Below are 72,089 nucleotides of genomic sequence, written 5' to 3'. Positions count from 1 at the left end.
ACACTTGATATAATAGATGACCCCTTTAGTGTTACAGGAAATATAATCTTTAATTGTATATTTACCCTGTGCGGTGTCTATTTCAAATGTGGGTTTAATTTGATGCCTCAGGGTTTTACAATTTTTGCATAATCTACAAGGATAGAAGTCCTTTCTGATACATATTTTATTACCCAATGGGCCAGATTTATCATGACTCTGACAGCTCACTCCACTTTAACAAATGGCTAAAGTCAGTTTTAGCCAAGTCAGATTTATGATCGGCCCTTTAAGACTGTAATAAATGTGGTTTGACGGGAAAAAGTCGCACATCTTTACGAAAAAGTCGCACGTTTTTATGAAAAAGTCGCATGTTCTATTAAAAAGTCTCATAAGATAAGCATGGTCCTCACTGGAGTGAAATTGCGACTTTTTTGAGACTTTTTAAATAGTCCCAATAGTAAATCTGTCTAGAGGTTAATTTACATAAGAAAACACGCCCACTTTCAGAAAACTGGCGAGCATAGTGCAGAGCAGAAAAAAGTCGCAAATTTGTGCGCAGTTTTAGCGTTTGGGACTTTTTTTGGAACTTTTTCACTCCATTATTCTGACCTGAGCTAATGATAAATCTGGCCCAATGTGTCTATTTTAATAAAAGGAGCCACCAAGTTGGCTAAGTTTGGAGCTTTCTTGAAAATGAATGTGGGGTTGGTGGAAATCTTATCCCCAATTATTTTATCATATTTTAAGATGTCCCAGTGCCTGTTAATAATTTTTTTAAAGGTACCCACCCCTGCGCTGTACGTGGTAATAATAGGGACCTTGATTTTATTGGGATCTTCGGTGCCAGATTTTTCCTTTGGTGGTGTTTTTTCTTTCAATAGGGTGTTCCGATCTATATCCTTCACTACCTTGGTAATTGGGATCAACAGTTCTGGTTTGTACCCTTTTTCTATGAATTTGTTATTCAGCATTTCTGCCTCCTCTTGATAGTCCGTACTAATGGTGCAATTTCTGCGTGCTCTTATGTACTGGCTGTAAGGGATATTATTAAGCCATATAGGTAGATGGCAACTTTCCAAGGGGATGAAGCCATTTGTATCTGTAGGTTTATGATAAGTTTTGGTGTGTATTTTCCCATTTTCAATAAAAATAGTTAGGTCAAGGAAATGGATCTGTTCTTTATCAAAGGATGGGGTGAAGTGTCCCACGGAGGCTCCGGTACTTTCAACGGTGACGTCACCGACAGTGGTTTCCCGGGCAACCAAATCACAAGTTCCCTCGCTCCCTATTATTATTATTAACGCTTGCATTCACTGCTTATTTCTGACAAAGATAGTAGTTATACACATTCCAGCACAGCCCACTTTTTGTACTATCCTCTTCTCCCAGGGATAGATACCAACCGATTCAATTAACTCTAATGGGATTAGCTGTTTAGCTTGTTTGCCAGCGCCGATGTCTCATATCACCCACGGGTGATACACCAGGGACAATAACATTCACCTACTTTTACTGCTTTGCTTGCTTAACAATATTAAGGATGCGTCGTCTGTCCCTGCTAGCGGTGGCACCAGGGAGACATCTCACAAAACTATTTTCCTCAAACTTCACACCTTTTATGATGGAATCGCCCACCAACAGCTGCTTACTATCAGTACCTACCTTCTCCTTTTTGTCTTTGGCTGCAGTCTTGCATACCTTAGGCATGGGAGATGATTGTTCCTCACCCACTGTGCCTGAGCCATCCTCCATGTTGCTCTTGCACAAAAATAAAAAAGTCCAGGGCTGCGCTCACCTGATGTAACTCGTAATGGACGCACGGACTGTGCTTAGAAAAGGCACAATATGAGGAACTTGAAAAAATGGAGAAGGAGGTCCAGCTTCCAAAAAAGATGACATTCTTTATTCCAATACACACAGAGACATTAAAAATCCAACATAGCAGACAGGTCTATGCGTTTCGGATACTCTAATACTGATCCTTACTCATGACAATTTTGTTGCTGACTGTCTACGATCTTAAATAGCTGAATTCCTGAGGATCACAGGTGATTGTGATCAACAGGAATGAGCACACAAGTTCACGCCACCTGTTCAAGTGCCAAGTGAAAATGAAGATAAAAAGTTGGATGTATCAGAGGTAAATATTAAATCTAAAAATACATTATGAAAAGTAATCAGTAGTGCAGAATTAAATCGTGTTTACAGTTCAATCCTGCTTGGACACGGGAACCAATGTGAAAAATCCAATAGGACTCCCTATTGAGGAGTTTTTGCTTGTAGTCCCCACCTCTGGTGGGAGGATTAACCCTTTCCAGAGATTGGACCTGGAGACCTGCGGTATTGCCCTGCTGTAAAACTTTCTCACTTTTGTATGTGGAATATCCTAAAGATGTTTACAAATTCTCACTTTTAAGCTATTTGTAGTGCAGCCAATGTATTGGAGAATGCATATGGAACAAGTAATGCAGTATACCACATAGCTAGTGTTGTAATTAACATATTGGTTTATGTTGAAGGTATTATGCGTAGCTGTACGTAGAATAAATCGAAGAACCCATTTTTATGTAATTGCAATATGTACAAATGTGGTGCCCGCACTTGAACGTGCCCTTATTTCCTAACCAAGTACATTTATCTTTAATGTTTTTGTCGCTGTCAGAAAAAAGACTAGGACTGATCTTTTGCGCTATAGTAGGCGCACGGCGAGCAATGCATCTGACACCAGCTGAGCTGAAGTCAGACCACTGCTCGTCACAATTGAGAACAGATAAATGTTTTCTGACAATGCAACAAATTTGTGGAAATTCAGTACTATAATTGGTAATAAACAAAGGGACATGTTGTGCAGTTATATTATGTTGTCTGTTCTGGCTTATTTTATAGTCGGGTCGTGTTGTCTCCGGAAAAAACAATTTATCTCTAGATTTTTTGGACGTGCTTGCCTTGGCAAGATTCAGGGTCCATGGGGGATATTAATGTTCCGTGAATCTTTTGGCTACAACCTGTTGCTCTTGCACTCTGAAAGTGCTGCAAATGAATTATGGAGAGCCACAGACTGTGGGACATGTCTTCTATCAACAACTCTCAGTCTACCAGAACCTACAGTAACCCATCTTCCATTTCTAGGGGGCCTCTGTGGCAGTGGCATTGCAACATTCTCAGCCTGAGTTTGTGTAACAGTTAATTTACAAATCTCAGATTTCAAAAATGCATTTCCTGCTTCATTGCGGAGAGCTGTCTACAGATCAGACAGCATCCAAACCTCTGAAGAGTGGAACCTGAAATAAAAGCACAACAATTCCTGCACTGAACCAGGTCTGCCATTTTAAAGAGGGGAAAGATTTTAAACAAACAAATCTTGCTTTTTTAGATTGTATCCACCTCCAGATTACCTCCTGAGTGTCTCCTGAATATCTCTAGTGCACTTAGAAATGCTGAACTTTGAGAATGATGCAAGCTATATGAAGGTCTTGGACTGATCACCCACCCCACGAACTAATTTTGGTTTTGGAACTGAAAAAACACAACTTGCTTTTGAGGCCTGCATTAATCTGCAGGTTACCGTGGTACAGCTCTACAGATAACCTTCCATCTGCATCTTTCTCAACAATCTGTGCCCTCAGTCTTTTATCCAGACTCTGTCATTGTGCCACTATGTGGCCTCCTGATGCTGCCATCTCCACACTATGTCACCTTGCCACTCGGCAGACTTCTCCTGCTGCTGCCACTTCCAGACTCAGTCATTGTGCCACTCAGTGGCCCTCTCCTGATGCTGCCAACTCCATACACTGTCATTGTGCCACTCTGTGGTCTCCTCATGCTGCTTCCACCTCACCACTATGTCATAGATTCACTCTGTGGACTTCTTATGTTGTTCCCACCCTCCCCACTTCATGATTGGTCCACTATTTTGCCTTTCGGGCTGGCTGACATCATCATTTACTTTATATTTCTTTTGATCTGTCAGAAGGAAGGAAAAATTTGGCTCACCATGGATCCTGTCTGTGTATCAGCTGTAAGGCCTTTATGGTCCCATCACAATTGACCTTTGATTTTGTAGCCAAAAGCAGGAGTGGGTACAAAACACAGAAGACATGAAAATATTCCATTCACGTGTCATCTCTGTTTTGGATCCACTCCTGTTTTTTTTGGCATTAGCAATACTGATGGATTACTGACCAAATGCTGACTGAGTGAAGGCGGAAGCTCAACAGACAGGATCCGTTTTTTGTGGGTTATTGTTCTGACGGATCAGAGGAAGGGCAAAATAATCAGTGACGTCAACACAAACTTACTGCTGACACCCTCTCCACTCTGTCGGGGGCTCTACTTGTATAAGCGTTTAATAGAACAGGTTCTGTAGACATCTATGTGGAATCAGCTGACGACGGTGTAAAAGGAGTGCGCTTCTTTTTGACGCTAACATCGACCTGTAAGGCTGAGTTCACACTTGAGTTATTTGGTCAGTTTTGACCATGTGACTGCCCAAATAAGTGAAGTGTGCAGTGATTATAAGAGCGACGTCTGTCATCTGCGTGTCATACTGACTCACAGTATTATTTCACTACCACAGCAGTAGTGTTACTGCCAGGCACAGTGTTCTACACCACTATAAAGGCTCTCTGCAGCCAGGAAATAGACGTTTTTTAAAGAAATTTGCCGCAAATATATTTGGATCAAAGCGAATTTTTGAAAAATCCGCTCATCTCTAGTTATTTCCATCAGTTATTGTGATCCCAAACCAGTAGTGAAGCCTACTCAGAGATAAGGTATAATAGAAAGATTTCCTCCTGTGCTGTGTTCTTAACATGCATCTGGTTTTGTATCACAATAATTGATATAAATAACTGAAGTGTGAACTCAGCCTAAGGGCTCATGCAGATGGCCGTTGCTCAGTTGCAATATATGGGGACCGACCGTGTGCTCACCATATCACGGATGTGGACCCATTCACTTGAATCCAGAGTAGTAGTGTGGAACAGAGGCACGGAACCCCATTGAAGTACTACGGAGTGCTTCCCCTGGGTTTCTCTCCGTGTCTCTGCACAACAAAAATGTTTTATTTTTTTTACTGTGCGGATGGATCACGGACCCATTCAAGTTGAATGGGTCTGGATCCATCTGCGGCAGCCACATGGATAGTGCCCGTGCATTAGGGACCGCAAATTGTGGCCCCCAATGCATGGAACGGCCGACACACGTTTGTGTGCATGAGGGCTAAGACTGCTTCCCTTAGCAAGTTTGCCCAGGAGACCTGCTTAACTCTCTTAAATAATCAGAAAACCCCTGAGAATAGTCACTGTTACCAGTGCTCTGTATAAGGAGACAGCGGGACATGGAGATAATGTGTTCTCTGCATTCAAAGTAAAAAGCGAAATAATGAATAGAAAGAAATATGGGGGAAAAAAAGTGGATTTCTTTATTCAACCGAACACTCAATGACATTGTGAATAAAGGAATCCACTTGTTTCACTAAAGTCAGAATTCTGCCTTTCTTCCATAATTATAGATTGATAGATAGGAGATAGATAGATATGAGATAGATAGATAGATAGATAGATAGATAGATAGATATGAGATAGATAGATAGATAGATAGATAGATAGATAGATAATAGATAATAGATAGATAATAGATAATAGATAGATAATAGATAGGAGATAGATATGAGAAATACAGATTATAAATATATATGGGTAGCCAGAGGATGCAGAAATAAAGATTTTTGTAAGATAGACAAACATTAGATACATTATATATATATAGGTTTGGTATAGTATATCTGGGGTAGGATAGATTGATAACAAGATACAAATTTATTTTATTGGCGATACCAATAAAATATAAAAAATATTGCAAATATAGTCAATCAGATTTAATCATAATAGATGTAATGCTAGTTGATCAACTCAAACATAAATATAAGTCCATAAGAATAAAAGAAAAAAGAAAAATGGAATAATTAGTATGAAAATTATTTGATAAAATAAATTGTATTAATAATACTAATAAAAAAAGAGAAAAAAAGGATTGAAAAAAATTCATGTGAAAATCAGACACAGTGATATAAAATTGAAGTCATTATATCCTCACTGAGTGTACAAGTATCAGATATTCACTGCGGATTAGTCTTGCATATTCCCTTAGCATCCTCCAGGGGGAGCAGTAGGAGCACAATTAGTAATAGATGGTGTCTGTGCTCGCAGTTTTATGACTGAGTAAAGGGCAGTGCTGTGCTGTGCAGACTCCTTATGCTCGTCGCTGGCTCTGAGTATCTAAGAGGACTTCTCTTCACATATGTTGGCCCCACGGTGATCGTAGTGTTTCCAGTTAATATGAAGGGAAAATCAACGGTGCAGTTTCTTTCTTAGTTGAATAGTAAATCAGATGTTTCCTATGGCCGGCCGTATTAGTAGTACTTTAAATTATAGCGCTAATTTACTATTGCTAGTTACTAGCTCCCTCTAGTTCACACATCAGTGTTCTTTCAGTGATTTCCATCAGTGATTTTGAGCCAAAACCAGTGCGGCTCTAAACACAGAACAGGTGCAGATCTTTCCTTATAATTACCTTATGTCTGTGGAGGCTTCACGTCTGGTTTTGGCCTCACAATCACTGATGAAAATCACTGAGCAAAACACTGACGTGTGAATGAGGCATAATACGGCCGGCCATAGGAAACATCTGATTTACTATTTAAATAAGGGCTCGTTCACACAAACGTTCTTTGCGTTCCGTATACGGTATATGGGTCTGCAAAAAAAACGGAAGGTACTCCGTATGCATTCCGTTTCTGTATTTCCGTTTTTCCGTTACGCAATTTTATTAAGGATACGACCGACTTCCTACGGAAGATCGAAGGCGTCCATCTTGGGGATGATACACTTATGGTGACCTGTGACGTTGAGTCACTGTATACTAGCATTAGGCACCTAGACGGAATCCAGGCAGTGGACTTCTTCCTCATGCAAGAGAATTTGGATATCAATAGGAGAGGGTTCCTTCTGGAGCTTTTATCCTTTGTTCTGATGCACAATTTATTTTCATTTGGAGGGTCCTTCTACCTACAGCTCCAGGGCACTGCGATGGGGGCGCCTTGTGTGCCGTCATACGCAAAAAAAATTCCTGGGGCTGTGGGAGAGGGACCTGTTCCTGTCAGATCAGTACATGTTGATGGACCGCGCCATTTTTTGGGCGATGTACATCGACGATGTATTCATGATCTGGCAGGGAAGCATAGAGGAATTAGGAGAATTCTTTGGGGCATTGAACAACAACTGCAAGAATATCAAATTGACATATAAATACAGTAGGGAATCCATTGAGTTTTTGGATGTGCAATTGGAAAGAGGTATTGATGGGTGTATAGTGACAAATATATTCAGAAAACCGACAGCAGTGAATTCATATTTACACGCATCTTCATCACATCCTCCACAGATGATTAATTCGATCCCGACGGGGCAATTTCTTCGGGCTCGGAGAATATGCTCGACGGATGAAATATTTGAACGACAAGCTGACGAATTAAAGGAGAGATTCACCAGTCGTGGATATAGCCAACGTGAGATTAAGAAGGCCTATAGGAGAGCAAAGACATGCTCTAGACAAGATCTTCTTTTCTCTGGGGATCAAAGGATCAGTGATAGCAGGACACGGTTTATCACAGGATATCATGGAAGATGGATGGAGATGAAAGATGTCCTGAGAAGATTGTGGCCTGTGTTATTGACTGACCCTATTCTGATTAAATTTCTTGCACCATATCCTATGGTAACACCCAGACGATCAAAAAATTTGAAAGATCATCTTGTACGCAGTTTATTTGTAAAGCAAAACCAACCACTGTTCCCAGGAATAGGAAAACCCAAATGGGGCTTTGTCCCATGTGGAAAATGTATTGCATGTCCAAACATGGAAAGAGCGACCTCCTTCGATGATTCGATGTTAATTTTATGTTTTAAACATTTCTAACCCTCTTACCTTTTAGGGTCATCACTGGTCGACTTAATACTGCTACCTCATAAATTCTCACTTCGCACGGCCAATAGCCTGTGATTTGAGGAATATAATTATACACTGGGAGCATAGTATGGGATAGGTTTCATTGCAGAAATCATATAATTTATACGGTTAATGGGCTGGTGAACACTAACAGAGGGCATCTGTTTTCCTTTCCTCCCCCCTTTTTTCCTACTCTTATCCCTTCCTCTTCTTCCCCCCAACTCCCCCCCCCCTCCCCTTCCCGCTCCCTCTCTCCTTTTTCTTTCTATCCTTCCTCACAATTGGGTATATGAGCCTCATCCTAATTCGTCATGGGATTAATGATAATCTTGATAATTTATTTTCTTATTTAATAAAGTGTATCACATATGTATTTGCAATGTCTATTGTTGAGATAACTAATTAATTCATACCAACATTTTAGTCATCATAACCGAATGTATCATTTCTTTGGTTTGGTTGATTTTTTGATGTTTTTGTCCTTTAATGCACTTATGCACTTTATATGATACTACCGTTTGGGGAATGATAAGGGTTTGCACTTGATTAATTTATCGATTGGAATATCATGCAATTGGTGCATATCCAATTACATTATTTGTACACCTAAGGGGATCACTATTTTGCGATTATAGATCCAATATATATGTGGATATCACGTTGATAACACTTATATTTACATTAATTAATATATGTTTTTTCAAGTTTTTTCCACAGTTCATATGTATTGATTATTATGAAACATATGTGACTTGTCCAGCTGGGTCACATTGTGATTTACTTTAGGCCCAATGTTTTGAACTTTGGATTCCGTCTATATCTAATGAAGGTGGCCGCCTCTCTATCTCTTTTCCCTATATTCTTGAAATTCTCACATTCTCTGTACATTTACGTCTTTCTAATATACGAATGTGGTAATGCGATCACTTTGTTGCTATTTTGAATCGTGCACGACAAGTCAGGATGACGTCACAGGGCCGCGACAGTCATGCGCACGGTTATGTGACGCCATCCTCACCACATGACTGTGTGAAGATCATGTGATCGAATGGGATCACTTGGTCTTCCGGACGCCGGCGTCTAATGTTGGAGGTCATCTCCGGTGCGATCGCGGTGACGGTTTAACCAGTAATAGATGGTATGTACTGATTGGTCAGCATTTGTATTTAATCCATGTCCTCCAGTGATGACGCTACCCCCAGACGAAGGTACGTCGAAACGCGCGTTGGGGTTGGCGCCATCCTGGAGGAGACACAGTATGGGTAATTGTCCAATGTTCGCTATACTTATCAACTTTTTGCATATGCACTTTAATGAATGATTAATCATGTTGGATGAAAATGGACTTGTATCCGCTGTATGTTTCCTCCAGTGATGTCGTTTTTATCTCCTGCACCATTCTTTTAATCATGTCTGTAATCAATTTTGTAATATATTGTGAGTTTTGTAATAAAGGATCTAATTTAGTATAAGCGGTCTGGCATTTTCTATGTAAGTTATTTATATCATGATGGCTGCCATAGGCTTTAATCAGTTACTTGGATAAGTAATCATCCCTTGGTTGGGGTATGTATCGGATGTTGTTATTTTGAGTCAGGTCCTATTATTGTCCGCAAATCACGTTCAGTGGCTCCATTCAAGTTAATGGGTCCTGTTTAAAAAACGGAATGCATACGGAACACATGTCTGTATGTCATCCATTTTTTTGTGGCTCCATGCTGTAGAAATGCTATGCCCAGCCCATTTTGCACATGTGTTTGGTGTTTGCAATGATTACAAAGTTCCTGTTTTTGCGGAAAAATGGAACGGAAACGGAACGGAAATACAACGGTGGGACCAACATATTTGAAGAGAAGTCCTCTAAGATACACAGAGCCAGCCACCCAGCATAAGGAGTCTCTGCACGGCATCACACTGCCCTTTAGGCCCCTTTCACACGGGCGAGTTTTCCGCACGGGTGCAATGCGTGAGGTGAACGCATTGCACCCGCACTAAATCCGGACCAATTCACTTCAATGGGGCTGTGCAGATGAGCAGTGATTTTCACGCATCACTTGTGCTTTATGTGAAAATCACAGCATGTTCTATATTGTGCGTTCTTCACGCAACGCAGGCCCCATAGAAGTGCTAATGCGGTGCAATTTTCACACATGGTTGCTAATGAGACGATCGGGATGGGGACCCGATCTTTATTATTTTACCTTATAACATGGTTATAAGGGAAAATAATAGCATTCTTAATACAGAATGCTAAGTAAAATAGGGATGGAGGGGTTAAAAAATAAAAATACTATTAATAAACTCACCTAATCAACTTGAACGCGCAGCCTGGCATGTCTTCTTTCTTTTTTGAGGAAGAGGCCCTGTGGTGACGTCACTGTGCTCATCACATGGTCCATCACATGGTCCATCACCCTGGTGATTGACCATGTGATGAGCGCAGTGACGTCACCACAGGTCCTTTAGCCAGGGCCTGAAGAAAGAAGAGGAGACGGGTGGCTATGCGATCAAGTGGAGGAGGTGAGTTAATTTATTTATTTTTTTAACCCTCAATTGACCTTTTACTAAGCATTCTGTATTAAAGAATGCTATTATTTTCCCTTATACCATGTTATAAGGGAAAATAATAAAATGTACACAACACTTAACCCAAACCCGAACTTCTGTGAAGAAGTCTGGGTTCGGGTCTGGGTACCAAACATGCCGATTAAGCATTAAAACGCTTTGCACATTTTCCCGCAACGCACCTGCATCTTTTCCAACAGTGCAATGCCCGTGTGAAACCAGCCTTACTCATTCATAAAACTGCGAGCACAGACACAATCTATTACTAATTGTGCTCCTACTGCTCCCTCTAGAGCAGGGGTGGGCAATTATTTTTTCGATGGGGCCACATGAGAAACTGAAAATATTTTGGAGGGCCGGGCCAAAAGGCTAAACTCAATACTGCATAAAATCACCGCGTCCTGGCACAGGCGGGCGTGATGACATCATCATGCCTGCCTGCGCTGGGATTTCACTACCAAATAGACCTCAGGCCTGTAGCCTATGACAAGTCTTGTCGCCATCTGCAAATTTTAAGGCGCATTGGCGACCATTTTGGTCGCCATCTGGAGCGCTGTATTGCATCAGTGACATGAACACTCTCCACATATAATGTTATATTACATCAGTGACATCACCGCTGTCCACATATAGGCGATATATTACATCAGTGACATCCCCGCTCTCCACATATATGTGATGAGCGGTGATGTCACTGATGTAATGTATTACTTACCGGTATATGTGGACAGCAGTGATGTCACTGATGTAATATATTACTTATGTGTGGAGAGTGGTGATGTCACTGATGTAATATATCACTTATAAGTAATATATTACATCTGTGACATCACCGCTCTCCACATATAAGAGGCATATTACATCAGTGACGTCATCCCTTGGCGCTGGGGTGCGCAGCCAGGGCCGGCCTTAGGTGTTCAGGCGCCCTGTGTGAGCTAACCTTGTGGTAGTGTTACCTGCAGTCCTATGTAAAACCACAGATAACACTAGTGCTAAATAATGTAGTAGTGTTACCTGCAGTCCTATGTAAAACCACAGATAACACTAGTGTAGATCATGTGGAAGTGTTACCTTCGTCCTTAGTGTGCCTCCCTGTGTCTATCGCACAGACTCCATGCTGGCGCTGCCTCCTCTTCCATCTTCTTCCCCGCACAGAACGTTCTGAAGCAGCTGCGTCAAGACATAGGAACACTGTGGGCAAGGTGATACACACAGGGAGAGACATACACACAGGGACGGGGACACACACAAAGGGACAGACACACTCACACACACACAAAGGGACGGACACACACAAAGGGACAGACACACACGGACGGACACACACAGGGACGGGGACACACACACAAAGGGACAAACACACACACACAGGGATGGACACACACACACACACACAAAGGGACAAACACACACACACAGGGATAGACACACACACACAAAGGGACAGACACACACACAGGGACGGACACACACACACACACACACAAAGGGACAGACACACACACACAGGGACGGACACACACACACTGGCACACTCAACATCAGCAGCAAGTCCAACCCTTAATGACCCCCACAATCCCTGGGGGGGGGGGGGTGATGTAGTAGCAGGCAGGAAAGCACACACTGTCCCCCTGTCCTATATGAGCCCCCCCCACCCCCACCAAATACCTGTAAGTTCTGTTAGTTGCTTGGCTTTGGCTGTGGCTGCTGGCTGGGGCTCCGCCTCCTTCCTCTTTCTGCCTGTGCGGCAGCTGCATCACGCTCCAGCAGCCACTGGTCTGCTCTGTTAAAGAGACAGGCAGGCCAGGCAGCAGAGCGGAGCGCAGAGCGGCCGCGGGCCCCGCCCCCTCCTCACTCCGGACAGTGACTCCGTGCTGTTACAGGGCCGGCGGCGGCAACAAAAATGCCGGGGGCCGGATTAAAAGGTCCGCCGGGCCGTATACGGCCCGCGGGCCGTAGTTTGCCCAGGTCTGCTCTAGAGGATGCTAAGGGAATATACAAGGACTAATCCACAGTAAATATAATATATAATGACTTCAATTTTATATCACTGTGTCTGATTTTTACATGAATTTTTAACATTTAGTTTTTCAAAAAATTTTCAATCTTTTTTTCTCTTTTTTTATTAGTATTATTAATACAATTTATTTTTATCAAATAATTTTCATACTAATTATTCAATTTTAATTTTTTATTTTATTCTTATGGACTTATATTTATGTTTGAGCTGATCATCTAGCATAACATCTATTCTCATTAAATCTGATTGACTATATTTGCAATATTTTTTATATTTTATTGGTATCGCCAATACAATAAATTGTTTATAATAAATTGGATCTTGTTATCAATCTATCCTTCCCCAGATATACTGAGTGCCTCCCAAACCTATATATATATATATATATATATATATATTAGAATTTATTTTCTTCATGCGGAATTAGGGTGAACCGCTGGGTAGAGCACCTAGCCAAAAGTCTCCAGTTTGGTGGAGCCACTGACCCAATTCATTATATACTGTATATTAGATTATATTTATACAACTGTGTTCAAGGCAGCAAATAGTTAGGTTTAGGGCAGAGGACAGGTCCTGTATATTCTCTGCAGGCTGCCTCCCCTCCTGTTAGTCCGGGGTCTGGACTGTCCAGCTGCACCTATCAGGTTATGTCTGCCAATAAGCAGCCCTTGTCATTTATTGCAGCACAGAGAGGAGAGAGGGGCCAGCAGCAAATATGTCAGGTCATAAGACAGTGACATTCTGAACTCACCAGTACATCTCGGGAGCAGAGGAGGCCATTACATTCCCAGTGCAGGGCCTCCAGTGAGAGAGAAAGGAAGGGGGCGGGGCTAAGTCTGCCTGACTGCAGTGGAGCCGGTGCTATGGATGCAGCACTCAGCTCCTCACTACAGCATAAGGACCCTGTGGGCCACAGTGGGCGGGAGACCAGGGACCAGCGCTCCTTGCTGTGCTGTCTGTGCTCTTCTCAGGTGCAGCCATCAGCTCTTTTCCACATGTGTCTATGCAGCATAGCAGGGGGCCCCATTTAGGAATGGGGGCCTGCCCTCCCCCCCCCCCCCCCCCCAAACGCTGGCCCTGCTGTGACCCCTGGCTCCAAGGCACAGTATCAGGCTCAGAAATGACTTCTAAATCCTGTTGTGACTGAGAGGAGAAGTAGGCCATCCAATCAGCAATCTCATCCTTGTTGTCGTTTTCACTGTAGGATTTACCAGTTGCTCAAGTCGGTATCTCCCCCTGGTGATAGAGAGAGACCCCGGTCACCAGACGGAGCGACAAGATGATCAGACAGACACCAGACATATACAATGGAGCCTCTGTCTGGGTGTGTCCCAGGAGGTCCTCTTTATTTAAAAGTCTGGGGGCACACCCCCTTACATACTAAATATTACAATGACCAATCATGGATGCAGATCAAAGTGATCAAAAATCTATATGTTACATTTATAATTATGTCATAATTATATCCACGTCTGAGGTCAGTGTTCTTGTAAATATCCCTTTTCAAAATGTGATGCTAATTTGCCTAGCTCTGAAAATACAGCGAAATCAAAGTTACATATTGTTAATAATCAGAAAGCAAATAACCAGAAGAGATGCAAGCTACGTTTAGTCACTCGCCACAAAGAACTTCTTTCTTCATCAGTCCCTCTTTCCTTGCCATCTATAAAAATCGCGCTCTTTGTGACTCATAAGCAGATGTGAGCAGACAGACATTGAAACATATTAGAAATTAGCACAATTCATGTTCATTAACCACTTCATTTCTTTCACATCCTCAACGATAGTGTTGAAAAACAGCGGCCTACTACTGCTACTACTGTGTGGTATAATACTTGTGATACTACTACTGCTACTACTACTGCTACTGCTCTTACTACTTTCTCAATGGCCGGTGATACTACCCACTTTCTGACTCTGGCGGGAGGATCCCTGGGTCTTTCGTTTTGCAGTCTTCTGTATTTCAGACATTTTATTATGAGGCCTAGAAATGAAAAGTCACAGGTTGGGAAACAGGTTTTTGAACGTTAATGTTTGTTCGGTAATTTAAAGACAGAGATGAAATAAAATAAAAAATGGATGAGGGCAGGCACTCAATATCTGTAGCCACCCGCAGACAACGGGTACAAATAATTTATTAGATCTCTATAAAAAACATCAATAAACAATTGATAAAATAATAAATATGAAAATCAATACATAAAAAATAATAAATGAAAAGTAGCATTTACGTGAATATGTGTATATATATATCTCCTTAGATATCACTCTGTAGTCTAACACATAACAAGAAAGTATTGTCTCAGGTGGTTGCCAAAAATACAACAGTAGTTCATCCAAATTCCTTAATGTATAGATCCATGTAGATAGTTTGCAATATGTCAATAAATCTGTATTGGAGTAGTTAGATGGTTAAGAAATGGTTAGCGAGTGGTTAAAAAGAGGATAAGACGATGTCCACATAGGGTCGTCTCCACTATAATGCAATAATACAAACTAAGTCTGTTGGCGTATATTAAATATAGTGGATATGGTATCCAAAATGTTGCTCACCTTCCTCCTGTTGTTAGTCGGGGTTAGTCAATATATTATCCACCGCTACTACGTGGCATCCTACGTGTGCGGATGGGTACATGTGATTTTACTTTACCTCTCCCTTGTAGGATCGGAGGTAGATGAAGCCCTATCTCCCGGCTCTGCCGCTCTGTGCTGTTCGCGTTAGGCATCTCACGTGGTCCCTTGGTTCAAAGTTCGAGATGGTCACGTGTGTCGGCACAGAGTCTATGATCTTGCGCTTACGATCCTGCCATTAAAAGGCATCAGGAGGAGCTTTCCACGGCGGCGTCTGTATACAGATATTGTTAGGGTCATTTATTCTAAATATCTGGTCCACCATTGCAGGTATAAAACACCAAACGCATTTCGGGGTACAGCTTACTCCTTCCTCAGTGCTACCTGCTTATTCATAAATCTCCCTTTTTTTTATAGTCCTCTGGGACAAGTGGTTATTCCAAAAATCTGGAGTTGTGATCATTGCTAAAACACGTGCTGAACCCACAGATTCTATGTTCATATATTTTATATTCTTGCAAATCTAGTTTATAGGTTATCTATAACGTGTATATTTGCAACTTCTCCCGAAAAAACGCCATTGCATTTTTGGTGCGATTCTGGTGCGTTTTTTCACAATATTGTGATTTTCATATAGAGAGATGTTGTTTCTGTTTTTATGTGTAGTGCTGTACAGTGCACTTCCATTTTCCCCACATGAAGTCTATTTGTGGGGTAATGGAGATAATTACATAATTTATATACTAGGTCTAGCGATAAGGTGTTTTTATAGCAGCGACAATATATGTAAGGAGATGTAATACAAGCAGTAATAAAAACAAGCAGTAATAAAAACCAAATTAAAGTACTAACTAAAATGTAGTAAAAATGCAATTAAATTGTAAATACAATAAAAATACGATGTGGAGGAATGGGAACTATATGTTTTATAGATATTTCCAGATAATTCCAGAGTATTCCTGGATATATGTGGGTATAGGTGGGGGTCCTTGTCCAAGATCGAAGCGCTGATATCCCAGCTTGGCATCTGATTTCTCGTCAGACGAGGGCAACCCCATAGCCTTAGGTTCAACATAGAGAAAATGTTGTTGGACGGGATGTGCACACAATTGGAAAACGTAATTGAGCAATTGGGAAGTTTGTGAGATTGGGGGCCCTCCTCCAAGGGGAGATCGGAGCGCTGATAAACAGCCAGGCATCTGATTTCCCATCAGGGGAAGAGCGACCCAGGTCCCTATATGAAGCCGAATATTTCTAGTTCAGCGTTGAGTCCATTTGGTACCAATGTATTAAATTCAAAAATTATCCTTGATTCTAATCTTGACATTCTTTTTATGTGATCTCCCCCCTCCAGTATCTTCCTACTTGTTCTAAGGCTGAGAAGGTGAGACCCTTTGGATTTTGGTTGTGGTACCGTCTAAAATGATCCGACAAGGTATGTTTCCTATATCCATTTTTAATATTCGTTATGTGTTCAGCAATTCTTTTTTTCAAAGTTCTCTTGGTTCGACCTATGTATTGTTTGCCACATGGGCATTGGATAACGTATATGACGTTGGTGGAATTACATGTCAGGAATTCCCCAATCGCATGTGTGTGGCCATTTTGTGTGGAAATTATTTGTTCTGTTTTCTTTGGGAAGGTTGTCATTTTACAATTGTTGCATTGATCACAACGGTAAAAACCTTTTATATTCAGCCATTTTTGTACTGTTTGTCTCTCTTTCTTACAGGATTTAATTGACGGCGTCACCTTCAGACCCAAATTGGGGGCTTTCGTATATGTAATTTGTGGGGTGGTGATTAGTAGGGGGGGCCAATAATTTTATCATCCAAAATGAAATGTCAATGTTGTCTAATAATTATCTATACTTTTTTGTATTGTGAGTTAAAGGGCAGAATGATGCGAATGGTATTTTTGTTGTAATATCATTGGTTATGAAGAAAAATTGGCGGTCTAATTCCCTTATCTTGGATAGCGATGTTTCAATTGTATTAAGTGGATACTCTTTAATCAAAAATAGTTCTTTTATTCTAGCTTCTTCCTCAAATTGTTTATTGGTTCAGTTTAATACGGCGGAATTGACCCGAGGGAATATTGAGGAGCCATCTTGGTAGATGGTAGCTCGTGTACATAATGTATCCATTTTTGGTGGTTGGTCTCCGATATGTGCTGCATATTAGTCTATCTTGGTCAACTGTGATCCGCAAATCCAGAAATTCAACTGATGTTTGACTTATTTTTTATGTAAATTGTAAGTTGTATGGGTTTATGTTAAAGGGGTTATCCCATCATAATGATCACTGTTAAATCTGTTAATGATTTGAAAGTGATCATTTTTGTAAATATACTTTATTAACAAATTCCCACCGATTAGGAGAAAATTCATCCCCACTTACCTCATTGTTGTGACTCGGTCTCCCCTGGTTACGACCACCGCTCTTCCGCAAAATCCCGATGGTCGCGCTTGCCCAGAAGACTTCTTCTTTTCTCCCGGCCGGGCCACTCGCTGTCCTGAACGCGCACGCTGCCGCGCATGCGCGACGGTGACTTCTTCCCGGCCAGAATAGTACAGAGATGCGAACGCGCACGCCGGCTCTGTACTATACTGGCCAGAAATAAGTCACATTGCGCATGCGCGGCAGCGTGCGCGTTCAGTCCAGCGCGCGGCCCGGCCGGGAGAAGACTTCAATCAAGATGAAGCCCGCCCCCAGCCAGAATCCAGGAAGTGAACGCGCGGTGGCAGCAGGTAAGTATAAAAACGCAAAGTGGGATAACCCCTTTAATTTCTTCTAAGAAGGTGTTTTGTTCACTCTCTCCTTTTTGCCAAATGAAAATAATATCATCTGTCCCCAGTCTGCAACTGATGTTATCCAATTCCCATTGCGCCATAAATAAAGTGGCGTAACTGGGGGCAAACCTGGTCCCCATGGCCGTGCGCCTGGTCAAAGAAAAAATAATTATGTGTCAAGATGAATTCTACTCCTTCTGCTAAGTATTCAACCTGATCTAAACATAATCTGCCATCCCTTTGTAACTGTGACTTCATGGCTTCTATGCCTTAAGTATGGTCGATAATGGTATATAAAAAGTGTACATCAAGAGTGCCAATATGTCAATGAGGTTCACATTTTAGTTTTTCTATTATCTCGATGATGTGTGTGGTATCCTTGGTATATGATTTTATGTTTTTGACCGTGGGTTGTAACAATTTATCGATATATTGGGACAAATTCGATGTTAGAGGGCCAATACCTGAGATAACTGGTCGTCGGGGGGGGGGGGGGGGCAGTTTGGTTCTTATGGATTTTGGGTAAACAGTAAAAGACTGGTATTATCTGTTTTGTGTTTGAAATAAATTGGTATTCCCTATCTAGAAGTATTTTGTTATCTAGTCCCTTCTGACAGTACTCGATGAGTTTTTGATTGAATTCCTTCATTGGATCATTATTTAATTTCTTATATGTTGATGTGTCTGCCAATAGTTTTTTGCATTCCTCATAGTATTTTTTGGTCTCTAAAATTACGATCGTCCCCCATTTATCCGATGGTCGTATCACTATATTTTCTTCCTTTTGCAATTGTTTGATTGCTTGAATTTCACCATTGGTTAAATTGTTGTGTCTCCTGGATACATGTTTTATTTTTCTCAAGTCACTTTCTACACTTTTTTCAAAATGATGTTAATTCTTGACTTATTTCTTGTCTAGGAAATTTTTGGGGTTTTGGTCTCAACCCTGTATGTATATATTTATCTAGAGGAGTAAATTCGTGGCTTATGGAAATTTTTAGGAAATATTTCTTTAGGCATAATTTTCAAATGAATTTTTCTATTCCTATATATATATATATATATATATATATATATATTGAATTTATTTATTTTGGAGGTTGGTGCAAATTTCAGACCTTTATTCAAAAGTTTAGTTTGTGCATCAGTGAGTACAGTGGAGCTTAAGTTAACTATTGCATCGTGATTAGTGGTATTGTCTCCTATCTGTTGTGATTGTTTCATCTTTCCCTGTCCCCTTCGTATCTTCTTTTTCCCTTTTCTTGCTACTGTTTTTTGTGATACTGTGTCTGAGGGTGATCTTGCCTGTAATTGTGTGTTGTTTGTTGTTGATATGTGTTTCTTACATATGGTGAATGTGGATTGTATTCTCATGTCTGATTCACAATCCTGTGTCTCAGGTTGTATTGATGTGTTAGGGGTGTACAGCACTGTACAGCACTACACATAAAAAACAGAAACAACATCTATCTATATGAAAATGACAATATTGGGAAAAAATGCATCAGAATCGCACCAAAAACGCGATGGCGTTTTTTTGAGAGAAGTTGCAAATACGTTATAGATTACCTATAAACTAGATTTGCAAGAAAATAAAAGGAAAGGGAGATATGAACATAGAATCCATGGGTTTAGCACGGGTTTTAGCAATGATCACAACTTCAGATTTTCGGAATAACCACTTGTCCCAGAGGACTATAAAAAAAGGGAGATTATGAATAAGCAGGTAATCACTGAGGAAGGAGTAAGCTGTACTCCGAAACACGTTTGGCGTTTTATACCTGCAATGGTGGACTATCTCCTCCACTATATAATTATGGATATTTAGAATAAATAACCCTAACAATATCTGTATACAGACGCCGCCGTGAAACGCTCCTCCCGATACCTTTTAACGGCAGGATAGTAAGTGCAAGATCATAGACGCTGTGTCGGCACACGTGACCATCTCGAACTTTGAACCAAGGGACCACGTGAGACGCCTAACTCAAACAGCACAGAGCGGCAGACCTGGGAGATAGGGCTCCAACTACCTCCGATCCTCCAAGGGAGAGGTAAAGTAAAATCACATGTACCCATCCGCACACGTGGGATGCCACGTAGTAGCGGTGGATAATATATTGACTAACCCCGACTAACAACAGGAGGAAGGTGAGCAACATTTTGGATACCATATCCACTATATTTAATATACTCCAACAGACTTAGTTTGGATTTTTGCATTATAGTGGAGACAACCCTATGTGGACATCGTCTTATCCTCTATTTAACCACTCGCTAACCATTTTTTAACCATCTAACTACTCCAATACGGATTTATTGACATATTGCAAAATATCTACATGGATCTATGCATTAAGGAATTTTGATGAACTACTGTTGTATTTTTGGCAACCACCTGAGACAATACTTTCTTGTTATGCGTTAGACTACAGAGTGATACCTAAGGAGATATATATACACATATTCACGTAAATGCTACTTTTCATTTATTATTTTTTATGTATTGATTTTCATATTTATTATTATATCAATTGTTTATTGATGTTTTTTATAGAGATCTAATAAATTATTTGTACCCGTTGTCTGCGGGTGGCTACAGATATTGAGTGCCTGCCCTCATCAATTTTTATTTCTAATTATTTCCTATTAATTGGGTGTAATCAATTAGGGCAAGTGCACCATATCTATATTAACGGACGGGTGAGCCTCTATAATACTACTCAATCAGAGATGCAATTAAATGTCCTAAATCCTTCCCCTTCCTCAGTCACACTGCACACTGAGAATGAGGATTTACAATGGTTATAAATGCAATTTTTGCAGTGAAACATATTTGAACTACACACTCTGATGCTGTAATACTGGCCTTTCACTAACACGTAGGTGTGACAATGCTATATTTTTGCAGTGATGATAAACAAGACGTTTATCATCACTGCAAAAATATAGCATTGTCACACCTACGTGTTAGTGAAAGGCCTGTATTACAGCATCAGAGTGTGTAGTTCAAATATGTTTCACTGCAAAAATTCACTGCAAAAATTGCAGATGCTGTGATGCGGTTAATGCCTTAACAAACAAGACAGTAATTTGTTTTACGGGCTGTGAATGCAACTTTGCTGCTCTATTCCATTCACCCCTTATCTTGCACCAATGCACAACACATTTAGTAACATGGCTATAACGCACTGAGGTGCCCAATTACAACAAGTCGATAGAAACTGGTTTCTAGAAAAATAATACGGGGCAATTCTTCAGTGCTTACAATAATGTAATTTGTATGGAAGAGTAGAAAGAATCTCCCCCCACCCACAAAATAGGCTGTCTTTGCAGGAATGTGTAATGGTTGGCAGAAGCTGAGCAGACAGTAATGCCTCATCACATGTCAGTGTTTGGTCAGTAATTTCCATCAATGATCCTTAGATCCTTCCCTTATATCTTATGTCTGCGGAGGCTCCACTCCTGGTTTTGGCTCACAATCACTGATGGAAATCACTGACCAAAACACTGACGTGTGAATTTGGCATAACCTGCCAGCAAATACACCTGTTCGTGACCAGATCTCACTCCCTCTCCCTGATTACAGCCCTCAACAATAGTCTAGGTTTCCGTAAAAAATCACGGGCATAACACGTATGGCGTCCATGTTTGGTCCATTGTTTTCATGGATTGTTGCTAGGAGATGCTCTGGAATTTAATTTTCAGACTAGCAGTGTCTGTTGAATATGAATGACAAATGGAGAGTAGAAAACACATGGACCAAACATCGATCCGTCATGAATGTCTTCACAGATGAATCATCGACCATATTGTCATGGATGTTTTCCTGGACATGTGAAAGATGCCTAAGGCAAGCACGATCACTTTGATAAAAAATGACTGTTGTTCTCCTAATTGTTGCATGTTTTGGCAACCACTCTTGTATGTGTTGAAAAAATTAATAAAGAACATATTTTACCGAATTAAATTTGAGAGGTAAGAGGACCAGGTTGAGGTTGTCATCTAGTGTATTTTGGTCCTTATTGGCCAAACACTTTTTGCATTGTCACATTTCCAAGAGCCATATTTTTTTTCATCAGTGTAGCTCTAAGTGGGTTTGTTTTTCGTGGGACGGGATGTATTTTTAATGGCACCATTTTTTGGGAATATATGTATATGTATTTTATAATGGCTCCCGGATGACAGTAGAGATGCAGTGTGACAATATTACAGGGAAAGTCCATAGTCAACGATGATTGGTTGGTTTATGAATCAAGTCCACCTTGTGTATATAACGAGATAGAGAGCATGGGCAACTCGCCATAGCCTATGTGAATTCTAAACTTATAGACCTGATGACAATTGTCTCCCTGATGAGCCAGGCTCAATACCTGATGAAAAGCATAAGAGCAAATCTTTCTAGAATGTCAGCATTAAGTTAGTTGCTCATTTTTTGCGAGACAATCTATAGTTTTTCTTGATACCATTTTGGAGTGTGTGTGACTTTTTGATCACATTTTATAAAAAAAAATTGGGCAAGAGAAGAAATGAAAAAATGGCAAATTGGCAATTTTTACCCTTTTTTCTGTTACGACATTGGCCGTATTGGAAAAATATTTTTATATCTTAATATTATGGGCGTTTTCGGTAACGGTGATACCAATGATGTTTTTATTTTTTTGTTATTTATGTATTTATTTTCTTATTCTACGGATTTAAACTTTTAAATTTTTGACATTTTTTATATATTTTTTAACAGTTTTTTAAAACTTTTTTAGGATTTTGAAGCTCGCATTTAAAAAAAAAAATTCTGAACAATCATGGATTGCTCATTTCTTATGTTGGCCTGCCATCTGCTGGGCAAAATAAGAATTGCAGATTCATTGCCCTGGGTCTCTTCAACAAGACCCAGTGCATTGAAATCAACTACCAGCATCCTCATTGGCTGCAGAGGATACCAGTAAGAAGCGCAAGCTTCTGGGATTTTTACCCTTTAGATGCCGTAATCTCATTTGATCACAGCATCTAAAGGCATGTTTGCACTTCGCTCCAGCGCCGTACATGTACTGCGCTGGTAGCGAACGGGTTGATAACACTCAGCACTACCTACCCTGTTATTTTAGGCACTCAGAGCTAGGGATCGACCGATATTGATTTTTTAGAGCCGATACCGATAATCTCTGAACTTTCAGGCCGATAGAGGATATTTTATACCGATATTCTGTGCATTTTTATTCGAAAAAAAAAATTCTTGCACAAATCTGCTAAAAAATTAACATGTTTATTGTTAACGTTTAGCTTTTTTTGTAAATCTTTCTTTTTCATGTATACTTAATATTTTAGTGTTTGTGGTTTTTTTACTTTTTTTTTTACTATTAGCCCCCTTAGGGGCTAGAACCCTTGTCCTATTTACTCTAATAGAGCTTTATTAGGGTGAATAGGACTTTACACTCCCCCTGCTGCTCTGTGCACACAGCAGCAGGGAGCTGACTATGGCAGCCAGGGCTTCAGTAGCGTCCTGGCTGCCATGGTAACCGATCGGAGCCCCGCAATTACACTGCTGGGGCTCCAATCAGAAGCTGCCACTGCCACTGGGACCCGCACTTATAAGACAATGGGGGCATATCCTAGCGATATGCCCCGATTGTCTGAGATGAGAAAACCCCTTTAGAGTTTAAAAAAAAAGTTTGCATAATGGCTGTGCTTCTTTGTTCAATCATAACTGTGAAGGAGCCGTTATATAGACCTTCCTTCAAGGTTATCTATTCTGACCTCTGGTGGAGTTGAAGTTGCTGTGGAGCTGCTGGAGCAGTTGGAACCGGTGCTGTCGGATCTCCGGTTCTCTCCAGTTTGTTTTCTACTGTTTGTTGTCTCCCTTCAGGGATTATACAGTAAGTGGTGTTTGTGTTTGTCATTTCCCTGTTGTTACCCTAGTTGTCAGTGGTGAGGACTAGAGCTTTCACTGCCCTACTCACTACCTATGGCTTCTTTTAGGGTAAGCCAGGGACGCAGCACGTGATCAGCGTACGGGGGAGCAACCCATCTAGGAACGTCAGGGCAGTTAGGGGTCACCACTCCTCCCTCTCCCTTGTAAAAGGGCACCCTCCTTCCCTCCTCTCTGCTCCGCACGTCTGTTACCTGCCATACCAGACGTGATAATTGATGACCTATCCAGAGAAAGCATACTATACATGTGGTTGTCTCCCCTCGTTGTCTGGATTTTGGGGTGGGGTCTCAGTCATCAGACACTAACCAGTCTCTATGACATATCAAAAAAGTTTTTGGAAAGTTAGTGACCCTTTAAGATTTCTATAGAAGGAAAAAGATCTTACCTGCTATGGCATATCCAGCGAGAAAATACAAGAATTCCCAGAGCAGATGGGTTCCCATGGCAGCAGAGAGGTCTCACTGTGCGCTGTCAGCCGTTTCCACTGCCACAAAAACAGAGTGACTGATTATTACTGGGATTCCATGACATGAGTAGATAGCTCAGTAATATAGGGCACAAATCTGATGGTAGTTATCGCTTAACCCCTTTAGGACACAGCCATATTTCACCTTAAGGACCAGGCCATTTTTTGCAAATCTGACCAGTGTCATTTTAAGTGGTGATAACTTTTAAACACTTTGACTTATCCAGGCCATTCTAAGATTGTTTTTTCATCACATATTGTATTTCATGACACTGGTAAAATGAAGTAAAAAAAAAATCATTTTTATTTATAAAAAAATACCAAATTTACCAAACATTTGTAAAAAATAGCAAATTTCCAAGTTTCAATTTCTCTACTTCTATAATACATAGTAATACCTACAAAAATTGTTATTATTTACATTCCCCATATGTCTACTTCATGTTTGGATCAATTTGGGAATGATATTTTATTTTTGGGGGATGTTACAAGGCTTAGAAGTTTAGAAGCAAATCTTGAAATCTTTCTGAAATTTTCAAAAACCCACTTTTTAGGGACCAGTTCAGGTCTGAAGTCACTTTGTGAGGCTTACATAATAGAAACCACAAAAAAATGACCCCATTCTAGAAAATACACCCCTCAAGGTATTCAAAACTGATTTTACATATGTCGTTAACCCTTGAAGTGTTCCACAAGAGTTAATGGCAAATGGTGATCAAATTTCTGAATTTCGATTTTTTTGTCAAATTTTCAATTTTTTCCATTAACAAAGCAAGGGTTAACAGCCAAACAAAATGCTATATTTATTGCCCCGATTCTTTAGTTTGTAGAAACACCCCATATGTGGCCGTAAAATACTGTACGGGCACACAGTAGGGCGTAGAGGGAAAGGTGTGCCGTATGGTTTTTGGTAGGCAGATTTTGCTGGACTGTTTTTTTTTACACCATGTCACATTTGAAGCCCCCCTGATGCACCCCTAGAGTAGAAACTCCATAAAAGTGACCCCATCTAAGAAACTACACCCCTCAAGGTATTCAAAACTAATTTTCACATGACATCCCCGTCCATCTGTGTTTCCATAGAGACAAGAGCTCCTCAGATAATATCAATAACTCAGTCATCACAAACATAGAAAAGGATTCTTTACGGTAAGAGCAGTGAGACTATGGAGCTCTCTGCCTGAGGAGGAGGTGATGGTGAGTACAATAAAGGGAATTCAAGAGGGGCCTGGATGTATTTCTGGAGTGTAATAATATTACAGGCTATAGCTACTAGAGAGGGGTCGTTGATCCAGGGAGTTATTCTGATTGCCTGATTGGAGTCGGGAGGAATTTATTTCCCTTAAGTGGGGAAAATTGGCTTCGACCTCACAGGTTTTTTTTTGCCTTCCTCTGGATAAACTTGCAGGATAACAGGCCGAACTGGATGGACAAATGTATTTTTCGGCCTTATATACTATGTTACTATGTTACTATCAGTGAATAACTGCTGTACAGACATAGTAATAGGTAGTATGCCCCAGTCCCAGCAGTAAGCTGTACAGACATAGTAATAGAAGGAACATCCCAGTCCCAGCAGTAAGCTGTACAGACATAGCAATAGAAGGAACATCCCAGTCCCAGCAGTAAGCTGTACAGACATAGCAATAAAAGGAACATCCCAGTCTCAGCAGTAAGCTGTACAGACATAGCAATAGAAGGAACGCCCCAGTCCCAGCAGTAAGCTGTACAGACATAGCAATAAAAGGAACATCCCAGTCCCAGTAGTAAGCTGTACAGACATAGCAATAGAAGGAACGCCCCAGTCCCAGCAGTAAGCTGTACAGACATAGCAATAGAAGGAACATCCCAGTCCCAGCAGTAAGCTGTACAGACATAGCAGGGGTGTACCTAGAGCATTTGGCACCCGGGGCGAACCCTTTGTTTGCCCCCCCCCCCCCCCCACACCCCAAGAAAGTTAAGAAAACATGCACAAACTTTTTTCAATGTTTTCAATAATATTTATAAATAAAAATAAAACCCCTTAATAAAATAAACCTCTGCACACCCCCTTAACGAAATAAACCCATTAACCCCCCTTAATAAAACCCATTAACCACCCCTTAATAGACCCCTTAACCCTTCCTTAATAAAATAAAAACCTGCACCCCCTTAAACCCCAGTATAATAAACATTGGTGGCGCAGTGCGCCCCCCCTCCCTAGTATAATAAACATATAAACATTGGTGGTGCAGTGCGCCCCCCCTCCCTAGTATAATAAACATATAAACATTGGTGGTGCAGTGCGCCCCCCCAACATAATAAACATTGGTGGCGCAGTGCGCCCCCCCTCCCTAGTATAATAAACATATAAACATTGGTGGTGCAGTGCGCCCCCCCCAACACCCCAGTATAATAAACATTGGTGGCGCAGTGTGCCCCCCCCCCCCCAACATAATAAACATTGGTGGGCAGTGCCAATGAGGGTTAAAAAAATAAATAAAAATTAACTCACCACCTCCAATTGATCGCGTAGCAGCCGGTCTCATGTACTTTTTCTTCAGGACGCAGGACCTGTGGTGATGTCACTGAGCTCATCACATGATACATCACATGATCCATCACCATGGTAATGGACCATGTGATAGAGGCTGGAGCTCAGTGACGTCACAACAGGTCCTGAAGAAATTACAAGGAGACCGGCAGCAGCTACGCGATCAATTGGAGGAGGTGAGTTAATTTTTTATTTTTTAACCCTCATTGGCACTGCCCACTGCCCACCAATGTTTATTATACTGGGGGGGGGGGGCGCCGCACTCAATGTTTATTATACTGGGGGGGGGGCGCACTCAATGTTTATTATACTGGGGGGGGGGCGCACTCAATGTTTATTATACTGGGGGGGGCGCCGCAATCAATGTTTATTATACTGGGGGGGGGGCACTCTGAAGATAATTGAGCTGTTAATACAAATACAGGAGGCGGGTGCCGGAATCAAATAGCGGCACCCGACCTCTATGACAGGGAGTGGCACCTAAGTGGTTAACTGCAGCTGATCGCAGCTCCCTGTCATAGAGGTCGGGTGCCGCTATTTGATTCCGGCACCCGCCTCCTGCATTTGTATTAACAGCTCAGTTATCTTCATTGGTGGCGCAGTGGCCACAGCCCCTCCCCCGGCCCTGTCCCTCTTCTTATTCGCCGCGGCGGCAGCAGCACAGGGGGAGGGAGAGACCATCTGGAGCCCTGCCCCTATCACAGCGCCACGCCTGGCCCACTCACCACATTTTTATTTATTTATTTTTTTTATTTTTTTTATCCTCAGTCGCGGCTGGCACCCCCCTTGTGAGTGGCACCCGGGGCGGGCCCCCCCCCTTGGTACGCCACTGAGACATAGCAATAGAAGGTACGCCCCAGTCCCAGCAGTAAGCTGTACAGACATAGCAATAGAAGGAATTCCCCAGTCCCAACAGTAAGCTGTACAGACATAGTAATAGAAATAATGCCCCAGTCCCAGCAGAAAGCTGTACAGACATAGTAATAGAAATAACGCTCCAGTCCCAGCAGTAAGCTGTACAGACAGGGGCGTAGCTAAAGGCTCATGGGCCCTGGTACAAGAGTTCAGCTTCCCCCCCCCCACCTTCCCCCTGTGCTTTTCGGCAAGGGACACGGGTGCACCTAGTCTTTCTGCGTCCCGTCCTTCCCCCCAATGCCAAATTCCCATTACCTCCAGTCCTACTGTTAAAGGGGTTGTCCTCTTTTTACTACTGATGACCTATCCTCAAGATAGGTCATCAATATCAGACCGCCGGGGTTCTCCCGGCACCCCTGCCGATCAGCTTTTTAAAGACATACTTGGAAAACATTACATACAGTGCCACATATGTACCTCTTACATCCAGTGATGTCTCCTCTGATATATTCTCTTTCCTCATCTTCTCCTTTCAGACTAGACCGCCATGGTGATTTCTTTTAGCCGTGTCTCATTTCTCTGCAGAGTTTAACAAACAGACATCATACTTTCCTACTTTTCCATTATCCTCACCTTCTCAACACCCCATTCTGACCCCCCCCCCCCTTGCCCCAATACTATACTGCAGAAACCGACCCCCTGAAAATACTGGTACCACACAGATAGTGTGCCAGTACAAAAAAATACCCCCTTACCTTTCAGATCCGAGCCCTATATCAAGCCCCAGATGAGACCCCCGCACATCTCGGACTGACCCCCTTTAAACCTCTGTCAGACCCCATATCAGACCTCCATTAGACCTCCATGTCAGACCCTGCTCCAATATCAGACCTCAGATAAGACCCCCATTAGACCCCCTTATAAGACCCCTATTAGACCTCCAGACCCCATTAGACCTCCAAAACCCCATATCTGACCCCCATTAGACCCCCAACCGGAACCCCATTAGACCTCCAGACTACCAATCAGATGCCCATTTGATTGAGGTTCTAAAAGATCTGACTGGGGGTCTAGAGAGGTCTAATGGGGTCTAGAGGTCTAATGGGGGTCCGGTAGATTAGACTACCGGACCCCCATTAGACCTCTAGACCCCATTAGACCTCTCTAGACCCCCAGTCAGATCTTTTAGAACCTCAATTAGACCCCAATCAGATCCTTCAGGCCACCAATCAGACCCTTTCAATCCCCCAATCAGACACTTGAGGCCCCTAAATCAGACCCTTCAGACCCCCAATCAGACCCCAAATCAGACCCTTCTTGCCCCAAATCAGACCGTTCAGACCCCCAATCAGACCTCAGATCAGACTATAAAATAAATAAACAAACTTATCTCTTCTGCTCTGCCGCTCCTCTCCCTGCTGTCTTCCCGGCTCCCATCTCTTCTCAGGGCCCGCACTGCTGTCACCGGACCTCCTGCAGCATCAGGTCAGAGTGCGCTCTTTACGTCCTGATGCTGCAGGCAGCCAGGACACAGCAGTGCGGACCCCGGTATGAGTGAGCAGCAGGAGGAGGTGTAAGTACTGTACAGCGCTCACAGCGCTTTTCTCCCCCTTCTCCTGCAGACTAGTGAGTGCTTACATAATGGAAGTGCTCACTAGTATTCCCTTTATAAGATGCATTGCATCTTATTGTGGAAATATACAGCACCACTGGCAAGGGGGGCCCTCTGGGGCCCCCTGGCTTAGGGGCCCGGTCGCAACTGCGACCGCTGCGACCCCTATAGTTATGCCACTGTGTACAGACATAGTAATAGAAAGAACGCCCCAGTCTCAGCAGTAAAGAGAGGCTACTACCTGTCCCACACAGGAATATGAATGTATCATACATAGGTTACTGGGGGGGAGGGAGGGGGCCCTGTTTATAAACTTGATGTAGGGCCTAGTTATTTCTAGTTGCACCATTGGATTTAAGCCATGAACAGAATGAATAGAGGGGGAGATTTATCATTTCCCTTGTTTCTGAAAAGTGGTGTTAAAAAGTTGCAAACTATGTGTTTGAGACTTTTTAAATGTGCCTTTAAAAATAAAATAAAAGAGGGGGGGGGGGGCGTTACAATGGCCGGGAGGGGGCGTGACCAGTCGCCCCAACAAATTTATGTTCATTTTCCGCAGTTTTCTAACAAAACATAGAATACAAAGAATACACCACCGGCGCTACTTACGGTGGATAAGCAGCAGTGTCAAAACAGCTCCACAATAACTGTTATAAGGGGTTAAACAAATCACTTGTATAAAAGAAAAGAGACACCGCGCTCAGCCTAGTAATCCTGACGCTTATTAACCTCTGGTTCTGACCGTGTAAAACCTGTCCACCTCAGTTTCAAATAGCAAGATTACCTTGGTTCGGATATGTGGGATCAGGGGACCACCTTCTCCGGCGTTCCAATATGCACGGATTCTTCTGCACAGAGTTAATAGCAGGTAGAACAGGCTGCACAGAGTTAATAGCAGGTAGAAACTCCGCTTGTACCTACGCTCACGCTCACAAGGGGAGCTGGTGACGTCACCTATTGAGCTACGGGCTGCTGTAAGCACCAAGAAACCTTCCAACGCGTTTCGAGCAATGCGATGCTCTTCGTCAGGGAATCATTCGAGTGCCCCCAGTAGCTTCCTTTTATTCTACCCGCTCATGATCTTAATTAACTCCGGCCTCAGAAATTCAAGGATTTTAAGTACATTCGATAATATTTAATCGAAACCAAATAACTCGATTTCTGCATTTAAACCATTCGGGACTAGTGTGTTCATGTTAAAAATCCATTGGGTTTCTTTTTTCGACATATTTTTAATATAGTCTCCTCCTCGTATATCCATTTTAAATATTTCTATCCCAAAAAAGGAGGATCCCTCGAATTTCCCATTGTGTTTTGCTTTATAATGTCTCGAAAGAGGATGCCCATCTGATTTTTTATTTATATTGTATATATGCTCGCTCACTCGTTTTTTTAATTGTCTCTTTGTACGTCCAATGTACAGCTTTTCGCAAGGACACTTTATTGCATAAATAACTCCTTTAGTACTGCATGTTATGTAGTCCCGAATTTTAGATTCGTAAGTGCCATCCTCGTTTGTTATTTGATTCATTTTGATAGTGTTTTTCTGCGTTTTTTTACACACCATGCATTTTTTGCATGAAAAGAATCCTTTTAGCATCTGCTTGTCATTTTCTTTTTTACTGTTCATTAAAGCAGCACATTTTTTCGTAGGTGCGATTATATTCCCGATATTGGCCGCTTTTTTATATACAAACGCTGGATCTTTAGAAAATAGATTTCCTATTATTTTATCCTTTTTTTTAATGTCCCAGTGGCATTTTACGATATTCCTAAAAGTTCTTGTTTGTGCATTGTACGGGATGATGATAGGTGGGATTTCTTCTTTTTCTTTTTCTTCCTGTTGTATCCGTGAAATTTTTTCCACTGTTACATTTTTTAGATATTTTCCATAGATTTAATTTCATCTTTCTGTTCCAAAAGTTTATTCATATTATATCCCTTTGACGCAAATTTATTTTGTAATTTCTCTGCTTCTCTATCATAATCTATCATCTCTGTACAATTCCTCCTAATATGTAAAAATTGACTCCTGGGTATATTATCAAGCCAACGGGGTAAATGACAGCTGCTCCTTGAAATGTAACTATTCGAATCGGTAGGTTTTTCATACGTTTTTGTGCATATTTTTTCCCCCCTTACATAAATAGTTAAATCTAAAAAGTTTATTTCCCTAAAACTGTATGTAGGAGTAAAGTACTGGTTAGGCACTCCACCCCTGACACTATGGGCCTACCAGGAGGCCTATTAGCGTCTTTATGTATTTTGGGGTTTTGATAGAAGATAGACATTTTTGGGTACCTGTTGTCAATATAGAAACTTTCCTGTTTGTGCAGGATACCTTTCTCCCTAGCTTTATATACCAGTTCTTTTAATTCTTTTTTAAAAATTTCTGTCGGGTCTTTTTTTAGTAATTTATACGTTTTGCTATCACTTAATATATTTGATGCTTCTCTATCATAATCTTCTTTGTTTAATACTACGATCCCTTCCCCTTTATCCGCCGGGCGACATAATTATTGGATTGTTTTCTTGCATGTTTATTATCGCTTCCTTTGGTGATATCACTCATATATTTTGATCTTTTTGATCTTTTTATTTTCTTGATATCCCTCGTAACCAGGTTCATAAAAGTGGTTGTGGAATATTAATTTATTGGGTCGAACCGGGACCTGGGTTTCAGGCTTGTATGTATAAATGGGTCATTATTAGTTTCTGTTTCTTCTTTCAAGTCCCTGCTTATATTCTTTTTTATATAATATTTCTTTAAAGCTATGCGCCTCATAAATTTTCAAACCCCTATAAAGGCCTCAAATTTATTGAAATATGTTGTTGGGGCGAATTTGAGCCCTTTCTTTAGGATTTCTTCTTCCCCCTTATTTAACACATAATTACTCAGATTATAAATTTTTTGCCCAAGATTTTGGTTCGTTGTTACATTATTTTCCCCCTCTTTACCTTTTTGCTTCATTATTTTTTGTAGTTTCTTCTTTTTGGCGAATTTCCCTCCTCTACATCCCCTTTTGAATTTCCTTTTCTCTGGGGCCTGAAAAAATCCTGTTTTACGGTTTTCTTAATACTTGTTTTATTTTTTGCCGTATCTCGTTTTTCTTTGGGTCTAACTGCATTCTCTGTAGCTCCTCCAATTTTTTACTACTATTCTCATTACTATTTGACTCGCACCCCTCCCTTCTACTTAAACTCGTTCTACTTTCTTCCTTATCTCCTTCTTTATTCTCCTCAAGGGGGCTATACCGATTGTATGTTGCAGTTGGTAGTAGTTCTCTTATTCTACAGGCTGCAGGTTCCTTTTCCGCCTCGTTTTCTACAGATGTTTTCTCCTCACTCATAGTTTCTTCCTCGCTATGTACTGTCATTAGGGACAATAAATCTTCCTGATCTTCATTATATTGTGGTATATATTCATCTATAGTTTCGAAAGAATTTTCTCTATATTTAAATTCTTGGGCAATATTGAGCAAGGAGTCCCGATTAAATTTTCTTAATTTTTTCTCTTTTATTTCTTCTTCCTTATTTAATCTTCTTTTTATATTTTCTAAAAGTTGTTTTATATCTAAATGATCTTTCCATGGTCTTAATTCTTCGAATAATTGTTTGATATTTTCATTCATATTTATTAATCTTTGATTTCTTTTCCCAATAATAAATTCCATTGTTTTACGTGAGAAGTAACATTAACTTCCATTCTTCCACAATATTATGATCCCCCATATCACCTGATAATAATTTATCTATTTTTAACCCCCTCGGCACAATATCATACTCCAGGTATTTTTCTAGGGACGCAATTTCCCAAAGATCTTTCATCTCACTTATAAGTAAATATTCCAATTGTTTCAGGGTTGCTACGATATGCGGGAGGTCCGTTTTTTTTCCCTCTTTATGTAAACTATCACTCTGCCGAATATTTCCCATCTTAAGGAGTGTTTGTACTCTCTGTATACGTTCCTTCCTGTCCCACCATAGTATCGACATTTTTATGTATTACGATGATTCACCTTCTAATAAATCGATAAACTATCGACGAATGAACTGTTTGTAAAAAGCTGCCTATAGTGGATTACGGATGCAGCGATAATACACCTTCTAATAATCGATAAATTTTCGACGCATGAACTGTTGTAAAAAGCTGCCTATAGTGGATTACGGATAAACTATACGTTTTTGTGCATATTTCCCCCCCCCCTTACATAAATAGTTAAATCTAAAAAGTTTATTCCCTAAAAACTGCATGTAGGAGTAAAATCTAAATAAAATTCATTTTTATTAATTTCACTTAAAAACTTCTTTAAACCGGTTTCTCCCCCATCCCAAATAAAAATGACGTCGTCTATGAAGCGCCGCCAGAGGACGAGGCCTGCCCGGAGCTCATTGTTGGGGTGTACCTCGTCCCCATAGCGGTCCCCCACATCTGCAAATAAATATCATCTTTATATCAAAAAAATAAAAAATTCTAAAATAAATGAAATACATTCCCCAATAAATTCTATCTGCGTATTGGGCAGATACGCAGATACCGGCCGGGGCAAACTCCACACAGCCTGTTCTACCTGCTATTAACTCTGTGCAGAAGAATCTGTGCATATTGGAACGCCGGAAAAGGTGGTCCCCTGATCCCACATATCAGAACCAAGGTAAATTTGCTATTTGAAACTGAGGTGGACAGGTTTTACACGGTCAGAACCAGAGGTTAATAAGGGTCAGGATTACTAGGCTGAGTGCGGTGTCTCTTTTCTTTTATACAAGTGATAAGTTTTCTAACAAAATTTATGCCAGAAATCTATGGCAGCTCTGAGCTGTCAGGTGCATGGACTGCCATAGGAGAGGGGCTATTGAGCGGGGGGACAGATCTGCTCACATAGCATCCTGTCTATCATCACACGACTAAGGCTACTTTCACACTAGCGTTAGTAGGGTCTGGCAGGCTGTTTCCCTGCTGGATCCGTGCTAGCACTAGCTCCGGCCCCATTCACATTCACTGATGGCCCAGCACGCTGCGTTTTTTGTCCGGCCGCCTCTCAACATGTTCTCTGACCTGTCCCCATTAAAGTGAATGGGGTCGAAGCGGACTTGTGACCCAGCCTCTATATACAGTCATGGCTGTAAATGTTGGCACCCCTAAAATTTTTCAAGAAAATGAAGTATTTCTCACAGAAAAGTATTGCAGTAGCACATGTTTTGCTATACACATGTTTATTCCCTTTGTGCGTATTGGAACAAAACCAAAAAAGGGAGGAAAAAAAGCAAATTGGACATAATGTCACCAAACTCCAAAAATGGGCTGGACAAAATTTTTAGCACCCTTTCAAAATTGTGGATAAATAAGATTGTTTCAAGCATGTGATGCTCCTTTAAACTCACCTGGGGCAAGTAGGGGGTGTGGGCAATATAAAAATCACACATGAAAGCAGTTAAAAAGGAGAGAAGTTCACTTAGCCTTTGCATTGTGTGTCTGTGTGTGCCACACTAAGCATGGACAACAGAAAGAGGAGAAGAGAACTGTCTGCGGACTTGAGAACCAAAATTGTGGAAAAATATCAACAATCTCAAGGTTACAAGTCCATCTCCAGAGATCTAGATTTGCCTTTGTCCACAGTGCACAACATTATCAAGAAGTTTGCAACCCATGGCACTGTAGCTAATCTCCCTTGGCGTGGACGGAAGAGAAAAATTTATGAAAGGTGTCAACGCAGGATAGTCCGGATGGTGGATAAGCAGCCCCAAACAAGTTCTAAAGATATTCAAGCTGTCCTGCAGGCTCAGGGAGCATCAGTGTCAGCGCGAACTATCCGTCGACATTTAAATGAAATGAAACAATATGGAAGGAGACCCAGGAGGACCCCACTGCTGACAGAGACATAAAAAAGCCTACATTTTTCAAAAATGAACTTGAGTAAGCAAAAATCCTTCTGGGAAAATGTCTTATGGACAGATAAGACCAAGATAGAGCTTTTTGGTAAAGCACATCATTCTACTGTTTACGAAAAAAGGAATGAGGCCTACAAAGAAAAGAACACAGTAACTACATTGAAATATGGTGGAGGTTCATTGATGTTTTGGGGTTGTTTTGCTGCCTCTGGCACTGGGTGCCTTGAATGTGTGAAAGGCATCATGAAATCTGAGGATTACCAACGGTTTTTGGGTCGCACTGTAGAGCCCAGTGACAGAAAGCTGGGTTTGCGTCTGAGATCTTGGGTCTTCCAGCAGGACAATGACCCCAAACATACGTCAAAAAGCACCCAGAAATGGATGGCAACAAAGCGCTGGAGAGTTCTGAAGTGGCCAGCAATGAGTCCAGATCTAAATCCCATTGAACACCTGTGGAGAGAACTTAAAATTGCTGTTGGGAAAAGGCGCCCTTCCAATAACAGAGACCTGGAGCAGTTTGCTCAGGAAGAGTGGTCCAAAATTCCAGGTGAGAGGTGTCAGAAGCTTATTGATGGTTATAGGAAGAGACTGATTTCAGTTATTTTTTCCAAAGGGTGTGCAACCAAATATTAAGTTACGGGTGGCAATAATTTTGTCCAGCCCATTTTTGGAGTTTGGTGTGACATTATGTCCAATTTGCTTTTTTTCCTCCCTTTTTTGGTTTTGTTCCAATACACACAAAGGTAATAAACATGTGTATAGCAAAACAAGTGTTACTGCAATACTTTTCTGTGAGAAATACTTCATTTTCTTGAAAAATTTCAGGGGTGTCAACATTTACGGCCATGACTGTAAGCTGGAGTCACGTAGCGCCGCACGTCACACCAGCTCTTACTAGTGTAGGCAGAGGATGCAGCAGCCGTGAGGGAGAGATTAGTAAACAATTCTGGTGTTTTTGGTGTTAAACGGAACCTGTCACCAGTTTTATGGTGTCCTAACTAAGGGCAACATAAATAAGTGACCGATTCTCTTAGCACAATGCTGGGTCACTTTCTTTAATTGACCCAGTCAATCTGCCAACATCTTGTATTGAAAAGCTCCAGCTGATAATAATGAGTCCTGAATATTCATGAGCTCCTGACTCTCCCCACCCACCTGCTGCTGATTGACAGTCATTTTCCATATGAATCAGCAGCAGGTGGGCAGGGGAGTGGCTATAGCTCTGAATAAAAAAAAACGCTGGACTCACTGACATCACGCTGGACTCAAATCAGCTCATTAGCATGCGGCATGTGCCATCTTTCTGTGTATATTATGAGGTAACCATCTGTCACACCAGTGAGTGAATACATCTAAGGCACTTTTTAGTAGTTAATGATTGTATATAATTAGTTAGATTATAATCAAATATCCACATGACAGGTTCCCTTTAAGTCTGCGATCTACAGAGATTATTTTTGTGGGTGCTATGCTACATTTTTGTACCCCTGAGCCCAGTGCCACAGAGAAATAAGGTTTAATCAGTCTGTTTGTTAAGTAGGCACAGCGACCATTTTTGCAACTGCATGTGTGCCAGGGACATTACTTTAATCCTGTTCTGGTAGCTCAGTGGGCGACATCTAGACATTTTTTAAGGACACCTGCACTGCATATCTGCCATGGGAAGGGAAAATAATATAGGTAATCCGTCTGTGACTTCAGGGCCCCAGGGGGGGAGACATATTCCCATTTTTTTCTGTGAAGTACCCCTGTGCTGAATATCTGACAGGGAAAATCTATTTATTAAATCCATCTGTTAGATTCTAGGAGGACAAATTCAATTTTTTGGGCGGTCAAGTACCCCTGCGGCCTGCAGTGCATACCTGGCAGTGAAAATAATTCAATTACATTAGTCTGTTACATATTCGTGTGACATAAAGCAATTTTTTCTCTTTCTGACATCGGCACTGCATCTCTGACCGTCAAATAAAACCAGCAAATACTGCTGTTACATTTGTCGGTTGACAAATTCCCATTTTTTGTGCTAGAAAGTAAAATTTTTGGCCTGCGTTGCATTTCTGGCAGTACAATAAAACAAGAAAATACTGCTGTTACATTGCTGTTTGACAAATTCAATTTTTTTTGTGCTAAATAGTAAATTTGCGGCCTGTGGTGCATTTCTGGCATTCCAATAAAACCATTAAATACTGCTGTTACATTGTTGGTTGAAAAAAGCACACTTTTTGTGCTAGATAGTACATTTGTGGCCTGCGCTTCATCTCTGACAGTCCAATCAAACCATTTAATACTGCTGTTATATTGTTGGTTGACAAATTCAAATTTTTTGAGACAGTGAAGTAATTGTATTAATTTCACCTGTCACACTATTGTGTGACCTCAAGAATTTTTTTTTTCTTTATGACACTGCACTGCCTTACTGTCCGTGAACTTAATTGTTGACTATTGGCAGTTACATTGTCGCCTGACATAAACCATCTGTTAGTTTGGTGGGTGAACGCAAAGAATGAGGAGAGGTCAAATAAGGGACGTGGCCCTAGTCGTGGTGCTGCTGGTGTTGGTGGAGCTCCTGTTGCAGCGAGAGGAAGTGGTCGATCTGTGCCAGCTACACGCCAAAGAGAAACACCTTCCTCAGGTGCGAGTAGGCGACAGAACCTTCAGCGTTATTTAGTAGGCCCGAATTCTGCTCTACGAATGGTGAGGCCAGAACAAGTACAGGCGATAGTAGATTGGGTGGCTAACAGTGCTTCCAGTTCCTTCACATTGTCTCCCACCCGGTCCCCTGCTGAAAGCTCAGAGTTGGCACCTGCAGCCCATGGCCATCAGTCTTTCACCTCACCCCCTTGCAAATCAGCCAAGCAGTCTGAGCCCCAAGTCATGCAAGCAGGCTCCTATGCTTTTTGATGACTCTGCTGGCAGGGTTTCCCGTCGGCCATCCACATAGCCCTGCCCCAGAAGTGGAAGAGATTGAGTACACCGATGCCAAACCACTTATGTTTCAGGATGAGGACATGGAAAGACCACCGCAGCAAGTCTCTGATGATGATGAAACACAGGTGCCAACTGCTGCGGCTTTCTGCAGTGTGCAGACCGATAAGGAGGGCAGGGGTGAAAGATGATGTGGAGGATGATGAGGTACTAGACCCCACATGGAATCAAGGTCGTGCGAATTAACTGTGCAGTTCAGAGGAAAAGGGCAGTGGTCGCACAGAGGCACCAGCACAGCAAAAGAGGGAGCAGGGTGCAAAAGCGGAGAGGCTGTCCCCTAGACAGTACGTCTGCTACTGACCACCGCACCCAAGGACCGAGCACACGAAAGCCAGCTCCAAGGAGTTCCCTGGCGTGGTAATTCTTCAGACAATGTGCTGACAACAAGACACGAGTGGTTTGCACGCTGTGCAATCAGAGCCTGAACCGAGGCATAAATGTTCTAAATCTGAGCACAACCTGCATGACCAGGCATTTAAGTGCAAAGCATGGGCTGCAGTGGAGTAGACACCTCAAAAACCAAGAAAGGTCTCAGGCTGCTCCTGCTTCCTCTTCTGCTGCTGTCTCGGCCTCTTCCTCCACCTCTGGAGTGACAGTGCCACCTGCCACCCCGCAAACAGAGGATGTGGCAGCAACTCCACCACTTCTGTCACCGTCCCCAAGCATCTCCACACTGTCCCATGGAAGCGTTCAGCTGTCTATCTCCCAAACACTGGAGAGAAAGAGGAAGTACCCCCCCTATCCACCCGTGATCCCTGGCCCTGAATGCCAGCTTTTCAAAATGACTGGCCTTTGAAATGCTGTCATTCCGTCTGGTGGAGATGGACAGTTTTAAAAACCTGATGACGGTGGCTGTCCCACAGTACATGGTTCCCAGCCGCCACTACTTTTCCAGGCAAGCCACCCTTTCCCTGCACAACCAAGTGGCAGACAAAATCAGGTGTGCACTGCGCAATGCCATCTGTGGCATGTCCACATAACCACTGATATGTGGACCAGTAAGCATGGGCAGGGACACTATATCTCCCTAACTGCACACTGTGTAAATGTAGTGACTGCTGGGCCTAAGGGGGATAGCAGTTTGGTGCATTTTCTTCCGCCACCGAGGATTGCAGGGCATTTCTCTTTGCTTCCTGTTTCCTCCTCCTCCTACTCCACTTCCTCCTCCTCTACCACCTCCTCATCCGGTCAGAGTAACACCTTTACCACCAACTTCAGCACAGCCAGGGGTAAACGACAGCTGGATGTTTTGAAACCCCACACCGCGCAGGAGCTGTGGACGGGCATGGAACAACAGACCGATGAATGGTTGGTGCCACTGAGTCTCAAGCCCAGCCTGGTGGTGTGCGATAATGGGCAAAATCTCGTAGAAGCTCTGGGCCTAGCCGGTTTGACGCACATCCCTTGCCTTGCGCATGTGCTGAATTTGGTGGTGCAGAAATTCCTGAAAAACTACCCCGATATGTCAGAGCTGCTGCAGAAAGTGCAGGCTGTCTGTGCGTGCTTTTGGCGTTCTCACTCTGCTGCTGCTCGCCTGTGTATGCTGCAGCATAACTTCGGCCTTCCCGCTCACCGCCTCATATGCGACGTGCCCAAAAGGTGGAACTCCACCTTGCACATGCTGGAGCAACTGTGTGAGCAGCAGCTGCGATAGTGGAGTTTCAGCTGCAGCCGAGTCGCTCTGCAGAACATCACGACTTCACCACCAATGACGGGGCCTCCATGCTAGACCTGTGTGCCATGTTGTGCTGTTTCGAGTACTCCACCAACATGGCCAGTGCCGATGACGCCGTTCTCAGCGTTACTATCCCATTTCTATGTCTCCTTGAAAAAACGCTTCGGGCGATGATGGAAGAGGATGTGGCACAAGAGGAAGAGGAGGAAGAGGGATCATTTCCACGGTTATCAGGCCACTCATTCACAAGTGGCTCGGAGGATGGGTTCCTGCACCAGCATAGGCCAGGTACACAATTGTCCCGCCAGGGCACAGTTCTGGAGGAGGAGGAACGGTGTTCACAGCAGAGTGGCACTCAACGCAGCTCGTGGGCATCACTGGAGCATGGCTCAGGAGGGGGCGTGGTGAGAGCAAGACAGGAGGGGACGTGGTGAGAGCAGGGCAGGAGGGGGCATGGTGAGAGCAGGACTGGAGGAGGCGTGGTGAGAGCAAGACAGGAAGGGGCATGGTGAGAGCAGGGCAGGAGGGGGCATGGTGAGAGCAGGACAGGAGGGGGCGTGGTGAGAGCAAGACAGGAGGGGACGTGGTGAGAGCAGGGCAGGAGGGGGCATGGTGAGAGCAGGACAGGAGGAGGCGTGGTGAGAGCAAGACAGGAAGGGGCATGGTGAGAGCAGGACATGAGGGGGCGTGGTGAGAGCAAGACAGGGGGCGGGGTGAGAACAGGACAGTAGGGGGCATGGTGAGAGCAGGACAGGAGGGGGCGGGGTGAGAGCAGGACAGGAGGGGGCATGGTGAGAGCAGGACAGGAGGGGGCGTGGTGAGAGCAGGACAGGAGGGGAAGTGGTGAGAGCAGGACAGGAGGAGGCATGGTGAGAGCAGGACAGGAGGGGACGTGGTGAGAGCAGTACAGGAGGGGGCATGGTGAGAGCAGGACAGGAGGAGGCGTGGTGAGAGCAGAACAGGAGGGGGCGTGGTGAGAGCAGGACAGGAGGGGGCGTGGTGAGAGCAGGACAGGAGGGGCATGGTGAGAGCAGGACAGGAGGGGAAGTGGTGAGAGCAGGACAGGAGGAGGCGTGGTGAGAGCAGGACAGGAGGAGGCGTGGTGAGAGCAGGACATGGAGGGGGCATGGTGAGAGCAGTTACAGGAGGAGGCGTGGTGAGAGCAGTTACAGGAGGAGGCGTGGTGAGAGCAGGACAGGAGGGGGAGTGGTGAGAGCAGGACAGGAGGGGAAGTGGTGAGAGTAGGACAGGAGGGGGCATGGTGAGAGCAGGACATGGAGGAGGCATGGTGAGAGCAGGACATGGAGGGGGCATGGTGAGAGCAGAACAGGAGGGGGCGTAGTGAGAGCAGGACAGGAGGGGGTGTGGTGAGAGCAGGACAGAGTGGCACTCAACGCAGCTCGTGGCATCACTGAAGCATGGCTGGGGGGATACAGAGGACACAGAGGAAACACCTCTCACACAGAACAGCTTGCCGTTGCCTCTGGGCAGCCTGGCACACATGAGCGACTACATGCTGCAGTGCCTTGCACCACGACCGCCGGGTTTCCCTACATTCTAACCACTGCTGATTACTGGGTGGCCACCCTGCTGGATCCCCGTTACAAGGACAATGTGCCGTCCTTAATTCCCTCACTGGAACGTGATTGGAAGATGCGCGACTACAAGCTCACGCTGGTAGACACGCTGCTGATGGCATTCCGACCTGACACCGCGGACTCAGTGGAAGCACAAGGCGAAGGCAGAGGAGGAAAAGGTCGCCAACGCAGCTGGGTCACCACCAGCACCTTAGAAGGCAGGGTTAGCATGGCCGAAATGTGGAAAAGCTTTGTCACCATGCCACAACAACCAGCACCACCAGCTGATATGGAACGTCTTAGCAGGAGGCAGCATTTCAGCAACATGGTGGAACAGTATGTGTGCACATGCCTACATGTACTGAATGACGGGTCTGCCCCATTCAACTTCTGGGTCTCCAAATTGGGCACATGGCCTGAACTTGCCCTTTACGTCTTGGAGGTGCTGGCCTGACCTGCAACCAGTGTATTGTCTGAACGTGTATTTAGTACGGCAGGGGGTGTTATCACAGACAAGCGCAGCCGTCTGTCCACAGCCAATGTGGACAAGCTCACGTTCATTAAAATGAACCAGGCATGGATCCCACAGGACTTGTCCGTACCTTGTGCAGAATAGACATTTATACCGGCCTCACCCAGCCATTGTTATACCCAAGTGCATTTACTCTGTTTTTTTTTTTATATGTCCCAATATTTTGGGGGATACCCCAATTAAAAGAAGAAAAAAAATACTAATTAAACAAAAAATAGTGTTGTTGGTGACTACCTCCTCCACCACCGCTTCCACCTACACCGCCACCTCAACCTCCTACTCCACATGGACCTCCTCCTAGTTCAAGGTTATTATTTTGAATTTTTATCTATTTTTTGTTATTTTAAGTCATTTCCCTATCCACGTTTGTTTGCAGGTCAATTGTCCTACTCTTACCAGCATTTTGCTTCCTTTTGCAGCCCTCTAGCCCTTTCCAGGACATTTTTAGAGCCATTTTAGTGCCCCAAAGTTCAGGTCCCCTTTGACTTCAATGGCGTTTGGGTTCGGGGTCAAGTTCGGGTCAAGTTCGGGTCAAGTTCGGGTCCCAAACTAGAACTTTTTTGCGAAGTCTGGCCGAACCCGTCGAACCTGAACTTCCAGGTGTCCGCTCAACTCTACTCTTGAACTGTTGGTCTGGCTGTAATTTCATGTCTGTGATAAAAACACAGTACAGAGGGGCCATAAACAGGACAGACACTGGGACTGCTCACAGTATGTGGTCCACAGCACTTCCCTGGCTCTGCTACATCCTCACATGTTGGCAGGATCCTCTCAGTACAGGGGAAACAGAGGGGGCAGAGCCTGCAGTCAGATGAGCCATCACAGCTTCAGCTTTTAAAGGGGTTGTCCGAGTTCAGAGCTGAACCCGGACATACCTCCATTTTCACCCAGGCAGCCCCCCTGACTTGAGCATCGGAGCGGTTCAGGGCAAGGGCTCTTTTGTTTATAATAACTGCTTCAATGCTCATTTCAGGGGGGCTGCCTGGGTGAAAATGGAGGTATGTCCGGGTTCAGTTCCGAACCCGGACAACCCCTTTAACAAGTGTCCCTGCTAAGCCCCTGCACAGCTAGGAGTGCCAGTCACAGAAGAAAAGCAACTCTAATACAAGCAGGGTGTTTCTAGGACCCCGAGAGCAGCACACTCCTTCAGGCATGGACCAGGCAGGTGCAGCTATGGAGGAGACAGGCTGCTGTGAGAGCAGGACAGGAGGAAACAGGCTGCTGTGAGAGCAGGACAGGAGGAAGTGTGGTGAGAGCAGGACAGGAGGAGGCGTGGTGAGAGCAGGACAGGAGGAGGCGTGGTGAGAGCAGGACAGGAGGGGGCATGGTGAGAGAAGGACAGGAGGAGGCGTGGTGAGAGCAGGACAGGAGGAGGCGTGGTGAGAGCAGGACAGGAGGGGGCGTGGTGAGAGCAAGACAGGAGGGGGCGTGGTGAGAGCAAGACAGGAGGGGAAGTGGTGAGAGCAGGACAGGAGGGGGCGTGGTGAGAGCAGAACAGGAGGGGGCATGGTGAGAGCAGGACAGGAGGGGACGCGGTGAGAGCAGGACAGGAGGGAGCATGGTGAGAGCAGGACCGGAGGAGGCGTGGTGGGAGCACGACAGTAGGGGGCATGGTGAGAGCAGGACAGGAGGGGGCATGGTGAGAGCAAGACAGGAGGAGGCGTGGTGAGAGCAGGACAGGAGTGGGTGTGGTGAGAGCAGGACAGGAGGGGGTGTGTTGAGAGCAGGACAGGAGGGGGCATGGTGAGAGCAGGACAGGAGGGGGCATGGTGAGAGAAGGACAGGAGGAGGCGTGGTGAGAGCAGGACAGGAGGAGGCGTGGTGAGAGCAGGACAGGAGGGGGCATGGTGAGAGAAGGACAGGAGGAGGCGTGGTGAGAGCAGGACAGGAGGAGGCGTGGTGAGAGCAGGACAGGAGGGGGCATGGTGAGAGAAGGACAGGAGGAGGCGTGGTGAGAGCAGGACAGGAGGGGGCGTGGTGAGAGCAGGACAGGAGGGGGTGTGGTGAGAGCAAGACAGGAGGGGAAGTGGTGAGAGCAGGACAGGAGGGGGCGTGGTGAGAGCAGGACAGGAGGGGGCATGGTGAGAGCAGGACAGGAGGGGGCATGGTGAGAGCAGGACAGGAGGGGACGCGGTGAGAGCAGGACAGGAGGGAGCATGGTGAGAGCAGGACCGGAGGAGGCGTGGTGGGAGCAGGACAGTAGGGGGCATGGTGAGAGCAGGACAGGAGGGGGCATGGTGAGAGCAAGACAGGAGGAGGCGTGGTGAGAGCAGGACAGGAGTGGGTGTGGTGAGAGCAGGACAGGAGGGGGTGTGTTGAGAGCAGGACAGGAGGGGGCATGGTGAGAGCAGGACAGGAGGGGGCATGGTGAGAGAAGGACAGGAGGAGGCGTGGTGAGAGCAGGACAGGAGGAGGCGTGGTGAGAGCAGGACAGGAGGGGGCATGGTGAGAGAAGGACAGGAGGAGGCGTGGTGAGAGCAGGACAGGAGGAGGCGTGGTGAGAGCAGGACAGGAGGGGGCATGGTGAGAGAAGGACAGGAGGAGGCGTGGTGAGAGCAGGACAGGAGGGGGCGTGGTGAGAGCAGGACAGGAGGGGGCATGGTGAGAGCAAGACAGGAGGGGGCATGGTGAGAGCAAGACAGGAGGGGAAGTGGTGAGAGCAGGACAGGAGGGGGCGTGGTGAGAGCAGAACAGGAGGGGGCATGGTGAGAGCAGGACAGGAGGGGACGCGGTGAGAGCAGGACAGGAGGGAGCATGGTGAGAGCAGGACAGGAGGAGGCGTGGTGGGAGCAGGACAGTAGGGGGCATGGTGAGAGCAGGACAGGAGGGGGCATGGTGAGAGCAAGACAGGAGGAGGCGTGGTGAGAGCAGGACAGGAGTGGGTGTGGTGAGAGCAGGACAGGAGGGGGTGTGGTGAGAGCAGGACAGGAGGGGGCATGGTGAGAGCAGGACTGGAGGAGACACGGTGAGAGCAGTACAGGAGGGGGCACGGTGAGAGCAGGACAGGAGGGGGCGTGGTGAGAGCAGGACAGGAGGAGGCGTGGTGAGAGCAGGACATGGAGGGGGCATGGTGAGAGCAGGACAGGAGGGGGCGTGGAGAGAGCAAATCAGGAGGGGGCACGGTGAGAGCAGGACAGGAGGGGGCGTGGTGAGAGCAGGATAGGAGGAGGTGTGGTGAGAATAGGACAGGAGGGGGCATGGTGAGAGCAGTACAGGAGGGGGCGTGGTGAGAGCAGGACAGGAGGGGCGTGGTGAGAGCAGAACAGGAGGGGGCGTGGTGAGAGCAGGACATGGAGGGGGCATGGTGAGAGCAGTACAGGAGGGGGCGTGGTGAGAGCAGGACAGGAGGGGGCATGGTGAGAGCAGGACAGGAGGGGGCGTGGTGAGAGCAGGATAGGAGGAGGCGTGGTGAGAGCAGGACAGGAGGGGGGATGGTGAGAGCAGGACAGGAGGGGGCGTGGTGAGAGCAGGACAGGAGGGGACGTGGCCGCCAATAGCAGGAAGACCATAGCAGAAGATATATTAGTGTCTTATCTCCCTACTTTCTTTATAGTTTTAATAAGTGTTAACAGAGTGGCCAACCCCTTTAAGCTACTTCAACTATTCCTGTTAATTTCAGAACTGCTATTATTTTTATTTAGTAATAGAATAATGAGCGAGCACTCATGCACTTGGCAACCAGATTGACATGTGCAGAAAATATTTATTAAATCCCCATAAAATACAAGTAATAAAATTTATAAGAACAATGTAGCAATAATATACAACATTACAGTCACATATATTGTGGTAGATATGATCGACACTATATTCATATGACTCAATAGTGTCGATAAATTCAATAATATATATCACACCAAAAAACTTCAAGTATATGCTGTTATTTGGGAAAGAGGGGGTATTATCTTCTAGCGCTCTATCCCAATTTGGGAAACTGAATGTCACTGAAAATGTTGTAGGTGTATTCACTGGGAGCGCAACATGTTCATAAAGTGTCCACAGGAATCCTGATAATGTGAAAAGTCTCTTATAGCATATCCTTTTAAGGTCGATATGAGCTTTGAATTGAAGAAAACTTTAAATCGATATTTGGCTTACCGTCTAGCGTCTGCTGTCTCCCTATTGCTTCAATGGAGCTTTAAATATTTCACTTTTTTGGCAGATTTTCCATTTTAATCCAATTTTTTCTTTAACACATCGATGGTTAACAGCCAAACAAAACTCAATATTTATTACCCAGATTCTGCGGTTTACAGAAACACCCCACATGTGGTCATAAACTGCTGTATGGGCACACGGCAGGGTGCAGAAGAAAAGGAACTCCACATGGTTTTTAGATGCCATGTCCCATTTGAAGCCCCCTGATGCACCCTTACAGTAGAAACTCCCAAGAAGTGACCCCATTTTGGAAACTAGGGGATAAGGTGCCAGTTTTATTAGTACTATTTTTGGGTACATAAGATTTTTTGATCATTCATTATAACACTTTATGGGGCAAGGTGACCAAAAAATTGGTTGTTTTAGCACAGTTTCTATTTATTTATTTTTACAGCGTTCACCTGAGGGGTTCAGTCAAGTGACATTTTTATAGAGCAGATTGTTACGGACGTGGCGATACCTAATATGTATACTTTTTCTCATTTATTAAAGTTTTACACAATAATAGCATTTTTGAAACAAAAAAATTATGTTTTAATGTGTCCATGTTCTGAGAGCTATAGTTTTTTTTATTTTTTGAGAGAAGTAAGGTGACAAAAATTGCTTGTTTTGACACCGTTTTTTTTTTTACGGTGTTCATCCGAGGGGTTAGGTCATGTGATATTTTTATAGAGCTGGTTTTTACGGACGCGGAAATACCTAATATGTATACTTTTTTTATTTGTTTCACTTTAACACAATAATAGCATTTTTGAAACCAAAAAAATGATGTTTTAGTGTCTCCATGTTCTAAGAGCTATAGTTTTTTTTATTTTTTGAGAGATTTTCTTATGTAGGGGCTCATTTTTTGGGGGATGAAGTGACGGTTTTATTGGTACCATTTTGTGGGACATACGCGTTTTTGATCACTTGGTGTTGCACCTTTTATGATGTAAGGTGACAAAAATTGCTTGTTTTGACACAGTTTTTTTTTTTTTTTTTTACGGTGTTCACCCGAGGGGTTAGGTCATGTGATATTTTTATAGAGCTGGTTTTTACGGACGCGGCAATACCAAATATGTCTATTTTATTTTATTTTTTCTATTTTTAAAATTTTATTTTTATTCCTTACTTGGGGACTTTTTTTTTTTACATGTGAAACTTTTTTTATTTTATTTTTTCAACCCTTTATTTTTTATTTTTTTATTTTACACTTTTTGTCCCCCATAAGGTCATACAAGACCTCTGGGGGACATTTACTTCACTTTTTCTTTATTTTTTCACTGTTGATTTCTCCTGTAACTGGGGCTGACATAGTAGCCCCAGTTACAGTGGAAATACACCCCTAGAGAGGCTGTACAGCATAATTCTGCGCTGTATAGCCTCACAGCAGGGCTGATCGAGGTCTCTGAAAGACCTCACACAGCTCCTGCACTCTCCGGTCCCGGCGGTCACATGACCGCCGGGCCGGAACAGGAAGCGCATAGCGCTTTCTGCTCTGCATACACAGCGCTCGGTGTGCGCTGTGTATGCAGCGATCCAAAAGGCAGGGACACCTGGGAACTGTCCCTGCCTTCTCGCTGGGTTGCCCTGCTGTCACTGACAGCGGGCAACCCGATCAGCAGCTGCACGATTAGCGTGCAGCTGCGATCTCTGAAAGGACGTTTTAAAACGTCCATTAGGAGATAGAGATCAACCTCCCGGACGTTTATAGTCTATGGGCGGACGGGAGGTGGTTAAATTTCGATTAATAACAAAAAAAGTAAAAATGTCAGCAGCAATGAAATACCACCAAATGAAAGCTCTATTAGTGAGAAGAAAAGGAGGTAAAATTCATTTGGGTGGTAAGTTGCATGACTGAGCAATAAACCGTGAAAGTAGTGTAGGTCAGAAGTGTAAAAAGTGGTCTGGTCATTAAGGGTGTTTAAGCCATGGGGGCTGAGGGGGTTAATAAATATTTTCTGCACATGTCAATCTGGTTGCCAAGTGTATGAGTGCTCGCTCATTTTCCTATTACTACATTTGCCTTTTAAGAGAGGGTGGGGTGATTCCCTCCATATGAGCTTGCAGCACCATACCCTAACTACTTGCTAGTGAGCCACCACAACCTACCACTATTATTTTTATTTATTTACTCACTTACATAGCGCTACTATATTCTGCAGCGCTTTACAGACGTTAACATCAACCTGTCCCCAATGTGGCTCACAATATAAGTTCCTTATCAGTATGTCTTTGAATTGTGTGAGGAAACCCAGAGCGTTTCCAGAGGAAACCCACAGAAACACAGGGAGAACATACAAACTTCATATAGATGTAGTCTTTGGTTGGTTTAGAACCGAGATCCCCTGCGCTGCAAGGCACCAGTACTAACAGTATTATCCTGATATTAATTGTAGTTGGCAGGATATGTACCTGCATGGGGAAATCCCAATGGATTTCTAGTCTGGTTTCTAGTCTAGTGCTACTACTAATTCTACTACTACTAATTTTACTACTAGTACCACTAGTTTGGATATTGCTACTTATGCTAATTATTTTGCTACTACTACTGATACTACTACCACTGCTGCTACTACTAGTTCTACTACTACTGCTACTCTGTAGTTCTACTATTGCTGCTGCTACTACTACTGCTACTACTACTGCTACTACTACATGTACCACTACTGCTACTATTAGTAGTTCTACTATTGCTACTTTTACTACTACCAGTTTTTCTACTACTACTCCTGCTGCTAGTTTCCCTCCTACTACTGTTACTACTATTACTGCTACTGCTATTACTACGTGTACCACTACTGCTACTATTAGTAGTTCAACTATTCCTACTACTACTGCTGCTACTACTACTACCAGTTTTACTACTACTACGAATGATTATTTTACGAATTGTCTTCTTGAGCCAACCGTATTAAGAAATGGTGTTCCTTTTAATTTAAATTAATATCTATTAACACCTCGTCATTTTGAGGTTCAATATTTTGTGTTGACTCCTTTTGGAAAATTACTTTCTAGATGTAGAAGATCCCTTCCATTATTTTTTTTAAAAATATATTCAAGTCTTCACAAAGGCTTAAATTTATATTTTAAAATTCAGGCTAGCCACCAGGAGTGGGAGCTTAGAAACTTACTGAAGACTGCTGCAGGCAAATCTGAAGAGTAGACATTGACATCAAGACATGGGAAGGGTAATAAAGGGATTTGTTTTTTAAGGAATTTTATTTAGTTGAACGGGACACTGTGGTTTGGCGGGGAGCGGGGGCCCCTTTTTCCCGGCACTGCTCTAAGCGGACTCTATAAACAGTCTTGGATTTATGATAACTTCCTCCCCGCTGTCATGTGCTATCGTGTGGTGCTTTTCACATTATTGTGGATAGCTTTTGCACTTTTTTAGGCTAACTGCTTTTTAGGCTAACTGGCGTGGCAATCCCATTCATTTCTATGGGATCACCGCTACTCTGCGATTCTGGCCACGGCAGCTGTCATCGCGTAGCCTTAGGCCTGTTTCACACTTGCGTTGTGGTTTTTCAGTTTTGAGATCCGGCAGAGAATCCCAAAAACAGAATTAAGCAGATCCATGCCATTTAATGCGTCCGGATTCAGTTGTATTAAATCTAAACTGAACGAACCAGATCCAGTAGGAAAATCATTGTAAGTGAATTGGCGCTAGATCAGTTTTTTTCACTAACAAAAAAAAAAAACAGATCCGGTACAATTATATTGATTTTCATGCCAGAACCTGTTTGTTCCGTTTTGTAGACAGGACACAAAACTGCTGCAAGCAGTCAAAAAACGCAACAATATGGAACGGAATGCATCCTGATCAGTTCTGTCCCCATTGACAATAAATAGGGACAAAACTGATCTGTTTTGGCCCGGTTCTCAGATCCTCTGATGGATCTGAATACAGGAAAGCAACAAGGGAATTTACAGTCAGGTCCATAAATATTAGGACATCGACACAATTCTAACATTTTTGGCTCTATACACCACAACAATGGATTTGAAATGAAACAAACAAGATGTGTTTTAACTGCAGACTGTCAGCTTTAATTTGAGGGCATTTACATCCAAATCAGGTGAACGGTGCAGGAATTACAACAGTTTTATACGTGCCTCCCACTTGTTAAGGGGCCAAAAGTATTGGGACAATTGACTTCTCGGCTGTTCCATGGCCAGGTGTGTGTTATTCCCTCATTATTCCAATTACAATGAGCAGATAAAAGGTCCAGAGTTCATTTCCAGTCTGCTATTTGCATTTGGAATCTGTTGCTGTCAACTCTCAAGATGATATCCAAAGAGCTGTCACTATCAGTGAAGCAAGCCATCATTAGGCTGAAAAAACACAACAAACCCATCAGAGAGATAGCAAAAACATTAGGCGCGGCCAAAACTACTGTTTGGAACATTCTTAAAAATAAGGAACGCATCGGTGAGCTCAGCAACACCAAAAGACCCGGAAAACCACGGAAAACAACTGTGGTGGATGAACAAATAATTTTTTCCCTGGTGAAGAAAACACCCTTCACAACAGTTGGCCAGATCAAGAACATTCTCCAGGATGTAGGTGTAAGTGTGTCAAAGTCAACAATCAAGAGAAGACTTCACCAGAGTGAATACAGAGGGTTCACCACAAGATGTAAACCATTGGTGAGCCTCAAAAACAGGAAGGCCAGATTAGAGTTTGCCAAACGACATCTAAAAAAGCCTTCACAGTTCTGGAACAACATCCTATGGACAGATGAGACCAAGATCAACTTGTACCAGAGTGATGGGAAGAGAAGAGTATGGAGAAGGAAAGGAACTGCTCATGATCCTAAGCATACCACCTCATCAGTGAAGCATGGTGGTGGTAGTGTCATGGCGTGGGCATGTATGGCTGCCAATGGAACTGGTTCTCTTGTATTTATTGATGATGTGACTGCTGACAAAAGCAGCAGGATGAATTCTGAAGTGTTTCAGGCAATATTATCTGCTCATATTCAGCCAAATGCTTCAGAACTCATTGGACGACGCTTCACAGTGCAGATGGACAATGACCCAAAGCATACTGCAAAAGCAACCAAAGAGTTTTTTAAGGAAAAGAAGTGGAATGTTATGCAATGGCCAAGTCAATCACCTGACCTGAATCCGATTGAGCATTTCACTTGCTGAAGACAAAACTGAAGGGAAAATGCCCCAAGAACAAGCAGGAACCGAAGACAGTTGCAGTAGAGGCCTGGCAGAGCATCACCGGGGATGAAACCCAGCGTCTGGTGATGTCTATGCGTTCCAGACTTCAGGCTGTAATTGACTGCAAAGGATTTGCAACCAAGTATTAAAAAGTGAAAGTTTGATTTATGATCATTATCCTGTCCCATTACTTTTGGTCCCCTAACAAGTGGGAGGCACATATGCAAACTGTTGTAATTCCTGCACCGTTCACCTGATTTGGATGTAAATACCCTCACATTAAAGCTGACAGTCTGCAGGTAAAGCACATCTTGTTCCTTTCATTTCACATCCATTGTGGTGGTGTATAGAGCCAAAAATGTTAGAATTGTGTCCATGTCCCAATAGTTATGGACCTGACTGTATGTACAGCCCTCAGTTTGCTGAACATTTCCTATAATTTTCTATAGAATATTGTTAATTTAGGCTACTTTCACACTAGTGTTTTTTGGGGATCCGTCATGGATCTGCAAAAACGCTCCCCTTACAATAATACACTCGCATGCATCCGTCATGAACGGATCCGTTTGTATTACAGTATCTGTAACATTGCCAAGACGGATCGTCATGAACTCCATTGAAAGCCAATGGGGGACGGATCCGTTTTCTATTGTGCCAGAGAAACCCATTAACTTAGGCTCTTTTTCACACGACCGTATGGTTTTGCGGTCCGTTCCGTTTCCGTATGGTTTCCATTTGTGATCCGTTTTGTGCAGATCGCAAACGGAAACAGAAGGATACAATAATGTTTTAACAGTAAGTACATAAAAAAATTTGGCTGGGCATAAAATAAAAAATAAAAATAAATGATTTTCGGGCAATAATATCTTTGATATTTGATGTTCTATCTTTGAACAGAAAAACTGAAATACGGAAACGGAATGCATACAGAGTACATTCAGTTTTTTTGTGGATCCGTTGAAATTAATGGTTCCGTATATGGATCGTATACAGAACGCAAAAAAACGGTAAACGAAAAGAAAAAACGTTTGTGTGCAAGAGGCCTGGACGGATCCGTTTGGCTCAGTTTCGTCAAGCGGACAACGCTGAATGCAGCCTCCAGAGCAGAATGGTGACTGATCGGAGTCAAACTGATGCATTCTGAGCGGATCCTTTTCCATTCAGATTGCATTAGGGCAAAACGGATCCGTTTTGGACCGCTTGTGAGAGCCCTGAACGGATCTCATAAACGGAAACCAAAACGCCAGTGTGAAAGTAGCCTTAGTTATGTGAGATCATATACATTTGTAGGACAGGACACGTCTCATCATTTTTGCGGGGTCACGGAACGGAGCAACGGATGCGGACAGCACATGGAGTGCTGTCCGCATCTTTTTCGGACCCATTGAAGTGAATGGTTCCGTATACGGAATGCAAAAACGGCCCCTATACAGAATGCAAAAAACTTTGTGTGAACGAGGCCTTGGCCAGGGCACCAATTTAAGTCAGAATCAGCCAGTTAGTTTATTCAGCAGCTACCCATAGGAGTGTGTGCGGTGTGATTGAATTCGAGTGATTGCAGGTCTGACAGCTATTGATATAGTGTGAGACAAGTCCGCCCTGCTGTAAAACATATGTAAACTAGTGAAGCAACTGATTCATGACTTTAATTGGTAGCCCTTAGTACAGAGTCCGCCATGTTCTGTATTTACGGCATCAAAAAATCCGTGAATTCATTGACCTCTGTTCGCGAGTCTGTTAGAGACACTGCCTATGAATCGGTTGGTGGGCAGTGAATGAACTGGCTCACGGGCAATACTGTACAGATTGCTGAGGGGCGAGAGGAGATCGTGCACGTCTCCACCGCCCTCACAGCGGACAATTCAAGGGCACATTGGAGTGGCAGACAAGGTGTTGGCCGTTTTAATCACATTAATAAAAGTGACGTTTTAAATTCACTATAAACCTGGGTCAAGTAAGGATAAGAGCCTCCTTGGCTTTAATTAAAATTTTGTAGGTAATGCACCTTTACCCAGGCTAGGTCCTTATTGGTAAACAGTTACAGTCCTGGGGATAAATAGATGATGGGAGTGATCTCTGTACTCACTCCTGATATATTTATACATAGTAATTAGATCTCCCCTCAGTCGTCTTTTTTCTAAAGTGAATAACCCTAAGGCCTCATGCACACGAACGTATTTTTTTGCGGTCCGCAAAAACGGGTCCCGTTTTTCCGTGATCCGTGACCGTTTTTTCGTCCGTGGGTCTTCCTTGATTTTTGGAGGATCCACGGACATGAAAAAAAAGTCGTTTTGGTGTCCGCCTGGCCGTGCGGAGCCAAACGGATCCGTCCTGAATTACAATGCAAGTCAATGGGGACGGATCCGTTTGACGTTGACACAATATGGTGCCATTTCAAACGGATCCGTCCCCATTGACATGTAAAGTCTGGAGTCCCTTTTACACCATCAGATCGGAGTTTTCTCCAATCCGATGGTATATTTTAACTTGAAGCGTCCCCATCACCATGGGAACGCCTCTATGTTAGAATATACTGTCGGATATGAGTTAGATCGTGAAACCTAATTTCCGACAGTATATTCTAACACAGAGGCGTTCCCATGGTGATGGGGACGCTTCTAGTTAGAATATACTACAAACTGTGTACATGACTGCCCCCTGCTGCCTAGCAGCATCCGATCTCTTACAGGGGGCCGTGATCAGCACAATTAACCCCTCAGGTGCCGCACCTGAAGGGGTTAATTGTACTATCATATCCCCCTGTAAGAGATCAGGGCTACCAGGCAGCAGGGGGCAGACCCCCCCCCCCTCCCCAGTTTGAAGATCATTGGTGGCCAGTGCGGCCCGCTCCCCCCCTTCCTCCCTCTATTGTAATAATTTGTTGGTGGCACAGTGTGCGCCCCCCCCCCCTTCCTCCCTCTATTGTAATAAATCGTTGGTGGCACAGTGTGCGCCCCCCCCTTCCTCCCTCTATTGTAATAAATCGTTGGTGGCACAGTGTGTGCCCCCCATCGCCCCCCCCTCCCTCTATAGCATTAACAACATTGGTGGCCAGTGTGCGGCCTCCCATCTCCCCCCCCCCCCGATCATTGGTGGCAGCGGGTTACTAGCAATAGTACAATAGTAAAAGATTCATACTTACCTGGGAGCTCCGATGTTCGTGTCCGGCCGGGAGCTCCTCCTACTAGTAAGTGACAGTTCATTTAGCAATGCGCCGCACAGACCTGTCACTTACCAGTAGGTGGAGCTCCCGGCCGGACACGAACATCGCAGCAGCAGCCAGCAGCAGGTAAGTATGAATCTTCTACTATTGTACTATTGCTAAGTAACCATGGCAACCAGGACTGTAGTAGCGTCCTGGTTGCCATGGTTACCGATCGGAGCCCCAGCGATTAAACTGGGATTCTGATCGGAACTCCGCTGCCACCAATGATGGGGGGGGGGGTGGGAGGCCGCACACTGGCCACCAATGTTGTTAATGCTATAGAGGGAGGGGGGGCCGATGGGGGGTGCACACTGTGCCACCAACGAATTATTACAATAGAAGGAGGGAGGGGGGGCGCGCACACTGTGCCACCAACAAATTATTACAATAGAGGGGGGGGGCCGCACTGGCCACCAACCTATTATTACAATAGAGGGGGGGGGGGCCGCACTGGCCACCAATAATATTCAAACTGGGGAGGGGGGGGAGGGTCTGCCCCCTGCTGCCTGGCAGCCCTGATCTCTTACAGGGGGCCGTGATCAGCACAATTAACCCCTTCAGGTGCGGCACCTGAAGGGGTTAATTGTGCTGATCACGGCCCCCTGTAAGAGATCGGGTGCTGCCAGGCAGCAGGGGGCAGTCTTGTACACAGTTTGTAGTGTATTCTAACTAGAAGCGTCCCCATCACCATGGGAACGCTTCTGTGTTAGAATATACTGTCGGTTCTGAGTTTTCACGAAGTGAAAACTCAGCTTTGAAAAAGCTTTTATGCAGACGGATCTTCGGATCCGTCTGTATAAAAACTAACCTACGGCCACGGATCACGGACACGGATGCCAATCTTGTGTGCATCCGTGTTCTTTCACGGACCCATTGACTTGAATGGGTCCGTGAACCGTTGGCCGTGAAAAAAATAGGACAGGTCATATTTTTTTCACGGCCAGGAAACACGGATCACGGATGCGGCTGCAAAACGGTGCATTTTCCGATTTTTCCACGGACCCATTGAAAGTCAATGGGTCCGCGAAAAAAAACGGAAAACGGCACAACGGCCATGGGTGCACACAACAGTCGTGTGCATGAGGCCTAATGCTGATAATCTTACTGTAGTTCCCCCATTCCAGTTATTACATTAGTTTCCCTCCTCTGGACCCTCTCCAGCTCTGCTATGTCTGCCTTGTTCACTGAAGCCCAGAACTGTACACAGTACTCCATGTGTGGTCTGACTAATGATTTGTAAAGTGGTAGGAATATGTTCTTATTAGGAATATGTTCTTATCACGGGCATCTATGCCCCTTTTGATGCAACCCATTATCTTACTGGCCTTGGCATCTGGTAAATCAGACTGTGTGCCTTAAGAGGTTTAAAGGTTATAATCTTGTCATTATTATTTTCAGAAAGAAAATTTAGAATAGTTTAGCAAAACTTGTCAACCAATTAAAAATCATCCATATATTAGTACAGGGATCAGCAACCTTTGGTATTTCCGCTGCTGTGAAACTACTACTCCCAGCATGGATAAGTATTTGGCTGTACTTGTAACTCCCACCGAAGTGAAAGGAGGCGTCTGGGAGTTGTAGTTTCAGAACAGCTGGAGCGCCGGAGTTTGCTGATTCCTGCATTAGTACTTTGCACCTTGTTGTTTGCAGATTTTCTTAAATTGCATGTTTTTGTTTCTTTTTGTGCAACTCTTGGTATTGGTGTTTTTGTTACATACATCCCCTTACTAAGTAAGGCCTCCTGCACACGGCTGTTTTTTTTTACCGTTTACTGGCCGTTTTTTGTGTTCCGTATACGGTCCGTATACGGAACCATTCATTTCAATGGTTCCGCAAAAAAAAACGGAATGTACTCCGTATGCATTCCGTTTCCGTATTTTCGTTTTTCCGTTCCGTTTTAACATAGAACATGTCCTATTATTGCCCGCAAATCATGGTCCGTGGCTCCATTCAAGTCAATGGATCCGCAAAAAAAACGGAACACATACGGAAATGCATCTGTATGTCTTCCGTTTCCGTTCCGTTTTTTCCTGAACCATCTATTGAAAATGTTATGGCCAGCCCAATTTTTATCTATGTAATTACTGTATACTGTATATGCCATACGGAAAAACGGAACGGAAAAACGGAACAGAAACGGAAACACAACGGAAACAAAAAAGGGAACAACGGATCCATGAAAAACGGACCGCAAAACACTGAAAAAGCCATACGGTCGTGTGCAATAGGCCTAAGGGACAGTTTGCTATAAGAAGCTAGTTAAAATGTGACAACCAATTTAGTGGTAGATGTAGTTGTCACTTTCATCAATTACTTCCATAAAGGAATCTGAAAATATCAATGTTCTCAATGTGAAATAATAGAGGCTACATTTAATGGGTGTATCTGTTGGAACTTCTGATTTACCATTAGATCTAAGTACTGTGTAGAACTGCTGGCTAGATACTGCTGATGTCGAAGCAGAACAGCTAGAAGCCAAGCTGTTCTTGTGGCATATCAAGCTGGTGGGCAATCCAGTAGTACTCACCAGTGAAAATGGTTGTATCTGGGGTCAACTCAATACCTTTATACTTGTTAAAAAATCCAAAATCAGGATGAGGAACTCATTGGACATCCTATCCATCAACAGACAGATCCACAATCATGGTACTTGGCATCTCAGGAGACTTCTAGTGCTTGTACTATATGTTGGTTCATGAGTGAAGAAACTCTTGAAAAAGTAAGTCATGAACGTAAGGACATTCATAGAAGGCAGATTCTTCCGTGAAAAGAGTCTTCTGTACATCCACGTCATCCAAATCAAGGTGTTCTCAGATTAATGTCAATGTTCATAATTAGGGCTGAAATATCATCTTACAATTAATGACTTGGTTCCAAATACAGGTGAGCAAAGAATTTTCTCAAAGTGGGTGTGGGCCTGTAATTTAGCAGCATATGCCTAGCTGGAAAAACGGGTTTGGGTGGCATCTTTATCACCACTGTAAAAGTGTGTAAAGTTGTGCAAACTTAAATTCTTGACATTGTGAAGGTTTAATTAAAGTTGATGGCCTTGATTTATCATGCCTTCGCTCCAGAATTCTGGCATCAAAAGTCACAAAATAGGTATTTTGTGTGACTTTTTTAAAGAGGACCTTTCACCGCTCCGACATGCCTATTTTAATAGCTTCATGCATTCCTCACGTACTGAATTCTGGAGCATCTATTCTTATGTCTGTATGTTGTGCCATTCCTTTATTATTTCTACTAGAAGTTATGAATGAATTGCTATTAGCCTTCAGTAAGGGCACAGAGGGGAGGTAACTCGTTGGGTGTGTGTACCTGCACAGTCTGAAAATAGCAGCACTGATTAGATAGAGGGGGCTGGATCTCACAGGCTCACAGGGAGGGCAGCATGATGCCTAAGGAAGCCATCGGGTCTCCATCACTGCAGCGTGGTATTTTAGACACAGCGTGGTATTTTAGACACAGTCTCTAGTGCCGTACATGTACGGCGCTGGTATTGTTTGGGTTAAAATGCTACCATCTGTATTATAAGATACACGTATATTGCTTTTTGAGAAGAGAGAGATGGAGATGCCCTGACACAGATTTCAGACTAGTATTTCACGTTTTCAATCAGAGATTTAAAACGCCACCCTCTGCTTGTAAGACACAAGTATATTGCCATTTTCCCAGCCCCGCTCCCCTTCAAACTATCTGGAGACTTTGGGCTAGCATTTCACATTATCACTCAGAATATAAAACTCTACCATCTGCATTGTAAGATATATGTATATTTCTATGTAGGTGGAAGAGGCGGTGGAGGAAGCCAACACTGTTTCTGTTTTATTTTTTTCTATGTGTCCGACAATTCTTTGTGTGACCTTTAGCCATTTTTTGGGGTGCAGCAGGTATATTTCTCTACTCTGCCAATATAAGACATAATAATACTGAGCCAGCAGGTAGAGGTCCTAATGGAGGAGGGGGACGTGGTGGTGCAAGTGGAAGAGGGAAGAGGCGGAGGAGGTAGCCCAATTTTTTTATTTTATTTGGTCTTTTATTTTTTTTCAATTTTCTTCCTTTTTTTTTTTTTTGTGGAGGCCTCAAAATATTGGGAAATGGCAAAGATAATGCACAAAGTGCACTGGAGCATAACAATGGCTCGGTACGGCCGATATTTTTCTCTACTCTGCCAATCTAAAACATATTAATCTTGAGCCAGGAGGTGGAGGTCCGAGTGGAGGATGAGGCGGACGTGGCGGTGTAGGCAAAAGAACCAGAGGAGGTAGCCAACATTTTTTTTTTATTATTATTTTTTTATCTTTTATTTATTTATTTATTTAACTTTTTTGGGGGGTGGTTTGTGGAGACCCCAAAACATTGCAAAATAGCAAAAAGAACACACAAAGTGAGCCGAAGTATAACAATGTTTGGGTGCAGACGTTATACTTCTCTACTCTGTCCAAGGGATGAACAAGTCTTGTGGGATCCATGCCTGGTTCCTTTTAATGAACGTCAGCTTGTCCATGTTGGCTGTGGACAGGTGGATGCATTTGTCTGTGATCAGCCCCCCTGCTATGCTAAACACATGTTTGGACAATACACTTGCCGCAAGGCAGGCCAGCACCTCCAAGGCATAAAGGGAAAGCTCAGGCCATGTGCCCAGTTTGGAGACCCAGAAGTTAAATGAGGCAAACCCATCAGTTAGTACGTGCAGACGTGTGGACAAGTACTGTTCCTCCATGTTGCTGAAACGCTGCCTCCTGCTAAGACGGTCTGCATTAGATGGTGATGCTGGATGTTGTTACGTACTAACAAAGCTTTTCCACATTTCGGCCATGCTAACCCTCCCTTCTGAGGTGTTGGCGGTGCTCCTGCTGCGTTGGTGACTTCCTCCTCCTTAGCTTCGTTCTTCCAATGAGCCCCCGCTGTCAGGTGGGAACGCCATCAGTAGCAGGTCTACTGTTGTGCGCTTGTACATCTTCCGATCATGCTCCAGTGACGGAAGTAAGGAAGGCACATTGTCCTTGTAGCGGGGATTCAGCAGGGTGGCCACCCTGTAATCAGCACTGATAAGAATGAGGGCAACTTGGCGGTCATTGTGCCGGCACTGCAGCATGTACTCGCTCATGTGTGCCAGGCTGCCCAGAGGCAACAATAAGCTGTCCTCAGTGAGAGGTGTATCGGCTGTGTCCTCTGTATCCCCCAGACATGCTCCAGTGATGCCCGCAAGCTGATTTGGCTGCTGTTGGTGCAGGAACTCACCCTCCGAGCCGCCTGTGAATGACTGGCCTGATAACCGTGGGAATGATCCCTCTTTCTCCTCTTCCTGCTGCACCACATCCTCATCCATCATCGTCCGGAGTTTTTTTTTACAGAGACATAGAAGTGGGATAGTTACGCAAGGATGGCGTCATCGGCACTGGCCATGTTGGTGGAGCACTCAAAACAGCGCAACATGTCACACGTGTCACATGGAGGCCCACTTGGTGGTGAAATGGTGCTGTTCCGCAGAGCGACTCACCTGTGCGTGCTGCATCTGAAACTCGACTATTGCCTGCTGCTGCCCGCACAGTCGCTCTAGCATGTGCAAGGTGGAGTTTCACCTTGTAGGTACGTTGTCTATGAGGCGGTGAGCGGGAAGGCCGAAGTCCCTCACTTTCTGCACCAATTCTTACATATCGGGGTAATTTAGCACATGCGCCAGGCAAGGGATGTATGTCAAACCGGCTAGGCTCAGAGATTCTCCGAGATTCCATCCGTTGTCACACACCACTAGGCTTGGCTTGAGGATCAGCGGCACCAACCATACATCGGTGTGTTCTTCCATGCCTTCCCACAGCTTTTGCACGGTGTGGGGTTTTTCCCCCAAACATATGAGTTTCAGAACAGCCTGCTGTCATTTCCCCCTGGCTGTGCTAAAGTTGGTGGTGCAGGTGTTCCACTGATGTGACAAGGAGGCGGTAGAGGATGAACAGGAGGAAGAAGCGGAGTAGGAGGAGGAGACAGCAGGAAGCACCAAGAAACGTCCAGCAACTCTTGGTGGCGGTAGGACATGCATCAAACGGTTTTCCGCCTCAAGCCCAGCCACCACTACATTTACCCAGTGGGCAGTTAGGGAGATATAATGTCTCTGCCCATGCTTACTGGTCCACATAACGTTGGTTATATGGACCTTGCCACTGATGGCGTTGCACAGCGCACACCTGCTACTTTTTCCACTACTAGTTCATTCAACACAATTAACAGACGGATTAACTAATGTATTTCTGTGTCACTGGTGCAAAAGAGGTGTATTGTACCGATCAATAATGCCTACAGGTCACCAGCACACTTATTTAAAACAATTAAAGCCTATCACTCTCCCTGCCTGCAGCAGTGTGCTGTCCCTACACTAGTCTGAGCAGAATGGTGGAGGACCATGTGATCCGGCATTGATGCATGCAGGGTTAGATGGTGTGCCGGCCAGTCACAGCCATTCCACTACTAGGCATAATTGTGATGGCTTCCAAGTCCCCACAGCTTAAACGCTTGTTGATTGGCTGCACTGCAGCCTTTCAACAAGCCTTATTTTAACTACGAACAATGGACGAACAAAGACTTTGGCGCCAAAGTCATTGTTTGGGTTTGGTACCCAGACACTGTAATGTTTGGTACGGACCATAACATGGCAGTCTGGGTTCGCTCATCACTAATCATTAACTATACTGATGAAAATTTCCTGCAAGAAAAGATTCCTTACTACCATTCATGATCCTGGGAAACTTTGATATGCATTTGCATAGACTTGCTTAAGAGATACAGTGCAACAGAGTTAAAGCGGTTGGGTTCAGAGCTGAGCCAGACCTAACCTCTTCTTCACCCAGGCAGCCCCTTTGAGTGGAGCATCAAAGCATTTCATGTTGAATTGCGCAGGGAAAGAGATTTTTTAGTAGATCTGATGACGTACCAGGTCTCTGTAAGGGAAGGCTAGGTGGAGGCTTCTGCCGAGCAGTGTTCCCAGTGACATCACTGGCACTAATGGGTGGGCTTTAGCGCTGCCTAGGGCAGCACTAAAACCCGCCCCTTAGTGCCGGTGATGACACTATGAACACTGCTAGGCAGAAGCCTCCGCCTAGAAGTGTCAAAATATAAACAGAACAGCAGGAAATGCTCTGATGCTCAACTCAGGGGCTGCCTGGGTGAAGAACGGGATAAGTACGGGTTCAGCTCTGAACCCTGACAACCTCTTTAACAGTCGAAGCCAACTAACATCAACTAAATGTGATAATCCACCAAGTGTTAACTCTCCTATATCTGTAAATGCATGAAGGGAATACAGCAAGAAGCAAAATTGAACACTGAACAATTAACAAGTTAAGGAGATTTTTATGGACTTCAAGGTGTTGTTCACACAATGCAAAGATATGAAGCATAGATATGAGGAGGAATAGGTCAATGTTTTTTCTAGTTTGGAAATCCTAAGGGATCATTTCCTAATATCTTGAATTTTAAATGACAAAAGACAAACATATATTATCCTGTAGAAAGGTGAACCCCCGCCCCAATTTCAAGTCTTTTTCAACATCTAACAGATTTTCCTCCAGGATTGCCTTGTATTTAGCTCCATCAACTCTGACCAGCCTCCCTGTCCATGCTAAAGAAAAGCATCCCAACAACTTGATGCTTCCACCACCATGTTTCATGGTGGGGATGTTGTGTTCAGGGTGATGTGCAGTGTTAGTTTTCCTCCACATATAGGGCCAGATTTATCATTAGCTCAGGTCAGAATAATGGAGTGAAAAAGTTCCAAAAAAGTCCCAAACGCTAAAACTGCGCACAAATTTGCGACTTTTTTCTGCTCTGCACTATGCTCGCCAGTTTTCTGAAAGTGGGTGTGTTTTCTTATGTAAATTAATCTCTAGACAGATTTACTATTGGGACTATTTAAAAAGTCGCAATCTCACTCCAGTGAGGACCATGCTTATCTTATGAGACTTTTTAATAGAACATGCGACTTTTTCATAAAAACGTGCGACTTTTTCGTAAAGATGTGCGACTTTTGTAAAGCTGCTTACTGACGGATAAACTGCTACCGTCAAACAACATTTATTACAGTCTTAAAGGGCCGATCATAAATCTGACTTGGCTAAAACTGACTTTAGCCATATGTGAAAGTGGAGTGAGCTGTCAGAGTCATGATAAATCTGGCCCATAGTGTTTTGCATTTAGGCTAAAAAGTTCAACTTTGGTCTCATCAGACCACAGCACCTTCTTCCACATGTTTGCTGTGTCCCCTACATGGTTTGGGGCAAACTGAAAACAGGACTTCTCATGGCTTGCTTTCAAAAAAGTCTTTCTTCTTGCCACTCTTTCATAAAGGCCAGATTTGTGGAGTACAGGACTAATAGTTTTTCTGTGGACAGATTCTCCCACCTGAGCTGTGGATCTCTGCAGCTCTTCCAGAGTGACCATGGGCCTCTTGGCTGTTTCTCTAAGTAGTGCTCTACTTGCCTGTGCTGTCTATTGAGGAGGACAGCCATGTCTTGGTAGGTTTACAGTTGTGCCATACTCCTTCCATTTTTAGATGATGAATTGAACAGTGTTCTGTGAAATGTTTAGAGCTTTGAGATTTTTTTTGTAACCTAACCCTGCTTTACACTTCTGTACAACTTTGTCCCTGACCTGTCTGGTGTGTTTCTTGGTTTTCATGATGGTGTTCGATCACTAATGTTCACTAACAAACCTCTGAGATCTTCATAGAACAGCTGTAGTTATACTGAGAAATTATTACACACAGGTGGACTATATTTACTAATGAGGTGACTTCTGAAGAGTAAGTCACACTGGATTTTATTTAGTGGTATCAGAGTACAGAGGGCTGAATACAAATGCACACCACACCTTTCAGATTTTTATTTATTAAAAATGTTGAAAATCATGTATCATTTTCTTTTCACTTCACACATACTTGCTACTTCTTGTTGGTCTATCACATAAAATCCCAATAAAATACATTGAATTTTATGGGTGTAAAATGAAGAAAATGTGGAAAAGTTCAGGAGCTATGAATACTTTTTCAACGCACAAATGTGGTTAAATATGAGACAATCTAACTTTAAATGTTTCCATTGTATTTCAGTGCCTCCAGCTGCACAATTGGTTTTGCCAGTCAGAGAACCAAACAATAGTCTGGTGAAGAGTCAAATAAAGCTAGTAAGTACAGCATATATTTGTATTAGAGATGAAGCAGGAGGACATTGTCTTCTCTTGGACCGTGCACAAATCACTTGAGGTACTAAAGGGACAGAGAGCATCCCTACCTTATTTCCACTTATAACTCTAATGAAATGCCCATTCATTCATGCTTACCCTCTCCCTTGTCCACGTGTGTAGCCATGTGACCCCATTAATAACGTTTTTGCCAAATTCTATCCTTTCCAGAATTAACCAAACTTAGGCAAACTTGACCCTGTTAAAACTTTGACTGCGTTGAATGAAACCACAGCCTCAATTTCTTTGTCCTTAAAGGGCATCTGTCAGTAGATTTGTACCTTTGACAACTGGCTGACCTGTTACATGTGCGCTTGGCAGCTGCAGGCATCTGTGCTGGTTCCATGCTCATATGTGCCTGCATTGCTGAGATATATTTTTTTAAATATGTGTAGGCTTAGCTCACATAGCCACTGCTCTGCCCTCTGCAAGGCAGTAAAATTGTCATCACGCTAGGCCCTGCAGAGGACATGGCAGTTTCAGAGAATGCAAGGGTTGCAGAAAGAACAGAGTCTCTAAGAGTAACCGGGAACATTCGCCAATGCTCCTGACCTAGAGGCTCATTTGCATGTAGTAAAACATAAAAGCAGCTGCGTCGGGGCCTGAGTGGAGAAGAGGCCCGGAAGCAGTGTATTTTCTAGTACAATTCAGGCCAGGCCGGGCCCCCTAGTGTGACTGTATCTGAAGGGGGCCAGGCCTGGCCTGAATTGTACTAGAAAAGGTGTACATACAGTAGGAAGGACCATTGGAATGCAGTAATGATATGCTAAAGGACCTTTGATGATGTCATCATGTCACATGATCAAAGGTCCTTTACCCTACCATTACTGCTTTCCTTTAGGGTCCAAGAGACATCAGAGGAGAAGGAGGATAAAGGAAAACCTTCAGCTGTTAAATACATAAATGTATATGTTTATCTGTGTGTGTGTATATATATGTGTGTGTATTTGTGTGTATATATCTTTGTGTGTGCGTATGTGTTTATCTGTGTGTGTGTATATTTATGTGTTTGTGTGTGTATGTGTTTATCTGTGTGTGTATATATGTGTGTGTAAATTTATGTGTTTGCGTGTGTATGTGTTTATCTGTGTGTTGTAAGGGATCGTTCTCTCACTGGGGGTCGGCAATTACAGACTTCTCAACAAACAGGGGATTTTAAAGTCCACATGGTGCTTTATTCCAACACTTCAGCGAAACAATTGAACTTCCCTGTTATAACGTCACTGGGTGAGGTTCCAGCACAACCAAACATAAACAGAAAATAAACACCTGCCCGTCTGGGCTCTACCTAATACATGTCATCTCTATCTCACCTTTAAGTCACTGTTCACACCAGGAGAGAGATCCTGCTTCACTCAGTCATACGGTCCAGCAGCCTCCTGGCTGTGACCAACATGCCACCTTGGGGGATCACAGCCTAGCAGCCCTCCTGGCTGTAACCACACCAAGCCTCTCATGCTTCCCTCTCTCAGAGTCAATTCCTCTTTTCTCATAGTCAATTCCTCTTCTCTCAGAGTCAATTCTTCTTCCCCAAACACATGCACTGAGGGTTGATTTATCCCTCTGTGATTATCTCAGCAGGCTTCACTTGCAATCACCTCAAATTAAAGTGAATACTTGTACTGGAAGATTGTGGACTGGGAGGTCTCACTGCCAGACCTATCTCTGAGTCCAGGGGAGGGCTGGGAAGGGGGGCAGGGAGCCAATTGCCCCCCAGGCCGCCTTAAAGCATGTTAAAAACGGCCGCTGGGCTGTCTTTAACAAATAATTTTTATTAATTTTTTTATTCCTCAGGGCCGCACCGCCGATCACCACAGGTGGCGCGGCCCTGGTTCTAGTGGTCCTGGGGCAGTAGGAAATGTGTGCTTCCATTGTGGAAGCGCTCATCTCCATATTCATCTGTATCTCCGTCCTCAGGACAGCGATACAGATGGCTGTGCTGCGGCAGGGCAGGGGAGGGAGAGGTGTCTTCCTTCCCTGTTCTTCTGATAGGACACAGGCACTAATGCCTGCAGCCTATCAGAGGCCGACTCAGATGGCGCGTTTACGTCATTATCATCGCGCTGCCTGAGCCGGGCAGCACACAGCGGGGGACACAGGCCGGAAGAGGCCTGCATCGCATCACTGCTGATGGAGGTAAGTATTAGTGTTTTTTGTTTTTGTTTTTTTTTCTTTGCGGGGGGAGCTGGCACTATGGAGGCATCTGGCATGTCTTACAGCCCCTTTTTTTGGGGGTGGCACTCTGGGGGCATTTATTTCTTGCCCATTTTTTGGGTGGAGGGGCACTATGGGGGCATTTCTTACTGGCACATTATGGGGGGGCACCATGCGGAGAGGAGCACTAAGGGGCATCTGGGGGCTCTAAAGGGGCTTTTTTTATTAGCACATTATGGGGGGCACTATAGGGGAAAGCGGAACTATGGGGGCATCTGTTGGCACTATAGGGGCATTATTTGGGGGCACTATGGGGAAGTTGGGGCTCTAAAGGGTCCTTTTTTATTGGCACATTATGGGGGCACTATGGCATCTGGTGGCACTAAGGGGGCATTTTTTGCTGTCACATTATGGGAGGCACTATAGGGGAGAGCGGCACTATGTGGCATTATTTGGGGGCACTATGGGGGAGTGGAGCACTATTGGGGCATCTGGTGGCACAAAGAAGGAGCATTTCTTACTGGCATATTATGGGGGAGAGGAGCACTATAGGAGCATCTGCTGGGGGCACTAAGAAGGGGCATTTTTTTACTGGCATATTATGGGGGAGAGGAGCCCTATGAGGGCATTTACTGGGACACTATATAGGGGTATTTTCTACTGGCACACATTATGGGGACATTAGCTCAACTGCGGGCACTAAGCGGGGGTATTTCATGTACTGTCATATTATAGGAAAAATTATTACTACTAGGAGGTATTATGCAGAGCTTTTCTACTACTTGGGGGCTATGAGGAACATGATTACTAGTATGGGCACTATAGGGGCATTATTAGTACTATGTGTGCTCTGGCAGAGAATTATTTCTATTGGTGGGATTTTGGGGAGCACTGTTACTTTGGGGGGCACCCTGGCACAGTATTAGCTTAGCACAATTATTTTTGGGGGACACTATCTTTATACTATTAGTGTCTGGGCACAGCTATTTTTTAGAGCACTGTGTGCCAATAATTGTTGAAGGGTGCACTATCTGCCTGGTAGTAGTATTTTCAGGGGGACTGTTTCTGCAGTAGTATTGGGGGTGGCAGGAAACTAATGTCTGTTTGTTAATCTCTGCAGAGATGGGAGATGGCTGAAAAATTATCATGGCGGTCTGGTCTGAATGGAGAAAATGAGGAAAGAGAACGTCTACAACAAAGGTGACATCACTGGATGTAAGTGGTATGTGGTGCTATGTAGGAGAGGAGATGCTCCGGCTCCTCCCCCTGCCATTTGCAGAAGAAGGATTCAGAGCTGGGTGAGGATGGCGAAAGGGGGCAGCAGGCCACGGGCGGGTGGCAGATGGTGGGGGGGAACCACAAGCCTTGAGCAGGATCTGGGGAGGGAAGAGAGCGGAGGAGCTTCCTGGCTGTAGCCGGCTGTTTATTGTATAATGTGAAGCAGGCAGTGCAGCCAGGACAGGCCTCCCCTCTCCGTATGATGTGTAGAGACAGGCCTCAACTATAGAATGTCAGCTGTACAGTGTGTGTTGGGAGTGGCCTATTATATGTAGGAGGGGCTTTTAATAATGGACGGGGCTAAAAATGGGCTACTTGAATGGATTTGCCCCTCAGGACTAAGGCTGCCAGCCCTCCCCTGTCTGAGTCCAAATAAAATCCAGCCCATTACAGAATCTAAACAAACCTGACTCAGCAAACTACTCCTAGCTTGAAACCAGTGCAGCTTTCTGAATTTCAATTATCTCATCCAGCTGAGGTATCTGTGTGGGATATATAAGCCCTCTAGCACTATACTGTACACATTACCACAGTGTGTATGTGTTTATCTGTGTGTGTATATATATATATGTGTGTGTATGTTTATCTGTGTATGTGTTTGTGTGTATATCTGTGTGTTTGTGTATCTGTGTCAACATCTGCTTATTCTGTATATAGGAGATATCTGGGTAGTAGTGTGTATATATATATATATATATATATATATATATATATAGTGGCAATGTGAATAGTGATGGGTGCAGTAAAGTCCCGGGGAAGCATGAAAAAGGGGTGTTGTTTGCACCAGGAGCGTGTCACTAAGGGGCCCGGCCTTGGTGGAGTAAAAGAAACGAGACGCTGAACTTTACGTCCAACGTGTGGACCTTGGGAGGCGCACTGACACAACCGGTCATAGACAGTATTTAGGTTTCAGCTATTTTCATTTTATTCATAGACAACGCGTTTCGGGATACTGGGGACCCCTTTATCAAGTCTAAAAGGTGGATTAGTAAAAAAGGACACATATATGGAAAGTCACAATGCAGGTGTACCCATCCATATAAGGAAACGATAATATAATGATAATTATAAAATGGTATATAAAAAATACGTATATATAAATAAATACATGTGAGGATGAAAATAAAAATTGATCAATACTAATGTATAAAAACATAAAATGAAATCAGATTATGAACTACATATATATATATGAAGAAAAAATAATAAATAAATAAATAAATGAATAAAACAACAGAAAAGATACATATATATAAAATTTGTCTAATGACCATTATCGCACATATTTAGGGGATAGTAGTTTTAGAGACCAGTGGTAAATAATTGTCCGCTGCTGGAATAAGAAACTACTATATTATGCCAGGAATAAACAGAAAACCTAGACAGATCTATACTAGATTAGTATCATGTTCTAAAAAGCTGATATGGACCCCAAGGAAAAAAATAATAAATATAGTTTCTAATTAGAGATGAAAAACGACACATATCTGAGTATTGTTGCCAACTAATAAATCGTTTGATGCATGTATCTTTACAGAGGAAGATGTTCTAAGTTTGCTGTCTAAGGTGAAGACAAATAAGTCACAGGGGCCTGATGAGATACACCCAAAATTATTAAAAGAGCTTAGTGGTGAGCTGGCAAAACCGTTAACAGATTTATTTAACCAATCATTAGTAACAGGAGTCGTCCCGGAAGATTGGAAATTGGCTAATGTCGTGCCCATTCACAAGAAAGGTAGTAGGGAGGAATCGAGCAACTATAGACCAGTGAGTCTGACATCAATAGTAGGCAAATTAATGGAAACCCTATTAAAGGATAGGATTGTGGAACATCTAAAATCCCATGGATTGCAAGATGAAAAACAACATGGGTTTACTTCAGGGAGATCATGTCAAACAAATCTATAGATTTTTTTGACTGGGTGAATAAAATAATAGACGGTGGAGGTGCAGTAGACATCGCATATCTAGATTTTAGTAAGGCTTTTGACACTGTCCCACATAGAAGACTTATCAATAAACTGCAGTCATTGAGCATGGACTCCCATATTGTTGAGTGGATTAGGCAGTGGCTGAGTGACAGACAACAGAGGGTGGTAGTCAATGGAGAACATTCAAAACAAGGTCATGTTACCAGTGGGGTTCCACAGGGATCTGTACTGGGACCGATTTTGTTTAATATCTTCATAAGTGATATTGTAAAAGGCCTCGATGGTAAGGTTTGTCTTTTTGCTGATGACACAAAGATAGGTAACAGGGTTGATGTTCCTGGAGGGAAAAGCCAAATGGAAAAGGATTTAGGAAAACTAGAAGAATGGTCAGAACTCTGGAAACTGAAATTTAATGTGGATAAGTGCAAGATAATGCACCTGGGGCGTAAAAACCCAAGGGCAGAATATAGAATATTTGACACAGTCTTGACCTCAGTATCTGAGGAAAGGGATTTAGGAGTAATTATTTCAGAAGACTTAAAGGTGGGAAGACAATGTAATAGAGCAGCACGGAATGCCAGCAGAATGCTTGGATGTATAGGGAGAGGTATAAGCAGTAGAAAGAGTGAAGTGCTTATGCCGCTGTACAGAACACTGGTGAGACCTCACTTGGAGTATTGTGCGCAGTACTGGAGGCCATATCTCCAGAAGGATATAGATACTCTAGAGAGAGTTCAGAGAAGAGCTACTAAACTAGTACATGGATTGCAGGATAAAACTTACCAGGAAAGGTTAAAGGACCTTAATATGTATAGCTTGGAAGAAAGAAGAGACAGAGGGGATATGATAGAAACTTTTAAATACATAAAGGGAATCAACTCGGTAAAGGAAGAGAGCATATTTAAAAGAAGAAAAACTACCACAAGAGGACACAGTTTTAAATTAGAGGGGCAAAGGTTTAAAAGTAATATAAGGAAGTATTACTTTACTGAGAGAGTAGTGGATGCATGGAATAGCCTTCCTGCAGAAGTGGTAGCTGCAAATACAGTGAAGGGGTTTAAGCATGCATGGGATAGGCATAAGGCCATCCTTCATATAAGATAAGGGCCGGGGGCTATCCATAGTATTCAGTATATTGGGCAGACTAGATGGGCCAAATGGTTCTTATCTGCCGACACATTCTATGTTTCTATGTTTCTATGTAACAGAGCAAGAAGCTGGAAGAATATAAACAAATAGATGGACCTGTATGTATATATAATTAATTCAGGTAGGCTTAGGGACTGACAAACAGGGGCTAAAGATGTAGTCATATGTTCGGTAGACCACAGTGAAATTTGAGGATATAACTGCTAGAATTAAGAAAATGGACTCTAATGCCGGAGTGTAACATACCTGGATCGGATCAGCAGAGCGGGTGCTGCTGCTGAATCCGAATGACACGAGGAGGATGCTGACCTGTTGTAGCGCGCGCTGCTGTAGGTAAAAAAAGGCTTGTGTGGGAGGGCCTGACACATTTCATTGGAGGAGCATCCCTGGAGGGGCGGAGTCACCAGCGGCGCACAGAGACAGAAGGGGGAGAGCTGGACAGCGGCAGAGAGGGGGAACGAAGATCAGTTGCGTGGATAGAGACTGAAGCTGGGATCAGCATGTGTGTGACTGTCAGAGAAACGCAATGCCAAAAGATTCCAGATTGATGTTAAAACCAATAGTTGTGGCTGTGGGTTCAAAGGGAAGTGATGTGGAGAAGGATTTATTATGCAGGATGAAATGATAACAGCGGGTGGGGGGAGGGAAGGACGTGAAGACATACACAACTAATTAGTTCCCTTAAGAACATCATTTGGGAACCCCAATATAATCATTGCCTCTAGGGGGGCTCTATACGACGGGGCTGCAGTTAGGGCATAGATTATGCAAGGCTTACGCTTTATAATATTATTATGGGTATCCTGTTTAATGATTTAAACTCTGATTTGTACTAATCCTTTTATGTCATTCTTTACAGGTTATTCTCACTTCTTCACCTTCATCACTATTGCGCACGCACGTTTCGGGCACCACTTTATCCACCATGCTTTTCACTTCCACACTCGTGGTCCTTTTTTGGTCTCACCTTATCACATTTCCTTCCTATTTTTTAGGTCTTTTTTGATCTTGGATTATATACCAGGGTCATCCATTATTATGCACATGCAAATTATTGTTCACTTTGATTAATGATCATGCTCATTAAGGGATGTGTATTGTGAGTATTGACAGCACCATGAATTGAGGTGTTTGGTCAGATATTCCTGATACATATGTATATATATGCCTTCATGTGCATTCATTGTGTTACACATAATTTATATTATACAATATATATGCTCTATTCTCCATCAGTGTGTTCTTTGCCATGTATGTATTATCATATCATTATAGTGGATCCATTATGAGTATCATCTATACATGCATTAGTGGTTATATATGCACCTATTTTACCACTGTGATATATCATGTACATGCCTCTGTTTGATTGGGTACAACACTGCCTGCCCCAGATGTATGCAGAAAACGCTCCGTTCTGCCTCCCATTTTTACCATCAGACCACCCCTACCCTTCCTGGTCCCCCTCAGTATGCTGTCGTGCCTCTGTGCGTGTGCTGGGCGCATCGTGCGCTCCACTATTGACAGTGGAGCGCACTATGCGTTCCACCATGCGTTCCACAGCGGCACCTCACTTCCGGTCATGTGACCATTCACATCCGGTTTGGCAATATCGCTCGGCTCACTTACCAGCTTGTCTGGCATTGCCTTTGTGGCTAAAAACAGCCTCATTTTACTTAGTTTTGTCCTATGATCTAATTGTCTGTGCCCACTGTGTCCCCATCTGTTATGTGGCTGTGTTTTTGGCTGGTGGAGCGCATATGCGTTCCACCAGCCGATCATGTGACTCACACTTCCGGTTTCCTGCTCTGACTGGAGCCTGAGATGTACACACACTGGC

General features: G+C 43.7%; 1 long non-coding RNA gene across 1 annotated transcript; it reads right to left on the bottom strand.

The window, feature by feature from the left end:
* Window positions 1-13,924: 13,924 nt before the first annotated feature.
* LOC120992441 lies at window positions 13,925-57,332 on the bottom strand. The gene is made up of 3 exons (XR_005776977.1): window positions 57,034-57,332; window positions 24,251-24,349; window positions 13,925-14,558 (listed from the first exon to the last, which is right to left on the bottom strand). It is a non-coding gene; the product is annotated as an uncharacterized LOC120992441 (long non-coding RNA).
* Window positions 57,333-72,089: the final 14,757 nt, after the last annotated feature.

This window comes from Bufo bufo, chromosome 1 (genome assembly GCF_905171765.1).
Source record: "Bufo bufo chromosome 1, aBufBuf1.1, whole genome shotgun sequence".
Lineage (NCBI taxonomy): Eukaryota > Metazoa > Chordata > Amphibia > Anura > Bufonidae > Bufo > Bufo bufo.
This window is presented reverse-complemented; position numbering and strand designations above follow the sequence as displayed.